This window comes from Protopterus annectens, chromosome 15.part0, assembly GCF_019279795.1.
Source record: "Protopterus annectens isolate FY-2018-M chromosome 15.part0, PAN1.0, whole genome shotgun sequence".
NCBI lineage: Eukaryota > Metazoa > Chordata > Ceratodontiformes > Protopteridae > Protopterus > Protopterus annectens.
In genome coordinates this window covers 23249754-23321842 of record NC_056749.1, presented here as the reverse complement: position 1 = coordinate 23321842, position 72089 = coordinate 23249754, and the positions used below count along the sequence as shown (strand labels likewise).

At 41.8% G+C, this 72089-nt stretch overlaps 1 protein-coding gene across 1 annotated transcript; it reads right to left on the bottom strand.

Moving 5' to 3' along the window:
- Positions 1-37036: 37036 nt before the first annotated feature.
- LOC122790152 (histone H3.v1-like) lies at positions 37037-68346 on the bottom strand. The gene is made up of 5 exons (XM_044057739.1): positions 68242-68346; positions 39216-39385; positions 38575-38654; positions 37837-37871; positions 37037-37156 (listed from the first exon to the last, which is right to left on the bottom strand). Exons 1-5 carry the CDS (start codon positions 68344-68346, stop codon positions 37037-37039), a joined length of 510 nt encoding a protein of 169 aa, XP_043913674.1.
- Between the last annotated feature and the right edge of the window lie 3743 nt (positions 68347-72089).

Here is a 72089-nt window from a genome sequence, read left to right as displayed (position 1 = left end):
TCACCTTTGTGGTGGCTTTAGCCTTAGAATTTTTCTAGATCTCCATTTTTGTGCTGGCACTGGATTTCATTGCGGGCTTGGCAGTACTTTTTTTCTTTTCAGGCTTCCCTTCCCAGCTTGTAAGTAAATAGCCCAGAAATCAGCGCACTCATGGGAGAACAACAGTCTGATCCTCCGCACATAGCCTTGCTTGCCTTCCCTACTGTGAGGGCCTACTCTATGTCTTTTCTTAAGAACTAGCCCTCTTGACACCTGTCCCTACCCTGCAGGCTGATATCCTCAGAAATGGACAACTGCATGAAGGACAACCCCCAGCCCTCCATTAAACAACGTATGGATTCAAATGCAAAACCCGAACAGCTGTACCCTGCAGAGAATAAGTACCTTGTCTTTAGCTATGCATGCTGCCGACTGCAGGACCCGATCCTGAGACCATGAACAACTGTGTGTAAGGAGGGTTATTTTCTTTCTTTGTTTGAAGGAAGGGCATATATTGAAACTGTTTTTCTTCAGCCTTAATATGTTGATAAAGGGCATTCAATGCTACTTGATTTCTTATATCCACCACTTGACGTAAGATCCTGTCCTTAAATGCCCTGTTTGTTTTACCTACGTAGTAGGAAGGCCATGCCTTGCAAATGGCTAGATATGTGATATTCTTGCTAGTATATGTAGCATAACCCTGAAAGGAATAACTCTTTTTAGTGACAGGATTTTCAAATACATTAAATGTCTGTATGAAGGGGCAAGCTTTACAAAAGTCATATCTCCAGGTACCTTTACGTTGACTCCATATGCTATGTCTGCTGTTGTTTAGAGCATCACGCTTACACAATAGGCGTTTCAAATTCTTCTTATTTCGAAATGTAAAACTAGGTTTGTCACCCACTATATTTCATAGCTTCTCATCCGAGGTAAGGACTGTGGCCAAAATTTCCTAATAGTATTACAAATAAAGCCATTATCTGTGTTGTAAGTCAGAATGCTCCTCATATTACTTAAAGACTTGTTATCTTGTGGCTGTCTGGTCTCTTCATGTCTTCTATTAGAGTGTAAGGGATACCCTTTCTGAGTTCTAATTTGCATGGCTTCATCTCTACTCAGTCGGTGTCTGTCTCCTTATATCCTCTTTTCTTGAGAGTGTTCACAAGGGTTTCTTTTTCATTTAGGAAAGTATCATTCCTAGAATATAATTTGGAGATATGTGTGACTAGATTCCTGAAAATATTGACCTGATTTCCTACTAGATTGCCTAAATGGAATGGTACCTCTAAAACCTATTCTGAAAGAACGGAGTATAAATATAAAAAATAAAAACAGAAAGAGGGAGTAAGCAGAATTTAGTTCTGCTACTTGTAATTTTGGAGGACTACCACTAGAGGCATCTGTTTCTACTAGTAATGGAAGAGGAGCCACCCCCTAACAGCATGATTGGTTGAACACTGTTTTTAAAGGCTTTGTTTTTGCGGGAGTGATAAAGGATCTGAAGAAGGTTTTACCGAAAGCGCTTATCCCACGTTCTTTTTCGTTTGTTTTGTCTGTCTTACTGAGTTTTATTAAACCTGAGAGTTTTATCGCGTCTGTGGTGGTATGTCTGCATCATTTTTCAGTTTGATTTTCATTTGGCAAGACTACGTTTAGCAGTGTGTTTTTATGTTTTGTTTCTGTTGTGCTGAGCTGATTTACACACTGCACATAGGACCGTCGTTGTTTATTTGCTGCTATAAGAACAGGTGAGTGTTCCACTTGAATTTAATGGCTTCTAAAACAGTAACAAACCTTGTAACAAGTTTGACAAATCCACTTTTGGCCATTGATCTAAATGTTGCAAGCAGTACTCAACCCCTGAATATGCCTACAAATGAAGACTTTGATTCTGTTTACCAGGAAGGTGAGAATGCAGCATATAGACATAAACGTCTTCAATGGCAACGCTTCCATATGGAAGCTTGCCAACACTCTCAAGTGATACTTGGGGTTTACACATTAGATGCATGCCGAGCTATGGCAATACTTTTCCTTCACTTTTGTCTAAGTGGCAGACAATAAACATAGAAATTATCTTCAAATATATGAAGCTTTTTCTAGAGTTCTTCAAACCACAGGAAGATGAAGTAGCAGAGCTAATTAAGCAGAAGCAGGAAGAACTTGAGCATATGACTCTATCTGAGTCCTGCTTTGCTAAACTAGGGAACTTGCAAAGCAGCTAGATGTGTACGATAGTAAGCTAAAACGCATTAAAAGCCATAAACTAAGTAGAGGCTTTAATGATTATAAAAATGGTAATCTCTTCAATTGGCCGAAAGAACAGAAAGCTAATGGAGTAGAGACTACATCAGATACTAATAATAAAAAAGTTAGTAAAGCCAAGGGGAACCGAATAGCTGAGAATACACAAGTAGTAGTGTCCGGAGCTGAGCATCTTGAAACGGCTAACTTAGAATTGGCTTTAAGAGAGAGTACTAGTGACATGGTTGCAGTTAAACCAGCCTAGGGGTACAGCTCATGATGTTAAATCCCTGGCTTTAAGTCAGGAAGAACAGGATTCCAGTAAAGAAAGGGGAACTGATTCATCTATACCTAAGGAGGATACTTCTATTATGGAAATTACTTCAGTAGCCACTAGACCTAAAGAAGGAGCTCAGCACTTATCTTACAAAATTTCCCTATTTTAATACAGAGCAGCAACTCACGAATGCCGTGATCGGGCAGTAGAGGAAAGGAAAAACTGCAAAGTGTTGTAATTAAAGAAAACGGAACTGACTCCGTGGTTTTTAACATCTCAAAGAGGGTCTTAACAGATATCTCAGTCTTAGAGAGGGGTCTTTCTTTTATCCCCTCCATTCGGTCACCATTAAATGAATTTGTGACAGATTTGAAATGCTTTGGGAGGAACATCATTCCAAAGACATGCATCTGAAAACAGGCTCTGTGGAACCTAGTCGGACTTTCCCGGTCAACAAATGATAAATAAAAATAAATAAATAAATCCTCAAACATATTTCTGGCAATGATTCAGCTACCTATAAGGAACACGCTAATCACTATGAAAAACCAAGCACCTTTGTGCCGCTCTATCATCCTATGATGGATATGTTCATTCACCTTTGTGCCGCTCTATCATCCTATGATGGATATGTTCATTCACCTTTGTGCCGCTCTATCATCCTATGATGGATATGTTCATTCACCTTTGTGCCGCTCTATCATCCTATGATGGATATGTTCATTCACCTTTGTGCCGCTCTATCATCCTATGATGGATATGTTCATTCACCTTTGTGCCGCTCTATCATCCTATGATGGATATGTTCATTCACCTTTGTGCCGCTCTATCATCCTATGATGGATATGTTCATTCACCTTTGTGCCGCTCTATCATCCTATGATGGATATGTTCATTCACCTTTGTGCCGCTCTATCATCCTATGATGGATATGTTCATTCACCTTTGTGCCACTCTATCATCCTATGATGGATATGTTCATTCACCTTTGTGAAGATGAGGTGGCCAGACATAGGTCACTATCTAAGAGTAACCATTTCCATAATTTAAATCAAAATGAATGCCAAGTATTTATTTATTTATTTATTTATTTATTTTTTCAGGCTAGTCCATTGGGCTACAAGGAGCTCATTTTCAATGGAGTCCTGGGGAGAAAAGCTCCAAAGAAATACAAATACATAGTACAGAAAGAGCACAAATCCATAATATACATTTCAATTAAATGTTAAATACATATTTTGTATAGTACAAGACCATATTGTACAATTCAAATAGATCTTACATAATACAGAAATAAAAGATTTTCCTTAGGAAAAGTACATCAGGTTAATTCAGTAAGTAGTAGTTTTTTTTGTTTGTTTGTTTTTTTAGTGAATTACAATGAGGTAAGGATGTAAAACTTGAGGTAGTGACAGGCAACAAAGTTTGGGAAGTTAGGAAGAAAGTGTGGTAGAATTAGGTTGGATGAGTGCAAGAGCATTTCCATTGTGAAGTAAGGTGCGAGTGCAGTGAGGTTTTAAACAAGGAGAGACTGCGGTACTAAAGGAACTGATGGGGAGAAAAGACAGTGTCATCAAATCAGCTGGCAAAGGAGGTGCGATAGTGGTTATGGATTCTGAGCTTTATAGCAGTAAGATGAGAGATTTGTTAAGTGACAGAGGGACTTACCAAAAACTAAACAAGACAGACCTGATGAAACTGATTAATGATGTGTGTGACACGCTATATGATCTCCTTATGACTAGGGGCATCACGAAGGAGCTTTATGATTATTTTGATATAGCCCACCCTGTAATCCTAGCCATCAGTGGACTGCCAAAAATACACAAGAACTTAGAGGATCCACATATGCACCCCATTTTTTCAGAAAGAGGCTGGCTGATGGAGCCATTACCAGTGTTTCTGTATGGAGAACTTAAGAAGGTCCTACCAAAGGCCACCATGGTTCTGAAGGATGCAGCACATTCAAAGGCCACCACTGTTCTGAAAGATGCAGCACATTCAAAGGCCAGCACTGTTCTGAAGGATGCAGCACATTCAAAGGCCACCACGGTTCTGAAGGATGCAGCACATTCAAAGGCCACCATGGTTCTGAAGGATGCAGCACATTCAAAGGCCACCACGGTTCTGAAGGATGCAGCACATTCAAAGGCCACCACTGTTCTGAAGGATGCAGCACATTCAAAGGCCACCATGGTTCTGAAGGATGCAGCACATTCAAAGGCCACCACGGTTCTAAGGATGCAGCACATTCAAAGGCCACCACTGTTCTGAAGGATGCAGCACATTCAAAGGCCACCACGGTTCTGAAGGATGCAGCACATTCAAAGGCCACCACGGTTCTGAAGGATGCAGCACATTCAAAGGCCACCACGGTTCTGAAGGATGCAGCACATTTTCTAGGTCTTTTGTTTGAGAAAATGGAAATGAGAATCGAATATGAAGGACTACTAGTTACACTGGATGTGCAAAGTTTGTTTATAGTCATCCCGAATAATTATGGAATTGAAGCCATCGGGAGTGGCAGTGAAGTTCTGGATGTAAATCTCCTTTGCAGTCTGTTAGAACTAGTATTGGAGAATAACATTTTCCTATATGGTGACACTTACTATTGGCAGAAATAGGGGGTTGCCATGGCCACCCCATGTGCCAATAGTTATTCTAACATAGTTCTAGCACAGTGGGAGGAAGAATGGGATCAAGACGCGTGCAAGTTGTGGAGGAAACAGATTGTTTTCTACATGAGGTTTGCGGACGGTGTCTTTCTCCTATAGGAAGGAGATGTAACTAGTCTACTGGAGTTCATCTCATTTCTATCTCACACAACTAGTTTTTTTAAATTTGAACTAAAATTCTCCCAAAGGGAGATAGAGTTCCTTGACGTGAGACTATGCTTGACTCCAGGCAAAGGGACTGAGACCATGATTTTTAGGAAACCTACATGGCGTAATCATTTGCTTTATCAGACCAGTATGCACCCAAGGCATATTTTCCGGAATCTTGTGGGAAATCAGGTCACACGTATCTCCAAATTATGTTCTAGGGATGATACTTTCCTAAATGAAAAAGAAACCCTTGTGAACACTCTCAAGAAAAGAGGATATAAGGAGATCCGAGAACTACCGCCCCATCAGTCTGATGAGCCTGATCTGCAAGGCCATGGAACGTATTATCATGGAACTTATAAACAAAGACAGTGGCAACTTTAAAACACTGGACCCCACCCAGTTTGGGTTCATGAAGGGCCGATCTTGTCTCCTGAACCTTATTGACTTCTTTGAATCAGTCTCCAGAGCTGTGGATGAGGGTAAGGCAGTCCACATAGCCTATCTGGACCTCGCCAAGGCCTTTGACACCACCCCCCACTCTGGAATCATAGATAAACTTACTAAGCTGGTCATTAATCCCTACGTCACTCGATGGGTTGCCAACTGGCTTACTGACAGAATGCACACTGTAAAGGTAGCTGACTCCAAATCCAGCTCCAGACAAGTGACAAGTGGAGTACCTCAGGGTTCAGTCCTGGGATCTCTCTTGCTTGGCATCTACTTCTCTGAAGTACAGGCCAACACTAAGGGACTCCGGCTAACAAAGTTCACAGATGACTGAAAACTGGGAGCCATTATCGAATCCCCAAATTATGTGGATACTCTACAAAAGGGCCTTACAGAAACAGATGCTTGGTGCCAGAGCCATGGGCTCAAGCTCAATGCCAAAAAAATGTATAGTTATCCCCTTTGGGAAAAAACATGTACCCGTGAATTATCACATAGGTGGCAGTACACTAAACACTGAAAGTGTGATAAGAGACTTAGGGACACAGGTGGACAGTGGTCTCACCTTCAATAACCACATCGCCACAACAGTCAGGAAATCCTTCTATGTGGCACACCTCATCACTAAGGACTTTTCATCCAGAAAAAAGGAGGTCTTTGTCCCACTGTACTCATCCCTCATTAGAACCATTATAGAATACAATGCCCCATTTGGTATGTACCCCTCAAGACATCTGCAACAACTGGAAAGGCCGCAGAAATACCTCACTAAAAGAATCAGAGGCCTAAAGCAGATGCCCTATGCTAACCACCTTAAAAAACTCCAGCTATACTCTGTTGCATATTGTCTACTCTGAGGTGATCTCTGCTTAACATACAAAGCCATGTCAAACCCAGAGCTGCTGGACATGCTACACTTAAAGAAATCCCAATCCCTCAGAGCCACATGCCCCCAGGATCTAAATCTTGTCATCACAATGAACAAAACATGCTGGAGGGATAGGTTCCTGACCCAGAGACTCCCCAGACTCTGGAATAGATTGCTCATACATGTCAAGCAGAGCGCCTCTTTGGCCCTCTTCAAAAGGAACCTTGACGACTGGATGGGAGATAGGAAATTCACCCTGGGGATCACGTCAGTCGCCCTGCTAGACAGGAGTCCAGGGAAGTAAATATTGTGGGAAGAAATAGTCAGGGAATTGTTATGGCTATGCTTGTATAGGCCCTAGGGACGATAGCCTAGTACCAACCTATGAACCTATGAGACAGACACTGGCCGAGTAGAGATGAAGCCATGCAAATTAGAACTCAGAAAGGGTATCCCTTATACTCTAATAGAAGACATGAAGAGACCAGACAGCCACAAGATAACAGGTCTTTAAGTAATGTGAGGTGCATACTGACTTACAGTACAGATAATGGCTTTATTTGTAATACTATTAGAAAATTTTTGTCAGTCCTTACCTCGGATGAGAAGCTTTGAAATATAGTGGGTGCCAAACCTAGTTTTATATTTCAAAATAAGAAGAATTTGAAATGCCTATTGTGTAAGTGTGATGGCCTAAACAACAGCAGACATAGCATATGGAGTCAATGTAAAGGTACCTGGATATGTGACTTTTGTAAAGCTTGCCCCTTCATACGGACACTTAATGTATTTGAAAATTCTGTCACTAAAAATAGTTATTCCTTTCAGGGTTCTGTTACATGTACTAGCAAGAATATCATGTATCTAGCCATTTGTGAGGCATGGCCTTCTTACTATGTAGGTAAAACAAACAAGGCAATTAAGGAATGGATCTTACATCACTGTTGGATATAAGAAAACAAGTAGCTATGAATGCCCTTTATCAACATATTAGGGCTGAAGAAAATCATAGTTTTAAGTTTATGGCATTAATGAAGTTGGACAAGAGCCCAAGTGGTGGTGACCTGAGAAATAGAACAGAGGTGGAAGAGACCAAATGGATTATGGAATTGAGAGCAGATAAACCACTGGGCCTAAATGGAATGGTACCTCTAAAACCTATTCTGAAAGAATGGAGTATAAATATAAAAAATAAAAACAGAAAGAGGGAGTAAGCAGAATTTAGTTCTGCTACTTGTAATTTTGGAGGACTATCACTAGAGGCATCTGTTTCTACTAGTAATGGAAGAGGAGCTACCCCCTAACAGCATGATTGGTTGAACACTGTTTTTAAAGACTTTGTTTTGGTGGGAATGAATAAAGGATCTGAAGAAGGTTTTACCGAAAGCGCTTATCCCACGTTCTTTTTCATTTGTTTTGTCTGTCTTACTGATTATTATTTGTCCTGAGAGTTTTGTTGTGTCTATGATGGTATGTCTGCATCATTTTTCACTTTTATTAAGGTTCACTGCTTGCCAGTATTGCACTGCCAGCTTTCCTTCCCAAACTATAAGGGTCTTTTTCTTTCAGAGTATAGCAATCAGCTGGTAATTTAACAAACAGTTTGCTGCAGTTAAACAATTAATGTAGTCTCAGCCTTCATTCATGAATGCTTGCACTGGACTCCCACCTCCTTCACAAAGAAAAGTTTTCCCAAGTTGAAGACCAAAAAAAAAAAAAGTCTTCCACTGTGTAACTGTGGCAAGATGCTTGCTACTAATGCAACAAGTAGCTTGCTAAAGTTAAATCACAACACACTGCTTCAGGAATTTATGCAAACACAGTACTAGCTTACCTCCTTTGCCCTATCCTAGTTACTGCTTTGTGTGTTGCTATGCTTAGCATGTAAGGGCAAATCTGTTAAACACATGAAGCTATTCTTCCAACATGTTTTATGTATATGTCGTGAGAGGTTTGCATGTTTGGTTCAGGCATTTGTGTAGCTGTCCATCCTGTGGAGGTCTGTGAGATGCGTTAGGGTAGGAGTCTTTGACGGCACAGAACTCCAGGTACAGAGATCCATGCAGGAATCTTTAACAGAGTGTAGGGATAGGGTTTCTAGTCTGTCTTTGTAGTTAAACATTATTAAGCTAATAATCGCTTTCATCAGGAAGCACTGGGGCCTTTCTAGCTACATCATATATCTGGCAGGGTACATGCTGAAGGGGGCATTGTACTTGATACTTAGTTTAATCAGGGAGAGTACAAGGCGATGATAATAGCCATTTAAGCTGGATGAGGAACTTTTGCAAATTAGTTGTACTGGACAGAATGAGACTGACATAGGTCCACTAGAATCAATGCTCAACCCTGCTTAACAAATTCAAAATAAAAAGTAAACTAAACTAAAATAAAATAAATGATTTCCTAACTTTTGTTATAACATGGTGGTGAAAGGTGAGGGAACTGTGAGCCCAAATGATGAGATCTCTGCCTACCATGTTTATGTGAAGCTGGGTACTGGCTGTGCTGTAAGTTGTAGATGAAGGGTGTCTCCCAAAGATGAGAATGATGCACTGTGTACATTTCGTCTGAGCCCTTTTTCTGCACACTATTGGCTTGTATGGACTAGTTCTTGCTGAAGTAGTTCAGTATTAGTAAGAGAACAGATGATGACACCCAGCTTCCAGTTACTGGCAAATTCAGTTTAGCCATAGATCAGGATTTGTGGCATGAAGATTGGAATGGTATATACCACAAAGGAGGGTGTCCAGTACTCTCCTGCAAGGTCTGCATCATCATCATCATCATCATCATCATCATCATCATCATCATCATCATCTTCATCCTGGCTAGCACCCTTGTTAAGCATGCTGGAAGCAGAGGTTAGAACAGTGGGGAGTTCTTTGTACCAAATGTGGTGATAAAATACAGTTTACCAAAGGAGCTTCCCATGCAGACCCAAGACTCCGATATGCCAAAAGCAATTTCTCATCCCCAGTCGTGCCACCCAGGCACCCTGCAGCTGCTGGAGAATAACCTGCTACATAATCAACACCTGAAACCTGAGATACTGTGGTCACTGAATCTGCTGGGAACTCGGGTGAGACACAAACCATGTAGAAATTAAATGAGGCAGGAGGAACACCCCTCCCCCCCGGCCTTATTCTGAAAGGAGGGCGCAGCCCATTTGAAAAATAGACTCTTTACCTATCCAGAAATCTCTGTAGAAATAGCTTGCTCCTCAGCTGGAATTCTAACTGGGAGTGGGCCTAAGATTTAGAAGACTCAAAATCTATGTATCTTTAGTGATGTTACTCCAAATTAGAGCAATTTCAGAGAACTGCCTCCCATGAATAGTCCTGGGCAGTGGCTAAGATCATGACAGCTGAGCCAGTAGGATCACCTTCCTGTAGATTTTGGCTGGGAAAAGCAGGGAAGGTAGGAGGGTCTGCTACATGGGGGTCCTTCTTATTCTGTGAGGGTGGTTCCTCTTCTTGGAAAGTTGGGCAGAGGTGTCCCAAGTGACATTTTAAGGACATTCAGCCATGGTCAACACTTGCTTCAGCTTTTGGTGGTCCTTGGCTTGGTCAAAGGAGGCCATCCCTAGGGTATTTCTCCCTACCTGAGCTCATCCATAAGACAGAAGAATCTCGGCTATGGTATCCTTTGCAGGCACTTGCCAATATCTGTTGCCTTGGCCATAGCAAAAGCACTGTGAAAGTTGCATTAGGCTATGTGTAAGCCAATTGTAGAACCTAAGGTAACAGACTTAACCAGCTTTTCCTTGACAGCAGAATCAAGGGAATTGCCAGCTTCTTTAATGTCTGGGTCTAATACAGAAGACTGGAACATGTGAGAGCCAGACAGATAGTAGAATGACCAGAACTCCATTATGACGGAGGTGAATTCCCTCTTTTCTACCATGTTCAGAGTCTCAGACTCTGTATCAGTTAAAAATGCAGAAAGCTTTTGTGAGTTTTGTCATTTCTGTAGATCTGGAAATGGCACAAATCAGTTTGTTTCACCATATTCCATTAAAAAAACAGATAAAAACACATAGAGATTAAATATAATTAAAGTATGTGCTACACACAATTATGATTGTGCATAGAAATATGTAGGCTTTTATAACTGTGTATAAGTAACAATGACAAACTAGAACAGATTCAACAGATCAAAGTCATCTTTAATGGTTGAGTTACTTTTCTCTACACAGAAAACATCTATTTCCTGAAATCAACCATAAACTAATATTTACCACCTCTTTGTAATTAAACAATACTTGAGTTTGGGTTCAGGCTCCTAGGCAGTGAGACAGTTCCATGTGGTACATTTGGTTGGGGACACATGGCTGAAGTATCATTCACCTGCAGAGACATATGGCTTTTGCAAATTCCCTGTGGGGAAAGAGAAGCCTGCAGCACCATGCCCACAGCTTCAGTAAATGAGTGCACAAGGAGAAATAATGTCCATGGCCCCCAAGACACCAAGAGACAGCAGACACTATGGCAGGCATCAGCAGCAGGATGCCAAATAGCCATGACAGTGGCAGTGAAAATGTGGTGCACAATAGGCAATGTGTTTATTAATGGTGTGTTTAGTCACACTGTTTAGGCAACATTACCTAAAACACATACTGGAGCATGGGTCTACTTTACTTACCTGAACAGCCACATCACCGACTTTCACTTTGCTGAGATGACAGGAAAGAAAAACTAGAAGACCGACATCCAGAACACCGACTTTTCACTCAAGGTAAGTAACTGCTTGGCCATCCTGTTGAACTTTGCCCCTTACCCCCACTGTAATGCGATCTCAGAGTTGATATATTTAGTTAGGGGGGGTCACCCCCCACATGGGTGGGTTTAATTTTGTTTTTTTGGGGGTGTGGCCAAGCAATTACTTACCTCGAGTGGAAAGTCAGTGTTCCAGATGTCGGTCTTCTGGGTTTTCATTCCTGTCATCTCGGTGAAGTGAAAGTCAGTGATGTGGCTGTTTGGGTAAGTGAAGTAGACCCTGAAGCATACATGTGAGTGCAGTAGTATACAGGATTTCCTCCATGGTGTAGCACACTTCTGTATGTGGTAGTTGCGTAGATATTTACTGTACACCAAACACAACACACATTACTTCCCCCTGCCCACATGCACTTGTTTACTGAAGGTACTGGGTGATGCAGCAGAGCTTCTTGATGGTCACTTGGACGTGAGTTTAGTGATAACCTATGAACCTATGAACATCAAGAAGGAAAAGTGAGGATATAGTGGAAGCATTTGTGTTGATACAGAGGTGATTATTTTGAGATAAGCTGACAGTTTTCAGTCAGCTGTGGTGGCACAGTCATTATGTATTGCTAGAACTCCACTGGACATTTATTTTTTGTCGCAGATGACATTCCTGAAGACAAGTATGTGATGACATTACTTATCCGGATGGGTGCTTCCACTCATGCAGTACTTTGAAACTTGGTTCAGCCACAGAAACCAAATGATGCAAGCAAATCAGTGAAAAGTTAAAGGGACATTGTGTACCAAAACTGTTTATAACAGCAGCAAGATTTAATTTTAATGATTGCATCCAGAAGGTCAGCATGATGTGGCATTGAGCAGAGTTAAAGCAGTGTGCAGTGAACTGTGAATTTCCATTCTTGCTTGGATGACACACTGCAAAATAAGATTTTTAGAGGCAGTCAGATTTGAATATTTCTATGAGCAATTGAAATATCACTGAGTATGAAAACAGCCGCGTAACAATGAAGTATAGCATACCTTTTGTAACAGTATATAAATCCGACATTCAGATGAATAATCAGAAAGGTGAACTTTTTTTTTCATAAAATAAATGGCTCATAAGACTAATTTTAAAGAAGCAAAATGCTATAGCTAGAGAAGTTGGGTCAGGTAAAGTGAGCATTATGTAGCAAAAGGCGGTCCCAAATAAATAATACAATTAAATATTTTGATAAAAGGAAAATAAATTATGTTTCTAAAGAGGAAACAGAATTGCCAATATTTTCAGTGTTAAAACAATAAATGAATCATATATAAATAGTTTGCTTGCTAATGACAAAGTCACATGAAGAATGATGAGACAGTGTAGCAATTGTCTCGTACACTGACCACCTTAATCCTTAAAAAAACTAACACAGTATGTGAAAGTGATACAATGTAGCAATTTCTCATGTACTCTGACAATCTTTAAATCCTTACAAAACTAACACAGTACGTGAAAGTGATACAATGTAGCAATTGTCTCATGTACTCTGACAACCTTTAAAGCCTTAAAAAACTAACACAGTGTGTGAAAGATGTACATGCATACATAACTTCCTTGGAAGTTAAATTCTTCCTTAGTAACTAGGTTGTCAAGAAGACACACATACACACATACTGCTCACCACACACACAGACCCTCATATGCTGAGGCACTTTAAAAAACTCCCAAACCTCAAAGACCTGCTGAGCCATCTAATGTCAGCATTTACCCTCAGCAGTCACTAAAGCACATAGGAAAAACACCACTTAACAACACGCATAAGCCTGCACTCAATGGCCATAAGCAAACTTGTCATAAAGGGATCCTATTGTACGACACACAGGTGCCCCTCCCACCAGGCTGGACAAGGAGAATGCAAAGGTTAGTTGTCTGTCTGGCGCTATGATCTATAATATCATGTACATACGTAAGTCGCTGCACGACATGCACCAGTATGATTCTGTCATAGTCCATGTGGGTGTAAGTGAGGTGAGCCATAACTTTTTGTACTATATGAAAAAAAACAGTATGGTTCTGTCCTGGAATATGTATCACAGACAGGTACATACCTTGCATGGAGCAGCATTCTACCTTCTTCTAGGATGATGCCACAGTTGTTGTTGTTGTTGTTGTTGTGTCTTTCAGCTTTTCCCGGTTAGGGGTCGCCACAGCGGACCTCCGGTCCGCTAATGATTGGCAGTAGAGTTTTACGTGCCGAGGTGCCAGGCCTGATGCACAACCTTCAACGAAGGTACGCCCATTCATGAATGTCTCCACACAGAAGACGCTATAGCTGAGAATCGAATGATGCCACAGTATGAACAGAAAATGACTGATTTTTAACAATTGGCTTAGTTTCTGGTGTCACTCCAGAGGGATCCAAAACCTACCAGCATGGAAGGACATGGTTAACAGACAACATGCTTTGCCAAGGATGGTCTGCACCTGTCCCTCCTGTGCTTTTGGATACTGGCTAAAACTTTTATCCACCCTTTGTTAGGCAAGGTCAAAATGACAAAACTACCAACATTGCAAAAAAATAAATAAAATAAAAAAAATCAAAGCACCCTTAAGGTGCTGTTTCTGAATGCTAAGAGCATAAACAAGAGACTATGCACCCTTCAAGCTCTTCTCACTCTAATATAGAATATAGACATCTGTGCTGTTACTGATACTTGGTTTAAAGTCACAGAAAGTAGTCCAGCAGTGCAAAGTTATGGTGCCTTCCACACATTTAGATCAGCAACACCACAGACAAGGGCTAAAGGTGGAGGTGTCTCAATTTACATTAGCAACAAATACAGTTCCATGTTCATTAAACAAGATGATGCCCTGGAGTTCATCCATGTCTAGGTCTCCATAGACAAGGTTCCATACCATATCCTGGCCACCTACAGGTCTTCTATGTCCAACAAAGCTCACAACTTGTACCTGGACCTATTGGATGTGCTCAAAATCCAACAAAATACACATTTCATTGGAGATTTTAACTACTCCTCTAGAGACTGGGAAACACATTGCCTGTAACTCACAGCAACACTGTTTCCTGAACTTTGTCAACACAAATACCCTGGACCAGATAATGCACACTCCAACCACATACTAGACCTGGTACTCCCCAACATGGGAGAGCATTGCACCCTCAAATGTCATGTCCTAATTCATGAGATCAGATTGCAAAGCTGTTTTCCTTGAAATAAAAATAATCCTGGAAATCCAACAGTTAGGAACTATTCTAAAGCAAACATCCTGTTAATAAATAGTTTATTTACTTATTTATTTATTTATTTATTTGACATTTGTTTACTGGGGTGGTCTGACTGGATCTACAGAACCCATTTTCAGCAGAGGCCCGGGAGAAAAGCTCCATATACAGTACAGTACAAATACAGTATAATCCAATCCAATACAAATCACATTAGAAATACTATACAAAGTAAGTTGAAAGAACAAACTATGTTACAATATGTTACAATATAATCTACACATCTAAATGACTGTAGAGTTAAAAACATTATAGACAATAATAGTCACTCTCACTATACATGATGTAGTGTCCAAAAAATAGTACGTAGGTAGAGCAATGTGTGACACTGACTGCTATAGTACATAAATAAATAAATAGAATGTTAGTTTCTGTTAGGAAAATAATAGCCAGAAAGTTAGTGATACAGAAAGATAGTGAGAGACTTAAGAAGAGAGATATTACAGCTTAAGGAGTAACTTAAAGACATGGTATAGAAATAGAGGAGGAGTTAGGAGAGCTTTAGGCCCTTGCAGACTGTGAGGTAGTGAAATGTGACAGAAGATGAGGATGAGGCTAGTGTGGAAGAAGACAAAGAGCTGAGCATTAGGCAGGCTTTATGCAGGAGCAGAGCCATGTCTTTTTGAGATGATTTTTTTAAAGAGGCTTTGAAATGGGTTAGGCCAGGTATAGACCTGGTAGCTAGAGGCAGTGAATTCCAATGTATAGAGACAGAGAATGAATGCAGAGAGTGACCAGGTTTTCTTGTGGGTTTTGAGATAGCTAAGAGATTTTTGTCTTCTGATTGTAGGGATCGATTTGGTGTGTAAGGTGTGACTAGATTGGCTAGTGCTGGGCAGGCAGAAGGCTTGAAAATAAGGTTGTGTAAGGTGGACAGCTGAATAAAGGCAAGTTGGTTGGGGAGTTCAAGCCAGTTTAATTCTAGGAGTGGTTTACAGTGGTGTATGTGATATCTAGAGTTTGTGGCAAACTTTGCAACTTTGTTGTAGCACTCTTCCATCTATCTTAGGGTAGAAGTTTGTAAGTTAGTTAAGATAGTGGCACCATAAAGAAGGGAGGAAAGTAAAAATGTTTTCGCCAGGGTAGTATTGGTTGCTGCAGTAAAGAAATGTTTGTTTCTATATGAGTCCCAGTTTTTGATGAGTTTTCTTTATATTTGGCTGTACATGGGGGTCGAATGACAGTTTATTGTCAATGATAACTCCTAGAAGTTTGGTTTCCTGCACTATTTCTATGGCAGTGTTGTCAGGTGAAAGGATGTTGAAATGATCAGTGACAGGGGAGGTGTTTTTGGGATGAAAGAGCACTAGTTTTGTCTTCTTTGGATTAAGGAAGAGTCAGGCATTTCTTAGCCAGGATTCAGCTGCTGTAAAGGACTGTTGAGTTTTTGAAAGTAGTTCTGGTAGTGATTGAGCACTGCAGATTATGGTGGAATCATCAGCGTATTGAATGAGGGTCCCAGGGTGAGATGCAATATGAAGGTTGTTTGTGAAAGTGTTGAAGAGTAGGGGTCCTAGGATGGAGCCTTGGGGGACTCCAGTAGGGCTGTGGAGAAAGGGTGAGAGTTCATTGGACCATTTCACTGCTTGTTTATGATCCTTGAGGTAGCTCTGAAACCAATTTACTGTGTTATGTGAGAAGCCTAAGCTAGACAATGTATTTAATAGTAAGGGGTGAGACACTGTGTCAAAGGCCTTGGAGAGATCAAGGAATACTGAGGCTGTATAGCATCCTGCATCTCTGGCCTTGTTCACTGTGTCTGTAAAAGATAATAGGGTTGTAGCTGTGCTGTGGCTAGGTCAGAAGCCATGTTGGGTTTTGGATAAAAGATTGTTTTGCAATAGATATTGCATTACCTGCTGATGGATACCCCTCTCGAGAATCTTGGATATGGGTGACAAGATAGATATAGACATATATATATATATATATATATATATATATATATATATATATATATATACACACACACACACATATATATATATATATATATATATATATATACACACGTATATATATATATATATATATATATATATATATATATATATATATACAAAGACATGTGTTTGGAGTGTTTCTCCCCGGGCCTCCCTTGAAAATTGGTTTCGTTCCAAGTCGGACTTTCCCAGTTAACAAATATTAAATAAATAAATAAATAAATAAAAATAAATAGGACAGAAATTGGATAGATCAAAAGAGTCGCCTCCTTTGTGGATGAGGTAATGTGAGATTGTTTCCATATGGTAGGTACTTCTGATTCAGATAAAGACCTATTTATAAGGATACTGATTGGGTAGGCAACTGAGTTTGCAGCCAGGTTGAGGTGGTACGGGGGGAGATTGTCAGCCGAGGTGGGGCAGGGTTTTAGTTTTTGTAGTAGTTTCATAATGGTGTCAGTGGGTATGGGCTGAAATGAAAATGGGGTCTGTATGAGATTTTGTTGAGTAGGGGGTTATTAATTACAGGGTTAGTAGTAGCTGATGGTCTGAGGTTGGTGTCTGAATAGGTTGAAAGGTGGGGGTGTCAAGCATTAGGGGTGTTAGTAGGTCTGATACTGATTTTATGAAGTGCTTGTTAAAGTTTTTGGCTATTTATAATGGAGGGGTATCAGGTGATAGGTTGTGGTCTCTATTTGTTCCAGGGTTAAGTACAGAAGATATGGAATGCCAAAATTTACTGGGGTTGATTTTATGTTGGAGTTGAAGCTGGGAATAATATGACTTCTTATTTCTGTTGATTAGTTTTGTCACAGTGTGTACTCCTAGTTGTTGGGAGTTTGTTCTAAGGGAATATGCTGGCAGATGATCGCTGAGGGAGCTAGATAGTGTACCAGAAGAGGGGTAATTGGCGGGGTGGGATACTAGGATCCAGTCTAGGGTGGATTGGCAGGTAAGATGTTTGCTGTATCTTGTTGGAGTATTGATAATCTGAGAAAAAACATACAGATTTATACTATTTGAAGGGGGAGTTGGAAGCTATGTTTTGGCAATCTATAATTACGTCTCCTAAGATTATTGTTTTGAGGTTTATTGTTTGGGATATCCAGGATAACTTTTTTTTCAACATCGCTATATTGTTACCTGGTGGGATATATATTACCATTATACAAATCCTTTTTGATATGTTGAGGTTCAAAAAAGAGATTAATACCTTAGCATTGGAAAAGGTGGGTATATTACTGGTGTAGGATGTGATGTTGAGCGTAGAGGGATATAGAAGTTTATTTAGTTTATACTTTGTCAAAATTCAAGGCTCCAGCAAATCTTGAGAACATCTGGCTATGCAGAATTCTTCACATAAACTCTGTGCAAATATGTAAATGGCTGCATTGAGACTGCCTTACCTATCAGAAGAAAAGCCAGACCTTATAGCAAAAACAAACCCCACTAGTGGAATTCACACCTTAACAGGGCAAATAAAAAATGTAAGGCCAAAATCAGAAAGAGCAGCTGTCAGAGAGACAAGAGCCCTCAAACTAAGAAGTCTAATAATATCCAACAAAGCCAGTTATGAAGTCAGGACAGCCTTTTAGGCCAAGGACAATCACAAAGCCTTCTTCCGCTATGTCAGGAACCTTAAAGATAGACCACAGCAGTGTGCAGAAGTGGTGCTACATTGTACAACCTTCACTGACCAGGGTGACATAGTAAATCTTCTAGATGAAAAATTCAACTCTAACTTTACTCACACTACCCCCTGTAAAATCCCTACTAGCATACCCTCCAACTATTAACAGGAAGCAAGTTCAAGCAGCACTCACTAAGACCAAAAACACTGCTTCAGTGGCCATGACAGTATCTCTGGATAGTGGGTCATGACAGTATCTCTGGTTAGTGGGCCATGACAGTATCTCTGGTTAGTGGGCCCTGACAGTATCGCTGGTTAGTGGTCCTGACAGTATCTTTGGTTAGTGGGCCATGACAGCATCTCTGCTTCAGTGGGCCATGACAGTATCTCTGGTTAGTGGGCCCTGACAGTATCTCTGGTTAGTGGGCCATGACAGTATCCCTGGTTAGTGGATCCTGACAGTATCTCTGGTTAGTGAGCCCTGACAGTATCTCTGGTTAGTGGGTCATGACAGTATCTCTGGTTAGTGGGCCATGACAGTATCTCTGCTTCAGTGGGCCCTGACAGTATCTCTGGTTAGTGGGCCCTGACAGTATCTCTGGTTAGTGGGCCCTGACAGTATCTCTGGTTAGTGAGCCATGACAGTATCTATGGTTAGTGGGTCATGACAGTATCTCTGGTTAGTGGGCCATGACAGTATCTCTGCTTCAGTGGGCCATGACAGTATCTCTGGTTAGTTGGCCATGACAGTATCTCTAGTTAGTAGGCCATGACAGTATCTCTGGTTAGTGGGCCCTGACAGTTTCTCTGGTTAGTGGGTCCTGACAGTATCTCTGGTTAGTGGGCCGTGACAGTATCTCTGGTTAGTGGGTCATGACAGTATCTCTGGTTAGTGGGCCCTGACAGTATCTCTGGTTAGTGGGCCATGACAGTATCTCTGGTTAGTGGGTCATGACAGTATCTCTGGTTAGTGGGCCATGACAGTATCTCTGATTGCCTCCTAAATAACCTCAAGCATGACCTTGCAGGACCACTAGCGGCACTGTTCAGCTGCATTGTCAAAACTGGTTTCATACTGAGTGAATGAAGGGCCACAACAGTCATCCCTCTCCACAGGGGTGGACTGTTACCCGACCCTGACAACTACAGACGCATCATTCTAACAAGTCTAATATGGCGACGATTGGATGGGAGAAAGGAAATTCATCCCGGGGATCATGACAGTCGCCCTGCTAGATAGGAGTCCAGGGAAGTAAATAGTGTGGGAAGAAATAGCCAGGGAATTGTTATGGCTAGGCTTGTATAGGCCCGAGGGCCGATAGCGTAGTACCAACCTACGAACATGTGCAAAGCCATGACACAAATTATCATGGAAATAATCAACAAGGACATTAGAACCTACAGACACTGGACCCATCCTAGTTTATATAGTAAACCTACAGACACTGGACCCATCCTAGTTTATATAGTAAACCTACAGACACTGGGCCCATCCTAGTTTATATAGTAAACCTACAGATACTGGACCCATCCTAGTTTATATAGTAAACCTACAGACACTGGACCCATCCTAGTTTATATAGTAAACCTACAGACACTGGACCCATCCTAGTTGGGCTTTGTCAAGTGAAGGTCCTGCCTACTTATCCTGGTAAACTTCTTTGAGAGGATCACCAAGGCAATGGATTAGGGAAACATGGTGCATACCACTTACCTCAAACTGGCCAAGGCATTCAGTACAATACCCCACTCAGATATTACTGACAATCTCTCAGAAATAGGCATAAATCCTTACATATTTATATAGCCGGATCACTAGCTGGCTCACAGATAGGACCTCAGAAGTCAGGACTGGTGAAACCACTTCCACCAGGAGACCGGTCACCAGTAGAGTATCCCAGGGCTGTGTGCTTGGCCTGCTCATGTTTGTCATCTATTTCTTAGAGGTCAAAGTTAATGTCGTAGGTGTCTGGCTTACCAAGTTCTCAGAGGACAGTAAATTGGAAGCTATCATATATTCCCCACATGACACAGACATCCTACAAGAGGGCCTGACACAAACAAATGATTGGTGCCAGAACAACAATTAAAACTTAACATGAAGAAGTGCATTATAGTGCCCTTTGGAAAGTTGTGCGCCCAGGCTAATTACGCCAGTGATAAAACACCCCTAAAGTTGACTTGATAGGGATTTGGGAACATATGTTAATAGTTGGAAAACCCTCAAAGGTTTCTCTCCAGGAGGATCCTGGGTATGAATACCCTGTTATACACAACCATGTCTCTTTACTCAGTCTCCTACAGGTTACTGAAAGGTTATCTTTGCCTGGCATATAAGGCATCCTCAGACCCAGCTCTGATGGACCTCTTGCACATCTGAAAAACAAACAACATTGGGAACATTAGATCCAAGGACCTGAACTTTGGCTGTGACCTAAATAAAACATGCTGGAGAGACCAGTATGTGTCTCAGAGGATCCCCACACTATGGAACAGGCTCCCTATCCATGTGAAGCGAAGTTCATTTCTGAGCCTTTTAGAATGAAACCTTGATCATTGGATGGGAAATCATAAGTTCACCCCAGGTCTGACCCCCGTGTCTGAAATGGACAGTGGCTGACAGTGCATTACCTAATCCCCTAATTAACATACCCCTCCAACACACACACAGCCCTTAGCTACTGTATTACTAACATGCCCTCACCATATAAGTGTCCAATGTACTTGAGGACAAAACTGGGTTAGGTTGCATGGCTAGGCTTATAAAGAGCCTGGTGACTGATAGACTTATATGAACCTATGATACAAGGGCAACAGTTTTGGAAAAAGTTTTGGTTAGTGTTTTCAAAAAAGCATTTTACTAGATACAACAGTTGTATACTATAGGGATGTTATTAATAAGCCAAATTATAGCTACAGTGTGCTGTGAAAGGTAAATCTTTCAGCTGCCTTTAGTTGTGGTAAAAAGGGATGGTCCTGCTTTATGCTGGAGGAGATGGCTACAGAAACTTGTAGTAAGCTGGAAACAGATAACATCTGTGATGTATGTGTTGAATGAGTCTACAGAGGAAGTGTTGGAAATACATGCTGAAGTGTTCTGACAGGAGCAAATCACAATGCATGGCAGGAAAGCTGCAATTTTTTAGAATTCTAAATGCTTCCCCAAAGTTCTGAAAGAGTCAGCCCCTACCATTTGCAATGCAAAAGGGACTTGATAAAGAGTTAAAAAGGCTAGAAACAGAAAGTATTTGTGCAGTGAAGTATAGCAAATAGGCTTCATCTATTATTTCATTGTATTACAGTTTGTGAATCACACTGCCAGCATGCAAGCAGAGCCATTGTTGAGTGATAAAGTTAATAGCTATGTTGAGTGATGAAAATGTGTTTTGAAAATTGATTTAGAATCTGCTTTTTAATAAGTATTACCTAATGATGATTCCAAGAAACACAACAATAAAAGTGAACAATGTTTTTTTAATGTTTAATAGATTAGCATCTAAGGTGAGCTTTGTATCTTCTGTGTTTCAAATACAGAAAGCTTGCTGAAAGGTTTGAATGTGGTCGTGTACATAAATTTATTGGTCACTGCAAAGAGAGAGTCAGCTTATCAATAAGGTAGAGAGACACCTTTGCAGTAACTGTAAGAGTGTGATTTAAAATTGAAAAAAAGCATGAGTGAAAGTTTGGTGGAGGGGTGTATAAAAAAAGAATCTAAGAATCTGTCCTTTAGCTGAGAGGGAAAAGCCAATTTGTGATGTGTCTCTCCCCACTGTGCACACTTGAGTGAAACACTTACAAGCATTGTTTGGCTTAGTAACCTGCTTTGATGTGCCTCCCCCACTGTGCACACTTGTGTGAAACACAAGCATTGCTTGGCCTAATAAGCTGCTGTGATGTGCTTCCCCCACTGTGCACACTTGTGTGAAACACTTACAAGCATTGTTTGGCTTAGTAACGTGCTGTGATGTGCCTCCCCTCCCGTGTGCACACTTGTGTGAAACACTTACAAGCATTGTTTGGCTTAGTAACATGCTGTGATGTACCTTCCCCACTGTGCACACTTGTGTGAAACATGTACAAGCATTGCTTGGCTTAATAACCTGCTGTGATGTGCCTCCCATGACTGTGCACACTTATGAGAAACATGTACAAGCATTGCTTGGCTTAGTAACCTGCTGTGATGTGCCTCCCCCTACTGTGCACACTTGTGTGAAACATGTACAAGCATTGCTTGGCATAGTAATCTTCTGTGATGTGCCTCCCCATACTGAGCACACTTATGTGAAACGTGTACAAGCATTGCTTGTCTTTGTAACCTGCTGTGATGTGCCTCTCCCCACTGTGCACAGTTGTGTGAAACACTTACAAGCATTGCTTGTCTTAGTAACCTGCTGTGATGTGCCTCCCCCACTGTGCACACTTGTGTGAAACACAAGCATTACTTGTCTTAGTAACCTCCTGTGATGTGCCTCCCCTCCAGTGTGCACACTTGTGTGAAACACTTACAAGCATTGCTTGTCTAAGTAACTTGCTGTGATGTGCCTCCCCCACTGTGCACGTGTGAAACACTTATAAGCATTGCTTGTCTTAGTAACCTGCTGCAGTGGGGGAGGCACATCACAGCAGGTTACTAAGACAAGCATTGCTTGTCTTAGTAACCTGCTGTGATGTGCCTCCCCCACTGTGCACACTCATGTGAAACACTTACAAGCATTGTTTGGCTTAGTAACTTGCTGTGATGTGCCTCCCCCACTGTGCACACTTATGTGAAACACTTATAAGCATTGCTTGTCTTAGTAACCTGCTGTGATGTGCCACCCCCACTGTGCACACTTGTGTGAAACACTTACAAGCATTACTTGTCTTAGTAACCTGCTGTGATGTGCCTCCCCCACTGTGCACACTTGTGTGTAACACTTACAAGCATTGCTTGGCTTAGTAACCTGCTGCGTTAAGTTTGTGCATAACCAGACTAGAGTGGTGGTACCCTTGTTCATCTTGTTGAAGGAAGGAGGTTTCTCAGTGGCCATGAACATGCAAGGAACAAAATGTATTTAAAAGTGTGACGTGTTACTAATTTTGGGCAAGTATGGGTACATTATAACTGAGATGTACCACACACACACACACACACACACACACACACACACACACACACACACACACACACAAAACTAGCTTGTGCTACCTCTGCACATATTATTGGATTTATAATTCAACATATGCCCCCAAATGAGGAAAGACAAATTGCTTATGTCTCCAGAGCTCTTTCCTTCCAGAGAAAAATATGCATAAACTGAAAAAAAAAGCTCTCGCTTCCATGTTTGGAGCAAAGAAATTCCATTGGCCCTAGCTCCATGTCACAGACAAACAGACAGACAGCCAAAGTACTGACTGTGACTGGATGGGTGGCCACAAGTTTTCACCAGTGATATGTGGAAAAAGGTTGCTCAATGGGGGGCATTGTTAGTTGCCAACCATAAGTGAAACTGCAGTCCATGTGTTGGGGTAGTCAGGTTGGGGTGGATAGGAATAAGCAGCCAATGCCAGGTTGCTCATCACTGACGCAGGGACTGGTGGTCCAAATAGCTGGAAGTCACCAGCAAAGGGATATTTGAAGGTAGTATGGATTCAGAGAGCAACTGGGAGACATGGGCAGGGTAGTCCCAAGCCAGTGATGGTAGCTGTGGCTGCATTTGTGGGAACATTCATGTGCAGGGAGAGTTTAGGAGGCCTTCCCTGTGCTACATGTGTGTGGGAACACTCATGTGCAAGGAAAGTGTAGGAGGGCCTCAATGTGCTGAATGTGTGTAGGAACAAGTGCAGGGAGAGTATAGGAGGCCCTCACTGTGATACATGTGTGTTGGAAAAAGTGCAGGGAGAGTATAGGAGGCCCTGACTGTGCTGCATGTGTGTGTGTGGGAACAAGTGCAGGGAGAGTATAGGAGGCCCTCACTGTGGTACATGTGTGTGTGTGGGAACAAGTGCAGGGAGAGTATAGGAGGCCCTCACTGTGATACATGTGTGTTGGAAAAAGTGCAGGGAGAGTATAGGAGGCCCTGACTGTGCTGCATGTGTGTGTGTGGGAACAAGTGCAGGGAGAGTATAGGAGGCCCTCACTGTGGTACATGTGTGTGTGAACAAGTGCAGGGAGAGTATAGGAGGCCCTAACTGTGCTGCATGTGTGTGTGTGGGAACAAATGCAGGGAGAGTATAGGAGGCCCTCACTGTGGTACATGTGTGTGGGAACAAGTGCAGGGAGAGTATAGGAGGCCCTCACTGTGCTGAATGTATGTAGGATCAAGTGCAGGGAGAGTGTAGAAGGCCTCAACTGTGCTGAATGTGTGTGGGAACAAGAGGTCTATATTATTAGTTCAAATTCAGAATTGTCCGAATGCCGAAACTTTGAACTGGGGAGTTCAAAATTTAAAAATAGCGAAGCCGCAGAATACCAAATTTTTTTCCTAGGGAAAAAATTCAGTGGGCTGTTTCCATGGCTTTGCTATATCCACCTCTGTGGTGCGATCTCGGAGTTTGTATATTTAAGTGGGGGTGTGTGGGAGGCACAGCCCCCTACGTTGGGGCCAGGGGTGTGGGGGGCGAAGCCCTCCATATTATGAAGAGTTTGAAGTGTTCATTTTTTTTTTCGTTTTGTACCGGAACAGCGATTTTTTTCCCTGGGAAAAAAATCACTGTTCTGAGTGTTTGAAGTTCTTGCATTTCGAACTTCCGGGTTCGATATTTACATAGTCAAACTTATGACAGTTCGACTATGTGATATAGACCCTGAACAAGTGCAGGGAGAGTATAGGAGGCCCTCACTGTGCTGAATGTGTATGGGAACAAGTGCAGGGGGAGTATAGAAGGCCCTCGCTGTGTTGAAAGTGTATAGGAACAAGTGCAGGGAGAGTATAGGAGGCCCTCACTGTGGTACATGTGTGTGTGGAAACAAGTGCAGGGAGAGTATAGGAGGCCCTCACTGATACATGTGTGTGGGAACAAGTGCAGAGGGAGTATAGGAGGCTCTCACTGTGATACATGTGTGTGGAAACAAGTGCAGGGGGAGTATAGGAGGCCCTTACTGTGATACATGTGTGTGGGAACAAGTGCAGGGAGTGTATAGGAGGCCCTCACTGATACATGTGTGTGGGAACAAGTGCAGGGGGAGTATAGAAGGCTCTCACTGTGATACATGTGTGTGGAAACAAGTGCAGGGGGAGTATAGGAGGCCCTCACTATGATACATATGTGTGGGAACAAGTGCAGGGAGAGTATAGGAGGCCCTCACTGTGGTACATGTGTGCGTGGAAACAAGTGCAGGGAGAGTATAGGAGGCCCTCACTGATACATGTGTGTGGGAACAAGTGCAGAGGGAGTATAGGAGGCTCTCACTGTGATACATGTGTGTGGAAACAAGTGCAGGGGGAGTATAGAAGGCTCTCACTGTGATACATGTGTGTGGAAACAAGTGCAGGGGGAGTATAGGAGGCCCTCACTATGATACATATGTGTGGGAACAAGTGCAGGGAGAGTATAGGAGGCCCTCACTGTGCTGCACGTGTGTAGAAACAAGTGCAGGGAGAGTATAGGAGGCCCTCACTGTGGTACATGTGTGTGTGGGAACAAGTGCAGGGCGAGTATTGGAGACTCTCACTGTGATACATGTGTGTGGGAACAAGTGCAGGGGGAGTATTGGAGACCCTCACTGTGATACATGTGTGTGGGAACAAGTGCAGGGGGAGTATAGGAGACCCTCACTGTGGTACATGTGTGTGGGAACAAGTGCAGGGAGAGTATAGGAGGCCCTCACTGTGGTACATGTGTGTGTGGGAACAAGTGCAGGGAGAGTATAGGAGGCCCTCACTGATACATGTGTGTGTGGGAACAAGTGCAGGGGCAGTATAGGAGGCCCTCACTGTGAAACATGTGTGTGGGAACAAGTGCAGGGGGAGTATAGGAAGCCCTCACTGCGGTACGTATGTGGGAACAAGTGCAGGGAAAGTATAGGAGACCCTCACTGTGAAACATGTGTGTGGGAACAAGTGCAAGGGGAGTATAGGAGGCCCTCACTGCGGTACGTATGTGGGAACAAGCGCAGGGAAAGTATAGGAGGCCCTCACCATGATACATGTGTGTGGAAACAAGTGCAGGGAGAGTATAGGAGGCCCTCACTGTGGTACATGCGTGTGGGAGCAAGTGCAGGGAGGGTATTAGGAGGCCCTCACTGTGGTATATGTGTGTGTGGGAACAAGTGCAGGGGGAGTATAGGAGGTCCTCATTGATACATGTGTGTGCGAACAAGTGCAGGGAGGGTATAGGAGGCCCTCACTGTGCTGAATGTGTGTTGGAAAAAGTGCAGGGAGAGTATAAGACACCCTCACTGTGGTACACATGTGAGAACACACATATGCAGGGAAATTATTGGAGACCCTCATTGTGTTGTATGTGAGAAGGACCACGCAAGTGCGGTGAGAGTTTGTGGACCTCGATATGCTCCATGTGTTTGTGTGTATGTGAGAACGCATGTGCAGGTGACCCTTGCTGTGATGCATGTGTATGTGTGGGAACACAAATGTACAGGGAAAGTGTAGGAGGCCATCATTGTTCTGCATGTGTGCTTGGCACCATGAACCTGTGAAATGAATACAGGACATCCTGACTATGCTACATGTGTATGGGAACACGCAAGTGCAGGAAAAGTATTGAAGACACTTATTGTGCTGCATTTGTGTAGGACCATGCATGTGCAGGGAGAGAATAGGATGCCCTTGCTGTACTGCTTGTGTGTGTGTGTGTGTGTGTGTGTGTGTGTGTGTGTGTGTGTGTGTGTGTGTGTGTGTGTGTGTGTGTGTGTGTGTGTGTGTGAGTGTTTGGGAACATGAATGTGTAGGGAGAGCATGGGAGGCCTTTGCTGTGTTGCCTGTGTGTGTGAACATGCATGTGTGGGGAGAGTATAGGAAGCCCTTGCTGTACTGCATGTGCACACGCTTGTGTGTGTGTGTGTGTGTGTGTGTGTGTGTGTGTGTGTGTGTGTGTGTGTGTGTGTGTGTGTGTGTGTGTGTGATGTGTGTTTGGGAACATGAATGTGCAGGGAGAGTATCGAAGGCCTTTGCTGTGGTGCCTGTGTGTGTGAACATGCAGGTGTGGAGAGAGTATAGGAGGCCATCATAATGTTGCATCTGTGCGGGGACATGCATGTTCTGTGCAAAGAGAGTATAGGTGGCCCTTGATGTGCTGCATGTTTGTGAAAACACTCACTTGTGAGGAGAATATAGGGAACCCTCACTTTGATGCATGTGCTCACATCAACCACCAGGGTGTAGGACTAGGGAGTGAGGCTAGGGACAAAAATTGTAAAATGCCACCACAGCCTGCAATCTGCATGTTGTAGGCTGCTTAAAAGTGGAGGAGAGACATGCAGTACCCTAGCCTGAGGACAGTCAGGATTTGTTCTGAAACATACTGGCCCTAGTCTGTAGGGGGTAAAGCCATGCCTCAGGCCATTTGGACAAAGACACCCTCCCCTGGCAGCATGCAGGAGACGGGGGCACAGGCAGGGACAAAAGCTCTTCTATGGCTGCTGCACTCTGATAGGTAGGGTCCCCTGTGTCAAGATTAAATGGGTTTAAGACCCCTTTGAGGGGGTACTGATGGCTGAAGGTCATGGAAGAAAAATGATATGGAAAACAAAATTAATTTGGTATCTTTAGATAGAGTAGATTAAAGTTTGTTACAAGCCACATACTATTGTTAACATCATTTGGAAACAGTGTTATATGCATGAAAACCGCACATATCTGGAGATGAGCTATAATCTTATGATCTTACATTTCCCAGACTGAACACAGAATGTCTTAACAGACATGGAACTACAGAAGGTGTCCGAAGAATTTCATTACCAGAGCTTACTGATAAGGTAACAGAAGTAATAACAGTGTGTGTGTGTGTGTGTGTGTGTGTGTGTGTGTGTGTGTGTGTGTGTGTGTGTGTGTGTGTGTGTGTGTGTGTCTGTGTGTGCGCACGTGTGTGTGCGTGTGTGTGCGTGTGTGCGTGTGTGCGTGTGTGTGTGTGTATCTATTTATCTACTTGAGTGTGTCCCTCACTCAGAAAGAACCTCTAATTACACTTCCATCCACTCTACAACTCTTATAACCTCCTCCTCCCTTACCTATATCCCCTTGTCTTCCTCACTCAGATCTAACCTCTAACTACACTTCTAACCACCCCATAACCCCTGTAACCTCCTCCTCCATTACCTATATCCCCTTGTCTTCCTCACTCAGACATAACCTCTTAACTACACTTCTATCCACTCTATAACTCCTGTAACCTCCTCCTCCCTTACCTATATACCCCTGTCTTCCTCACTCAGATATAACCTCTAACTGCACTTCTATCCACTCCATAACTCCTGTAACCTCCTCCTCCCTTACCTATATTCCCTTGTCTTCCTCACTCAGATATAACCACTAACTACACTTCTACCCACTCTATGACTCCTGTAACCTCGCCTCCTTTACATATATCCCCTTGTCTGCCTTACTCGAATATAACCTCTAACTACACTTCAATCCACTCCATAACTCCCATAACCTCCTCCTCCTCCATTCCCTATAGCCCCTTGTTTTCCGCACTCAGATATAACCTCTAACTGCACTTCTATCCACTCTATAATACCTGTAGCCTCCTCCTCCTTTACCTATATCCCCTTGTCTTCCTCACTGAGCTATAACCTCTAACTACACTTCTACCCACCTTATAACACCTGCAACCTCCTCCTCCCTTATCTATATCCCCTTGACTTCCTCACTCAGATATAAACTATAACTACACTTCTGCCCTCTCTATATCACCTGTAACCTCCTCCTCCCTTACCTATAGCCCCTTGTCTTCCTCACTCAGATATAACCTCTAACTACACTTCTATCCACTCTATAACTCCTGTAACCTCCTCCTCCCTTACCTATATCCCCTTGTCTTCCTCACTCAGATATAACATCTAACTACACTTCTACCCACTGTATAACTCCTGTACCCTCCCCCCTTACCTATATCCCCTTGTCTTCCTCACGCAGATATAACCTCTAACTACACTTCTATCCACTCTATAACTCCTGTAACCTCCTCCTCCCTTACCTATAGCCCCTTCTCTTCCTCACTCAGGTATAACCTCTAACTTCACTTCTATCCACTCTAGAACTCCTGTAACCACCACCACCCTTACCTATATCACCTTGTCTTCCTCACTCAGATATAACCTCTAACTACACTGCTAGTAACTCTATAACTCCTGTAACCTCCTCCTCCCTTACCTATATCACCTTTTCTTCCCCACTGAGATATAACCCCTAACTACACTTCCATCCACTCTATAACTCCTGTAACCTCCTCCTCCCTTACCTACATCCCCTTGTCTTCCTCACTCAGATATAACCTCTAACTAGACTTATATCCACTCTATAACTTCTGTAACATCCTCCTCCTCCCTTACCTATAGCCCCTTGTCTTCCACACTGAGATATAATATCTAACTACAATTGCATCCATTGTAAACTCCTGTAACCTGCTCCTCCCTTACCTATATCTCCTTGTCTCTCTCACTCAGATATAACCACTAACTGCACTTCTATCCGTTCTATAACTCCTGTAACCTCCTCCCTTACCTATATCCCCTTGTCTTCCTCACTCAGATATAACCTCTAACTACACTTCTATCCACTATATAACTACTGTACCTCCTCCTCCCTTACCTATATCCCCTTGTCTTCCTCACTCAGATATAACCTCTAACTACACTTCTATCCACTCTATAACTCCTGTAACCTACTCCTCACTTACCTATATCCCCTTGTCTTCCTCATGCAGATAGAACCTCTAAATACAGTTCTACCCACTCTATAACTTCAATAACCACCCCCTTACCTATATCCCCTTGTCTTCCTCACGCAGATATAACCTCTAACTACACTTCTAGTAACTCTATACCTCCTGTAACCTCCTTCTCCCTTACCTATATCCCCTTTTCTTCCACACTGAGATATAACCTCCAACTACACTTCAATCCACTCTATAACTCCTGTAACCTCCTCCTCCCTTACCTACATCCCCTTGTCTTCCTCACTCAGATATAACCTCAAACTAGACGTCTATCCACTCTATAACTTCTGTAACCTCCTCCTCCCTTACCTATAGCCCCTTGTCTTCCACACTGAGATATAATATCTAACTACAGTTGTATCCATTGTAAATTCCTGTAACCTGCTCCTCCCTTACATATATCCCCTTGTCTCTCTCACTAAGATATAACCTCTAACTGCACTTCTATCCACTCTATAACTCCTGTAACCTCCTCCTCCCTTACCTATATCCCCTTGTCTTCTTCACACAGCTATAACCTCTAACTACACTTATATCCACTCTATAACTCCTGTAACCTCCTCCTCCCTTACCTACATCCCCTTGTCTTCCTCACTCAGATATAACCTCTAATTACACTTATATCCACTCTATAACTCCTGTAACCTCCTCCTCCCTTACCTATATCCCCTTGTCCTCCTCACTCAGATATAACCTCTAACTAAACTTCTATCCACTCTATAACTCCTGTAACCTCCTCCTCCCTTACCTACATCCCCTTGTCTTCCTCACTCAGATATAACCTCTAATTACACTTATATCCACTCTATAACTCCTGTAACCTCCTCCTCCCTTACCTATATCCCCTTGTCTTCCTCACTCAGATATAACCTCTAACTACACTTCTATCCACTCTATATCCTCCTCCCTTACATATTTCACCTTGTCTTTCTCACTAAGATATAACCTCTAACTGCACTTCTATCCACTCTATAACTCCTGTAACCACCTCCTCCCTTACCTATATCCCCTTGTCTTCCTCACACAGCTATAACCTCTAACAACACTTATATCCACTCTATAACTCCTCTAACCTCCTCCTCCCTTACCTATATCCCCTTGTCTCCCTCACTCAGATATAACCTTTAACTAAACTTATATCCATCGTATAACTCCTGTAACCTGCTCCTCCGTTACCTATATCCCCTTGTCTTCCTCACTCAGATATAACCTCTAACTACATTTCTATGCACTCTATAACATCTCTAAACTCCTCCTCCCTTACATATATCCCCTTGTCTTCCTCACTTGGATATAACCTCTAATTGAACTTCTATCCACTCTATAACTCCTGTACCCTCCTCCTCCCTTACCTATATCCCCTTGTCTTCCTCGCTGATATATAACCTCTAACTCCACTTCTATCAACTCTATAACTCCTGTAACCTCCTCCTCCCTTACCTATATCCCCTTGTCTTCCTCACTCAGATATAACCTCTAACTAAACTTCTATCCACTCTATAACTCCTGTAACCTCATCCTCCCTTACCTATATCCCCTTGTCTTCCTCACTCAGATATAACCTCTAACTACACTTCTACCCACTCTATGACTCCTGTAACCTCCTCCTCCCTTACCTATATCCCCTTGTCTTCCTCACTCAGATATAACCTCTAACTACACTTCTATCCACTCTATAACTCCTGTAACCTTCTCCCTTACCTATACCTCTTGTCTTCATCACTCAGATATAGCCTCTAGCTACACTTCTATCCACTCTATAACTCCTGTAACCTCCTCCTCCCTTACCTATATCCCCTTGTCTTCCTCACACAGCTATAACCTCTAGCAACACTTATATCCACTCTATAACTCCTGTAACCTACTCCTCCCTTACCTATATCCCCTTGTCTCCCTCACTCAGATATAACCTTTAACTAAACTTATATCCATCGTATAACTCCTGTAACCTGCTCCTCCGTTACCTATATCCCCTTGTCTTCCTCACTCAGATATAACCTTTAACTACATTTCTATCCACTCTATAACATCTCTAACCTCCTCCTCCCTTACATATATCCCCTTGTCTTCCTCACTTGGATATAACCTCTAATTGAACTTCTATCCACTCTACAACTCCTGTACCCTCCTCCTCCCTTACCTATATCCCCTTGTCTTCCTCGCTGATATATAACCTCTAACTCCACTTCTATCAACTCTATAACTCCTGTAACCTCCTCCTCCCTTACCTATATCCCCTTGTCTTCCTCACTCAGATATAACCTCTAAATACACTTCTACCCACTCTATGACTCCTGTAACCTCCTCCTTCCTTACCTATATCCCCTTGTCTTCCTCACTCAGATATAACCTCTAACTACACTTCTATCCACTCTATAACTCCTGTAACCTTCTCCCTTACCTATACCTCTTGTCTTCATCACTCATATATAGCCTCTAGCTACACTTCTATCCACTCTATAACTCCTGTAACCTCCTCCTCCCATACCTATAGCCCCTTGTCTTCCTCACTCAGATATAACCTCTAATTGAACTTCTATCAACTCTATAACTCCTGTAACCTCCTCCTCCCTTACCTATATCCCCTTGTCTTCCTCACTCAGATATAACCTCTAACTAAACTTCTATCCACTCTATAACTCCTGTAACCTCCTCCTCCCATACCTATATCCCCTTGTCTTCCTCAATCAGATATTAACTCTAGCTACACTTCTGCCCACCCTATAACACCTGTAACCTCCTCATCCCTTACCTATAGCCCCTTGTCTTTCTCACTCAGATATACGCTCTAACTAAACTTCTATCCACTCTATAACTCCTGTAGCCTCCTCCCTTACCTATATCTCCTTCCTCACTCAGATATAACCTCTAACTATACATTTATCCACCCTATAACACCTGTAACCTCCTCCTTTACCTACATCCCCTTGTCTTCCTCACTCAGATATAACCTTTTTCTAGCCTTCTATCCACTCTATAACTCCTGTAACCTCCTCCTCCATTACCTATATCCCCTTGTCTTCATCACTTTAGATGTAACATCTAACTACAATTCTACCCACTCTATAACTCATGTACCCCCTTACATATATCGACTTGTCTTCCTCACGCAGATATAACCCCTAACTACACTTCTATCCACTCTGTAACCCCTGTAACCTCCTCCTCCCTTACCTATAGCCCCTTCTCTTCCTCACGCAGATATAACCTCTAACTACACTTCTATCCACTCCAGAACTCCTGTAATCACCCCCTCCCTTACCTATATCCCCTTGTCTTCCGCACTCAGATATAACCTCTAGCTAGACTTCTATCCACTCTATAACTCCTGTAACCTCCTCCTTCTTTATCGACCTCCCTTTGTCTTCCTCAATCAGATATAACCTCTAACTACACTTCTATCCACTCTATAACTCCTGTAACCTCCTCCTCCCTTACCTATATTCCCTTGTCTTCCTCACACAGCTATAACCTCTAACTACACTTCTATCCACTCTATATCCTCCTCCCTTACATATTTCACCTTGTCTTCCTCACTCAGATATAACCTCTAACTGCACTTCTATCCACTCTATAACTCCTGTAACCTCCTCCTCCCTTACCTATATCCCCTTGTCTTCCTCACACAGCTATAACCTCTAACTACACTTCTATCCACTCTATAACTCCTGTAACCTCCTCCTCCCTTACCTACATCCCCTTGTCTTCCTCACTCAGATATAACCTCTAACTACACTTCAATCCACTCTATAACTCCTGTAACCTCCTCCTCCTCCATTACCTATATCCTCTTGTCTTCCTCACTCAGATATAACCTCTAACTGCACTTCTATCCACTCTATACCTGTAGCCTCCTCCTCCCTTACCTATAGCCCCTTGTCTTCCTTACTGAGATATAACCTCTAACTGCACTTCTATCCACTCTATAACTCCTGTAACCTCCTCCTCCCTTACCTATATACCCTTGTCTTCCTCACTCAGATATAACCTCAATCTACACTTCTACCCACGCTATAACTCCTGTAACCTCCTCCTCCCTTACTTATAGTTCCTTGTCTTTCTCACTGAGATATAACCTCTAACTACACTTCTATCCACTCTATAACTCCTGTAACCTCCTCCCTTACCTATATCCCCTTGTCTTCCTCACTCAGATATAACCTCTAACTACACTTCTATCCACTCTATAACTCCTGTAACCTCCTCCTCCCTTACCTATATCCCCTTGTCTTCCTCACTCAGATATAACCTCTAACTACACTTATATCCACTCTATAACTCCTGTAACCTGCTCCTCCCTTACCTATATCCCCTTGTCTTCCTCACTCAGATATAACCTCTAACTACACTTCTATCCACTCTATAACTCCTGTAACCTCCTCCCTTACCTATATCCCCTTGTCTTCCTCACTCAGATATAACCTCTAACTACACTTCTATCCACTCTATAACTCCTGTAACCTCCTCCTTCCTTACCTATATCCCTTTGTCTTCCTCACTGAGATATAACCTCTAACTACACTTCTATCCACTCTATAACTCCTGTAACCTCCTCCCTTACCTATATCCCTTGTCTTCCCTCACTCAGATATAACCTCTAACTACATTTCTATCCACTCTATAACCCCATTAACCTCCTACTCCCTTACCTGTATCTCCTTCCTCACTGAGATATAACCTCTAACTACACTGCTATCCACTCTATAACTCCTGTAACCTCCTCCCTTACCTATATGCCCTTTTCTTCCTTACTCAGATATAACCTCTAACTACACTTCTATCCACTCTATAACTCCTGTAACCTCCTCCTCCCTTACCTATATCCCTTTTCTTCCTCACTCAGATATACCCTCTAACTACACTTCTATGACTCTATAACTCCTGTAACCTCCTCCTCCCTTACATATATCCCCTTGTCTTCCTCCCCCAGATATAACCTCTAACTACACTTCTATCCATTCTATAACTCCTGTAACCTCCTTTTCCTTTACTTATACCCCTTGTCTTCCTCACTCAGATATAACCTTAAACTACACACCTATGACTGTATGACTTCTGGAACCTCCTCCTCCCTTACCTATATCCCCTTGTCTTCTCCTTGTGAGTGTTTGGGAACATGAATGTGTAGGAGAGCATGGGAGGCCTTTGCTGTGTTGCCTGTGTGTGTGAACATGCATGTGTGGGAGAGTATAGGAAGCCCTTGCTGTACTGCATGTGCACACGCTTGTGTGTGTGTGTGTGTGTGTGTGTGTGTGTGTGTGTGTGTGTGTGTGTGTGTGTGTGTGTGTGTGTGTGTGATGTGTGTTTGGGAACATGAATGTGGGAGAGTATCGAAGGCCTTTGCTGTGGTGCCTGTGTGTGTGAACATGCAGGTGTGGAGAGAGTATAGGAGGCCATCATAATGTTGCATCTGTGCGGGGACATGCATGTTCTGTGCAAAGAGAGTATAGGTGGCCCTTGATGTGCTGCATGTTTGTGAAAACACTCACTTGTGAGGAGAATATAGGGAACCCTCACTTTGATGCATGTGCTCACATCAACCACCAGGGTGTAGGACTAGGGAGTGAGGCTAGGGACAAAAATTGTAAAATGCCACCACAGCCTGCAATCTGCATGTTGTAGGCTGCTTAAAAGTGGAGGAGAGACATGCAGTACCCTAGCCTGAGGACAGTCAGGATTTGTTCTGAAACATACTGGCCCTAGTCTGTAGGGGGTAAAGCCATGCCTCAGGCCATTTGGACAAAGACACCCTCCCCTGGCAGCATGCAGGCAGGGGGCACAGGCAGGGACAAAAGCTCTTCTATGGCTGCTGCACTCTGATAGGTAGGGTCCCCTGTGTCAAGATTAAATGGGTTTAAGACCCCTTTGAGGGGGTACTGATGGCTGAAGGTCATGGAAGAAAAATGATATGGAAAACAAAATTAATTTGGTATCTTTAGATAGAGTAGATTAAAGTTTGTTACAAGCCACATACTATTGTTAACATCATTTGGAAACAGTGTTATATGCATGAAAACCGCACATATCTGGAGATGAGCTATAATCTTATGATCTTACATTTCCCAGACTGAACACAGAATGTCTTAACAGACATGGAACTACAGAAGGTGTCCGAAGAATTTCATTACCAGAGCTTACTGATAAGGTAACAGAAGTAATAACAGTGTGTGTGTGTGTGTGTGTGTGTGTGTGTGTGTGTGTGTGTGTGTGTGTGTGTGTGTGTGTGTGTGTGTGTGTGTGTGTCTGTGTGTGTGTGTGTGTGTGTGTGTGTGTGTGTGTGTGTGTGTGTGTGTGTGTATCTATTTATCTACTTGAGTGTGTCCCTCACTCAGAAAGAACCTCTAATTACACTTCCATCCACTCTACAACTCTTATAACCTCCTCCTCCCTTACCTATATCCCTTGTCTTCCTCCTCAGATATAACCTCTAACTACACTTCTATCCACTCTATAACCTGCTCCTCCTCCTACCTATATCCCTTGTCTTCCTCACTCAGATCTCATAACCTCTAACTACACTTCTATCCACTCTATAACTCCTGTAACCTCCTCCCTTACCTATCCCTTGTCTGTCTTCCTCCACTCTATCTTCTCCACTCCTATAACTCCTGTAACCTCCTCCTCCCTTACCTATGTCCTTTCCTCACTCCCTCCTCTTTCCCTTCTTCTATCCACCTCCTTCTGTCCCTCCTCCTCCTTCCATATCCACCTTCCTCACTCTTCCTCCTCCTTACATATCCTCTGCCTTTTCCTCCTATCCTTTCCCTACTCCCTTTCTTCCTCCACTCCTCTCACCTCTCCCTCCTCCCTCCTCTTCCCTATACCTCCTATATCCCTTGTCTTCCTCCTCCTCCTCTACTGCCACTGTCTTCCTTACTTCCTTCCTTCTATCACTCCTCTCCTGTAACCTCCTCCTCCACTTCTCTTCCTCACTCCTATAACCTCTTCTTCTCCTGTATACCACCTTGTCTCCTCACTCTCTCCTCTTCCTTGTGTTTTCCTCCACCTCTAACTATTTCTATCCTCCTTGTCTTCCTCCTCCTCCTTGTCCTCCACTGTTTCCTCCTCCTGTATTGTCTTCCTCACTTCTGTCCACTCCTTCTCCTCTCTCTTCCTGTCTTCCTCCTTGTCTTCCTTGTGTCTCCACTGGCTCTTCCTTTCTCCTCCTGTCTTCCTTTCTATCCTGTGTGTCCTTGTCTATCCTCCTTGTGTCTATCTCCTTGTCTTCCTCCTTCCACTCCTTGTGTTCCTCACTCTTCTCTATCCACTGTGTTCCTCCTCTTTTATCCTTTTCTTTGTCACTGTGTCTCTTCCTTTGTCCTCTTCTTCCTGTCTTCCTCCTTGTCCTCCTTCCTTGTCCTCCTGTCTTCCTCTCCCCTTCCTTGTCACTTCCTCTCCTCCTCCTTCCTATATCCTTGTCTTCCTCCTCCATATTTCCTTGTCTCCTCCACTTTTCCTTTCTCCTCTTCCTCCTGTCCTTGTGTCTCCTCCTCCTTCCTCCTTGTCTTCCTCACTTCCTCTCCATATCCTTGTGTTCCTCCTCCTCCTCCTCCTCCTCCTTCCTCCTCCTTGTCTTCCTTGTCTTCCTCTCCTGTCCTTGTCTTCCTCTCCTGTGTCCACTTCCTCTACCTTGTCTTCCTCACTCCTTGTTCTCTGTCCTATCTTCCTTGTCTTCCTCTTCCTATATCTCTTGTCTTCCTTCCTCCAGATGTGTCTTCCTCCTCTCTGTCTCTACCTCCTCCTTGTCTTCCTCCTCTTTCTCTTCCTCATCTCTCCTTGTCTTCTCCCTTCCTTCCTCCTTTGTCCTGTCTTCCTCCTGTCCATGTCTTCTCTTGTCTTCCTCCATTCCTTGTTTTCCTCCCCTTCCTTGTTTCCTCTGTGTCCTTGTCTTCCTTGTCTGTCATGTCCTCACTCCTCTGTTCCTTGTCTTCCTCCTCCTTCTCCTCCTCCTCTATCCTTGTCTTCCTCACTGGATATAACCTGTCCTCTACACTCTTATCCTATCTCCTTGTGTTTCCCTCCTCCTATACTCCTATCCACTCTGTCTGTAACCTCCTCACCACCTATATCCTCTTGTCTCCTCACTCTTTCTATCCTGTCTCCTCTTCCTGTCCTGTCCACTTGTCTTTCCTCCTTCACCTCTTTCTTATATCCACTCTCCTGTCTCCTTGTCTTTATGTCTTCCTCCTCCTCCTATCTCCTGTCCTCCTCCTCCATGTCTTGTCTCCCTCCTCCTTCTTCTTCCTGTCCTTTCTCACTCTGTATCCTCCTCCTTCTGTCCTTGTCTTCCACTGTCTCTCTTCCTATCCACTCACTCCTTGTCTTCCTTCCTCCCTCCTCCCTGTGCCTCCACTTGTCTTCCTCCGTCCTTTCCTTCTATCCTGTCCTGTGTGTCCTCCTCCTCCTTTCTGTCCTCCTTGTGTTCCTCTCTCCTTGTCTTCCTCTTCCTCCTCTCCTCCTTCCTTGTCTCCACTCCTTGTCTCCTTGTCTTCCTCCTCCTTCCTGTCTTCCTCCTCTTCCTCTTCCTTGTCCTTCTCCTCCTTGTCTTCCTCCACTCTCTTGTCTTCTCTCCTCCTCCATGTTCCCTCTTTGTTCCTTGTCTTCCTCACTGTCTTGTGTTTCTTCCTCATCTCACCTCCTCTCCTTCTGTCCTTGTCTTCCTCCTATAACCTTCCTCCTTCTATCCTCTTGTCTTTCCTCCTCCTCTGTGTGTCCTCCTTGTGTCTCTGTTCCTGTGTCCTCTTCCTCCACCTGTGTCTTTGTCTTGTTCCTCCACTCTGTCCTCTCTCTGTTCTTCCTTCCTATCCCTTGTCTTCCTCACTCTCCTCCTTCCTTACCTCCATGTCCTTGTCTTCCTCCTCCTCTGTCCTTCTATCCTTGTCTTCCTCCTCCTCTCCTCCTCTTGTCTTTCCCCACTCATGTCCTTGTCTTTCCTCCTTTTCCTATCTTCCTCCTCCTCTTTTCCTTGTCTTTCCTCACTCCTCCTCTCCTCCTTGTCTTCCTCCAGACTCTTCCTTCCTCTTTCCTCCTCTATCCACCTCCTTGTCTTCCTCTCAGATATATCCTCCTTGTCTTCCTCCTGTCTTGTCCTTGTCTTCCTTATCAGATGTTCCTTCCTCCTTCTCTTGTCCTTCCTCTTCCTCCTCCTCCTCTTCCTCCTCCTTGTCTTCCTCCAGATCTTCCTCCACTCCTCTTGTCCTCCTCTCTCCTCTGTCCTTGTGTCCTCCTATATGTTTCCTTGTCTTCCTCCTCCTCTGTCCTTCCTCCACCTTGTCCTTGTCTTCCTATGTGTCCTGTCCTTGTCTCTCACTCCTCTTCCTGTCTCCTTTCCTTGTCCTTGTGTCTGTCCTGTCCTGTCACTTGTCTTCCTCCTGTCCTCCTGTCCTCCTTGTCCTTTATGTCCTTGTCTTCCTCACTCTCTATCATCTTGTCTTCCACTCTCCTCCTTGTCTTCCTCCTTGTCTTCCTCCACTCAGATCTGTTCCTCTTCCTTGTCCTTGTCTTCTCCTTCCTCCTTCCTTCTATCCATGTTCCTGTGTCCTCCTGTGTATCCTCCTCTGTCTTCCTCACTCCTCCATCCTCTCCTGCTGTCCACCTTCCTTCTATCCACTCTTATCTCTTCCTTCCTCCCCTTCCTCCCTTCTATCCACTCTTTCCTCCTCCTCCATATATATCTCTCCTCCTTCCTATCCACTCTCCTCACCTCCACTTCCTCCTAACCTCTATCCACTCCTGTTCCTCCTCCTTTTCTATCCACTGTCTTAACCTCCTCCTTCTATCCCTCCTGTCCCTTGTCTTCCTCCTCCTCTTTAACCTCTATATCACTCTATTCCTGTCCTCCTCCTTGTCTTTCTTTCCACTCTCCACTCCACTCTTCTTCCTTCTGTATATCCTCCTCCTCCACCTCCTCCCTCTACTCTTCCTCTCCTTTTCCTTCACCACTGTCTTCCTCCTCTCCACTCTTTCCACTGTCTTCCTCCTCCTCCACCACTTTTCCTTGTCTCCTCCTGTCCTCCTCCTGTCTTTCTATCCTTACTCCTGTCTTCCTCCCTCTCTCCTCCTCCTTCTATCCACTATCTCCTTGTCCTCCTCCACTGTCCCTTGTCTTCCTCCACTCCTCCTTCTATTTCCTCCTCTGTCCTGTCCTTTCCTCCTTCTATCCACTCTGTAAAGGCTGCCCTCCTCCCTCCCTTACTCTATATCCCCTTTGTCCCGCACTCACTGTATAACCTGCCAACTACACTTCTACCCACTCCTCTTATAAGTCCTGTAACCTCCTCCTCCCCCTTTACTCTATGTCCCTCTTTGTCCACCTCACTCCAAGGTGTTAAACCTATAACCACACTTCTACCCACTCCTATAACTCCTGTAACCTCCTCCCTTACCGATATACCCTTGTGTTCCTCTCTCACTGATATATAACCTCTAAATACACTCTCTATCCCCTCTATAACTCTTATAACCCTCCTCCACTATCTACTATCCCTTGTCTCTGCTCTACCTGTGATTATAACCTCTAAGTACCACTTCCTACCTTAATTCTATAACCTCCTGTAACCTCTCAGCGCTACTCTACATCTCCCTGTCTTTCTCAATTAGATACCAACCTCCTAGTCCACACTTCTGCTCCACTCTCATACACTCCATGTGAACCTCCTCCCTTACTCTAAGCATCTCCCTGTCTTTCCTCAGCCTCAGATATAACTCAGCCTGACTACACTTCAGTCCACTCTATAACCTCGTGAACTCCTCCCTCCCTCTCACTTTCTATACCCCCTCTTCTTCCTCACTCAGATACAACCTCTAACTACACTTCTATCCACTCCATAACTTCTATAACCTCTTCCTCCCATACCTATTTTCCACTTCTTCACTCAGATATAACCTCTAACTACACTTCTATCCACTCGGTAACTCATGTAACTCCTCCTACCGCCAACTGTAGCCCCTTGTCTTCCCTCACTCAAATATAATTCTAACTGCACTTCCATCCACTCTATAACTGCTGTAACACTCTCCTCCCTCACCTATATCCCCTTGTCTTCCTTACTCAGATATACCTTTAACTACACTTCTATCCACTCTATAACTCCTGTAACCTCCTCCTCACTTACCTATATCCCCTTGTCCCCTTCACTCAGATATAACCTCTAACTACACTTCTACCCACTTTATAACTCCTGTAACCTCCTCATCCCTTACCTATATCCCATTGTCTCCCTCACCTGTGATGGCAACCTCTAACTACCACTTCTACCCAATTCTATAACTTCTTTACCGTAACTCCTCCTCTCCTCACCGAGTATCCCTTTATCGCCATCAATCTCGGGATACCGGCCTCTAACTATCCTTCTACCCACTTTAGAACTCCTGTAACCTCTTCCCTTACCTTTATCCCCTTGTCTTCCACACTCAGATATAACCTTTTAACTGCACTTCTATCCACTCTATAACTCCTGTAACCTCCTCCCTTACCTATATCCCCTTGTCTTCTTCACTCAGATATAACCTCTAACTACACTTCTACCCACTCTAAAACTCCTGTAACCTCCTCCGTTACCTATATCTCCTTGTTTTCCGCAATCACATATAACCTCTAACTGCACTTTTATCCACTCTATAACTCCTGTAACCTCCTCCTCCCTTACCTATATCCCCTTGTCTTCCTCGCTGAGATACAACCTCTAACTACACTTCTATGAACTCCATAATTCCTGTAACCTCCCTCACTTTCTCCCTTACCTATATCCCCTTTTTTAGATCTTCACTCTAACTCACTTTAGATATACCCACCATGCCACTGTAACCTCCTTCTCTCTTACCAATATCCATTGTGTCTTTCTCACAACCTCTAACTTTACACTTCTACCCACTCTAAAACTCCTGCTAACCTCCTTCTCTACCACATATCTTCCATTGTCTTTCCTCACCTCAGATACCAAGCCTCACTTCAACTCCACCCCCTATAACTCCTGTACACCTCCAAAACCTCCCTTGCTATATCCTCTTGTCCACACTACCTAGGGTATAACCTATATCTTCTTGTTCCTCCTCACTTTATCAGATCCTGTAACCTCCCTAACTATATATCCCTTGTCTATCCTCTACCTCAGCTATAACTCCTGCAACCTCCTCCTCCCTACCACTCCTGCTCTTGTCCTCCCTTTTGATCAAGCACTGTGTCTAACCTATAACTTACGGACTTCACCCACTCACTCTAAGTCCTGCTAACCTATCCCTCCCTCCCTTACCTATATCCCTTTGTCTTGGCTCCCCACACTCAGATATAACCTCTAACTACACTCCCTATCCACTCTACAACTCCTGTAACGGCCTCCTCCCTTATCTATATCCCTTGTCTTCCTCACTCCTGGATATAACCTCTAACTACACTTCTATCCACTCTATAACTCACCTGCAACCTCAACCCTTACCTATACTCACCTTGGCTCCCTCACCAGATATAACTCCTAACTATACTTATCAACCTATAACTCCTGCTACCTCCTCCTCCTCATTCATATCCCTTGTCTTGCTCTCACTCAGATATAACCCCAACTACACCCTACCCACTCTATAACTCCTGTAACCCCAACGCCTACCTATATTGCCTCAGTCTCTTCTCACCTCAGATATAACCTCTAACTTTACACTTCAATCCACTCTAATACTCCTGTAAACTCCTCCTCCCTTACCTATATCTCCTTGTCTCTCCTCACTCAGATCGAAAACCGCTGACTACACCTCCTGTCCACTCTATAACTCCACCTGTAACCTCCTCTCCCTCTTACCTATACCCCTCTTTCTTCCTACCTCAGATACAACCTCTAACTACATACCTCTATCCACTCCATAACTTCTATAACCTCTTCTCCCATACCTTATTTCCACTTCTTTCTTCACCTCAGATATAACCTCTAAACTACACTTCTCATCCACTCTGTAACTCCTCTGTAACCTCTCCTCACTCTTAACTGTACCCATCCCTTGTCTTCTCCTCACTCAGGATATAATCTCGAACTGCACTTCTATCCACTCTGCCAACTGCCCAACTGCTTGCAACCTCCTCCTCCCTTTACCCTATATCCCCTTGTCTTCCTACTCAGATATACCTTTAACTGCTACACTTCCCTATCCACTCTACTGCTCCCGCAACCCTTGTAAACTCCCTCCCTTGCTTACCTATATCCCCTTGTCTCCCTCAAGTCAGATATAACCTCCAACTACACCTCTATCCACTCTATAACTCCTGCAACCTCACTCCCTTTTACCTATATCCCTTCTCTTCCTCACTTTCAGGAATATAACCTCTACTCCACTTCTATGCACTCTATAACTCCTGTAACACTCCATCCCCTGCATATATACCTATATCTTCCTCTTTAGAGTCTCCCCACTTCATAACCTCTAACTACAATTCTCACCTTACTCCCCATAACTCCTGTAACCTCCTCTCCTCCCTTGCCCTATATCCCCTGTCTCTACCTGATATAAACAGATACTAAGCATATAACTACAGTTTTTATCCACTCTGCTCCTGTAGCGCAACGCCTTTCTCTGCACTTCATATCCCCTGCCCTCCCATATCTTCGCATATATACAAACTATAACCACACCCTTCTATCCCTCTATAACTCTTGTAACCTCCTCCCCATCTATATCACCTTGGCTCCCTCACTCCAGTATAACCCTCTAAACTTACACTTCTATCCACTCTATAACTCATGTTACCTCCCCTCCTCCCTTACATATATTCTTGTCTCTCCCTCAGCAGATATAACCTCTAACTACCACTTCTATCCACTCCCTATAACTGCCGCCAACTTAACCTCCTCCTCTTTACCTAAATCCTTCTTGCATCCCAAATTCTCACCTCCAGGTATAACCTCTAACGCTACACTTCCTACCCACTTTATAACTCACGGTAACCTCTACCTCACTCCCAGCACTGCCCTTCATCAACTTATTCCCTCACACTGGATATAACCTCCAACTCAGCCTCTATCCCTCTATAACCTTGTAACTCAGCTCCGGCTTAAGCAACGCGCCTCACTATATCACCTTGGCTCCATCACTCTGATATAACCTCTAACTACATTTCTATCTGTCTATAACCTTGCTGTTCCTCTCACTTCTCCCCTTTTACCTATATCCCCTTGATATTTCCTCACTCAGATATAACATCTAACTACACTTCTACCCACTCTATAACTCCTGTAACCTCCTCCCTTACCTATAGCTCCTTGTTTTCCACACTCACATGTAACCTCTAACTGCACTTCTATCCACGCTATAACTCCTGTAACCCTCCTCTTTGTCCCTACCTATATGTCCCCTTGTCTCATATAACCTCTAACTACACTTCTATTAACTCTATAACTCCTGTAAACTCCTCCTCCCTTACCTATACCCCCTTGTCTTCCTCACTCAGATATAACCTATAACTACACTTCTGTCCCATCTATAACTCTTGTAACCTCCTCCCTTACCTATATCACCTTGGCTCCCTCACTCAGATATAACCTCTAACTACACTTCTATCCACTCTATAACTCCTGTTACCTCCTCCTCCCTTACCTATATCCCCTTGACTTCCTCACTTAGATATAACCTCTGACAACACTTCTACCCACCATATAACACCTGTAAACTCCTCCTCCCTTACCTATACCCCTTGTCTTCCTCACTCAGATATAACCTATAACTCTTACTGCTTCTGTCCATCTATAACTCTTGTAACCTCCTCCCCTTACCTATCTATCACCTTATTCCACACTCAGATATAACCTCTAACTACACTTCTATCCACTCTATAACTCCTGTTACCTCCTCCTCCCTTACCTATATCCCCTTGTCTCCCTCACTGAGATATAACCTCTAACTACACTTCTACCCACTCTATAACTCCTGTAACCTCCTCCCTTACCTATATCCCCTTGTCTCCCTCACTGAGATATAACCTCTAACTACACTTCTACCCACTCTATAACTCCTGTAACCTCCTCCCTTACCAGTATACCCTTGTCTTCCTCACTCGGATATAACCTCTATCTAATCCTCTATCCCCTCTATAACTCTTGTAATCTCCTCCCTTACCTATATCACCTTGGCTCCGTCACTCAGATATAACCTCTAGCTACACTTCTATCAACTCTATAACTCCTGTTACCTCCTCCTCCCTTACTTATATCCCCTTGTCTTCCTCACTCAGATATAACCTCTAACTACACTTCTGTCCACTCTAATACTCCTGTAACCTCCTCCCTTACCTATATCTCCTTGTCTTCCTCACTCAGATATAACCTCTAACTACACTTCTATCCACTCCGTAACTCCTATAACCTCCTCCTCCCTTACCTATATCCACTTACTCACTCAGATATAACCTCTAACTACACTTCTATCCACTCTGTAACTCCTGTAACCTCCTCCGCCCTTAACTGTAGCCCCTTGTCTTCCTCACTCAGATATAATCTCTAACTGCACTTCTATCCACTCTATAACTGCTGTAACCTCCTCCTCCCTTACCTATATCCCCTTGTCTTCCTTACTCAGATATACCTTTAACTACACTTCTATCCACTCTATAACTCCTGTAACCTCCTCCTGCCTTACCTATATCCCCTTGTCTCCCTCAGTCAGATATAAACTCTAACTACACTTCTACCTACTCTATAACTCCTGTAACCTCCTCCTCCCTTACCTATATCCCCTTGTCTTCCTCACTTAGATATAACCTCTAATTACACTTCTACCCACCATATAACACATGTAAACTCCTCCTCCCTTACCTATATCCCCTTGTCTTCCTCACTCAGATATAAACTATAACTACACTTTTATCCACTCTATAACTCCTGTAACCTCCTTCTCTCTTACTGATATCCCCTCGTCTTCCTCACTCAGATATAACCTCTAACTACACTTCTATTCCCTCTATAACTCTTGTAACCTCCTCCCTTACCTATATCACCTTGGCTCCCTCACTCAGATATAACCTCTAACTACACTTCTATCCACTCTGTAACTCCTGTTACCTCCTCCTCCCTTACCTATATTTTCTTGTCTTCCTCACTCAGATATAACCTCTAACTACACTTCTATCCACTCTATAACTCCTGTAACCTCCTCCTCCCTTACCTATATCCCCTTGTCCCACTCACTCAGGTATAACCTCTAACTACACTTCTACCCACTTTATAACTCCTGTAACCTCCTCCTCCCTTACCTATATCAACTTGTCTCCCTCACTGAGATATAACCTCTTCCTACACTTCTACCCACTCTATAACTCCTGTAACCTCCTCCCTTACCGATATACCCTTGTCTTCCTCACTCGGATATAACCTCTAACTACACTTCTATCCCCTCTATAACTCTTGTAACCTCCTCCCTTACCTATATCACCTTGGCTCCCTCACTCAGATATAACCTCTAACTACATTTCTATCAAGTCTATAACTCCTGTTACCTCCGCCTCCCTTACCTATATCCCCTTGTCTTCCTCACTCAGATATAACCTCTAACTACACTTCTATCCACTCTGTAACTCCTGTAACCTCCTCCACCCTTAACTGTAGCCCCTTGTCTTCCTCACTTATCAACCTCTAAATCCACTCTAAATAACCTCCTTCTCCCTTACCTATATCCCATTGTCTTCCTTACTCAGATATACCTCTAACTACATTTCTATCCACTGTATAGCTCCTGTAACCTCCTCCTCCTCACTTATCTATATCCCCTTGTCTCCCTCAGTCAGATATAACCTCTAACTACACTTCTATCCACCCAATAACTCCTGTACCCTCCTCCCTTACCTATATTCCTTGTCATATAACCTCTAACCGCACTTCTATCCCACTCTATAACTCCTGTAACCTCCTCACTCCCCTTACCTATCCTCCTTGTCTTCCTCACTAGATATAACCTCTGACTGCACTTCTATCCACTCTAAAACGCCTTTAACCTCCTTCTCCCTTCCTATATCCCTTGTTCCCCTCACTCAGATATAACTCCTTAACCGCACTTCTATGCTTATCTCCACCAGATATAACCTCTAACTGCACTTCTATCCACTCTATAACTCCTGTATCACTCCTCCTTACCTATATCCCTTTGTTTCCTCGCTCAGATATAACCTCTAACTACACTTCCCACACCACTCTTGTAACCTCTCCTACCTATCCCTTTGTCTTCCCGCCGATATAACTTCAACCACACCCCCATCCACCCCCATAACCTGTAACCTCCTCCCCTAATATCGCCAGGTTCCCTCGCCGGATTGCTAACTACACTTCTATCCACTCTATAACTCCTGTTACCTCCTGATCCCTTACCTATATCTTCTTGTCTTCCTCACTCAGATATAACCTCTAACTACACTTCTATCCACTCTATAACTCATGTAATCTCCTCCTCCCTTACCTATATCCCCTTGTCCCCCTCATTCAGATATAACCTCTAACTACACTTCTATCCACTGTATACTCTCCTCTCTTACCAATATCCCCTTGTCTTCCTCACTAAGATATAACCTCTAACTGCATTTCTATTCACTCTATAACTCCTGCAACCTCCTCCTCCCTTACCTATATACCCTTGTCTTCCTTACTCAGATACATCCTCTATCTACCCTTCTTTCCACTCTATAGCTCCTGTAACTTCCTCCTTTGCATATATCCCCTTGTCTTCCTCACTCAGATATAACCTTTTAACTGCACTTCTATCCACTCTCTAACTCCTGTAACCTCCTCCCTTACCTTTATCCCCTTGTCTTCCTCACTCAGATATAACCTCTAACTACACTTCTATTCACTCTATAACTCTTGTAACCTCCTCCCTTACCTATACCTCCTTGTCTTCCTCACTCAGATATAGCCTCTAACTACACTTCTATCCACTCTTTAACTCCTGTAACCTCCTTCTCCCTTACCTATAACCCCTTGTCTTCCTCACTCAGTTATAACCTCAAAGTACATTTTTATCCACTCTATAACTCCTGTAACCTCCTCCTCCCTTATCTATATCCCCTTCCTCACTCAGATATAACCTCTAACTGCACTTCTATTCACTCTATAACTCCTGTAACCTCCTCCTCCCTTACCTATATCCCCTTGTCTTTCTTACTCACATATAACCTCTACCTACACTTCTATCCACTCTATAACTCCTCTAACCTCCTCCTCCCTTACCTATAGCCCCTTGTCTTCTTCACTCAGATATAACTTCTAACTACACTTCTATCCACTCTATAACTTCGGTAACCTCCTCCTCCCTTACCTATATCCCCTTGGCTCCCTCTCTCAGATATAACATCTAACTACACTTCTATCTACTCTATAACTCCTGTAATCTCCTCATCCCTTAACTATAACCCCTTGTCTTCCTCACTCAGATATAACCTATAACTGCACTTCTATCCACTCTTTAACCCCTGTAACCTCCTCCTTTACTTATATCCCCTTGTCATCCTCACTCAGATATAACCTTTTAACTGCACTTCTATCCACTCTTTAACTCCTGTAACCTCCTGCCTTACCTTTATCCCCTTGTCTTCCTCACTCAGATATAACCTCTAACTACACTTCTACCCACTCTATAACTCCTGTAACCTCCTCCTTTACCTATATCACCTTGTCTTCCTCACTGAGATATAACCTGTAACTACACTTCTATCCACGCCATAACTCCTATAACCTCCTCGTCTCTTACCTATATCCCCTTCTTCACTCAGATATAACCTCTGACTACACTTCTGTCCACTCTATAACTCCTGTAACCTCCTCATCCCTTACCTGTATTCCCTTGTCTTCCTCACTCAAACTAGGCTCCATAATCGACTCTCCAGCCGACACAAGCATCCTACAAAAGGGCCTCATAGAAACAGACAACTGGTGCCAGAACCATGGCCTCAAGCTAAATGCCAAAAAGTGTATAGTCATCCCCTTTGGCAAAAACAAAGTGCCCACAAATTACCACATAGGTGGTAATCCATTAAATCTGGAAGAAATTAGGGACCTGGGGTCCCAAGTTGATAGCAATCTCTCATTTGAAAACCACATGGCCAAAGTGGTTAGAAAAACATTTTATATAGCCCACCTAATTATGAAGGGATTCACATCTAGATCAGGAGTCATCATGCTTCTTTACACATCCCTCATCAGGCCCATAATTGAGTACAATGCCCCTTTTGGGATGTATCTTACCAGACACCTGCAGCAACTGGAAAGACCCCAAAAATACCTCACCAAGAGGATCAAGGGCTCAAACAGATGCCATATGCTGCCCTGTTAAAGAAACTCCAGCTCTACTCAGTGGCATACCGCCTGCTCAGGCGATCTGTGCCTGGCGTATAAAGCCATGTCCAACCCGAATTAATGGACATGCTGCACCTCAGAAAATCAAATCCCATCGAGCTCTGCCGCCTGAGACTTGAACCTCAGCACTGAAATAAATAGGACATGCTGGAGGGACAGATTCATAACCCAGAGGCTCCCTTCACTCTGGAATAAAATCCCAGTCCAGGTTAGGCAGAGTCCCTCATTGACTCTCTTCAAGAGGAATCTTGAGTGGATGGGAGATTGAAAGTTTACCCCGGGTATCACTTCTGTGTCACTGTTAGACAGAGGCACAGTATACTAACCTCAAAAAAGGGCATAGCAAAATTCATTTAAAATGGATGGCGAAAGCCAAACACACTCTGGCTAGACTTATAAATGCCTTAGGGCAGATAGCCTAGTATGAACCTATGAACCTATGAACCTGTAACCTCTAACTACATTTCTATCCACTCCATAACTCCTATAACCTCCTCCTCGCTTAGCTATATCCCCTTTCTAACTCAAATATAAACTCTAACTACACTTCTATCCACTCTGTAACTCCTGTAACCTCCTCGTCTATTAACTGTAGCCCCTTGTCTTCCTCACTCAGATATAACCTCTAACCACACTTCTATCCACTCTATAACTGCTGTAACCTCCTCCTCCTTTACCTATATACCCTTGTCTTCCAAACACAGATATACCTCTAACTACACTTATATCCACTCTATAACTCCTGTAACATCCTCTTCCCTTACCTATATCTCATTGTCTCCCTCAGTCAGATATAACCTATAACTACACTTCTATCCACCCTATAACTCCTGTAACCTCCTCCCTTACCTATATCCCCTTGCCTCCCTCACTCAGATATAACCTCTAACTACACTTCTACCCACTCTATAGCTCCTGTAACCTCCTCCTCCCTTACCTATATCCCCTTGTCTTCCTCACTCATATATAACCTCAGACTACACTTCTATCCACTCTATAACTCCTGTAACCTCCTCCCTTACCTATACGTCCTTGCCTTCCTCACTCAAACTACACTTCTATCCACTCTATAACTCCTGAAACCTCCTTCTCCCTTACCTATAGCCCCTCGTCTTCCTCACTCAAATATAACCTCTAACTACACTTCTGTCCACTCTATAACTCCTGTAACTTCCTCCTCCCTTACATATATCCCCTTGTTTTCCTCACTCGGATATAACCTCTTACTACACTGCAATCCACTCTACAACTCCCATAACTTCCTCCTCCCTTCCCTATATCCCCTTGTTTTCTGCACTCAGATATAACCTGTAACTGCACTTCTATCCACTCTATAACTCCTGTAACCTCCTCCTAACTTAACTATATCCCCTTGTCTCCCTCACTCAGATATAACCTCTAACTGCACTTCTATCCACTCTATAACTCCTGTAACCTCCTCCTCCCTTACTATATCCCCTTGTCTTCCTCGCTGAGATATAACCTCTAACTACACTTCTATCCACTTTATAACTCTTGTAACCTCCTCACTTACCTATATCCCCTGGGCTCTCTCACTCAGATATAACCTCTAACTACACTTCTATCCACTCTATCACTCCTGTTACCTCCTCCTCCCTTACCTATATCTTCTGGTGTTCCTCACTCAGATATAACCTCTAACTACATTTCTACCCACTTTATAACTCCTCTAACCTCTTCCTCCTTTAGCAATATCCCCTTGTCTCCCTCACTCAGTTATAACCTCTAACTACACTTCAATCCACTCTATAACTCCTGTAGCCTCCTCCCTTACCTATATCTCGTTCCTCACTCAGATATAACCTTTAACTATACTTTTATCTGCTCTATAACTCCTGTAACCTCCTCCTCCATTACCTATATCCCCTTGTCTTCCTCACTCAGATATAATCTCTAAATACACTTCTATCCACTCTATAACTCCTGTAACCTTCTCCTCCCTTACCTATAGCCGCTTGTCTTCCTCGCTCAGATATAACATCTAACTACACTTCTACCCACTCTATAACTCATGTATCCTCCCCCTTACATATATCCCCTTGTCTTCCTCACTCAGATATAACCTCTAACTACACTTATATCCACTCTATAACTCCTGTAACCTCCTCCTCCCTTACCTATATCCTCTTGTCTCCCTCACTCAGATATAACCTCTAACAACACTTCTATCCACTGTATAAATCCTGTAACCTCCTCCTCACCCTATGTCCTGCCCCTGTTCACTGAGATATAACATTTAACTACACTTATATCCATTGTATAACTCCTGTAATCTGCTCCTCCCTTACCTATATCCCCTTGTCTCCCTCACTCAGATATAACCTCTAACTGCACTTCTACCCACTCTATAACTCCTGTAACCTCCTCCTCGCTTACCTATATCCTCTTGTCTTCCTCACTCAGATATAACCTCTAACTACACTTCTATCCACTCTATAACTCATGTAACTTCCTCCTCCCTTACCTATATCCCCTTGTCTTTCTCATTCAGATATAACCTCTAACAACACTTCTATCCACTCTATAACTCCTGTAACCTCCTCCCTTACATATACCTCCTTGTCTTCCTCACTCAGGTATAGCCTGTAACTACACTTCTGTCCACTCTATAACTCCTGTAACCTCCTTCTCCCTTACCTATAGCCCCTTGTCTTCCTCACTCAGATATGACCTCTAACTACACTTCTATCCACTCTATAACTCCTGTAACCTCCTCCTCCCTTACATATATCCCCTTGTCTTCCTCACTCAGATATAACCTCTAACTACACTTCAATCCACTCAATAACTCCCGTAACTTCCTCCTCCCTTCCATATATCCCCTTGTTTTCCGCACTTAGATATAACCTCTAACTGCACTTCTATCCACTCTATAACACATGTACCCTCCTCCTCCCTTACCTATATCCCCTTGTCTTCCTCACACAGCTATAACCTCTAACTACACTTATATCCACTCTATAACTCCTGTAACCTCCTCCTCCCTTACCTATATCCCCTTGTCTTCCTCACTAAGATATAACCTCTAACTACACTTCTATCCACTCTATAACTCCTGTAACCTCCTTCCCCCTTACCTATATCCCCTTGTCTTCCTCACTAAGATATAACCTCTAACTACACTTATATCCACTCTATAACTCCTGTAACCTCCTCCTCCCTTACCTATATCCCATTGTCCCCATCACTCAGGTATAACCTCAAACAACACTTCTACCGACTTTATAACTCCTGTAACCTCCTCTTCCCTTTCCTATATCCCCCTGTCTTCCTCACAGAGATATAACCTCTATCTACACTTATATCCATTCTATAACTCCTGTAACCTCCTCCTCACTTACCTATATCCCCTTGTCTCCCTCACTCAGATAGAACCTCTAACTACACTTCTCTCCACTCTATAACTCCTGTAACCACCTCCTCCTTTACCCATATCCCCTTGTCTCCCTCACTCAGATATAACCTCTAACTATACTTCTATCTACTCTATAACTCCTGTAACCTCCTTCCTTACCTATATCCCCTTGTCTTCCTCACTCAGACATAACCTCTAACTGCACTTCTATCCACTCTATAACTCCGGTAACCTCCTCCCTTACCTATACCTCCTTGTCTTCCTCACTCAGATATAGCCTCTAACTACACTTCTATCCACTCTGTCTCCTGTAACCTCCTCCTCCCTTACCTATAGCCCATTGTCTTCCTCACTCAGATATAACCTCTAAATGCACTTCTATCCACTCTATAACTCCTGTAACCTCCTCCCTTACCTATACCTCCTTGTCTTCCTCACTCAGATATAGCCTCTAACTACACTTCTATCCACTTTATAACTCCTGTAACCTCCTCCTCCCTTATCTATAGCCCCTTCCTTACTCAGATATAACCTCTAACTACACTTCTATTCACTCTATAATTCCAGTAACCTACTCCTCCCTTACCTATATCCCCTTGTCTTCCTTACTCGGATATAACCTCTAACTACACTTCTATTCACTCTATAATTCCTGTAACCTACTCCTCCCTTACCTATATCCCCTTGTCTTCCTCACTCTAACTACACTTCTATCCATGTAATAACTATTGTAACCTACTACCTTACCTATATCCCCTTGGCTCCCTCACTCAGATATAACCTCTAACTACACTTCTATCCAATCTATAACTCCTGTAACCTCCTCCTCCCTTACCTATATCCCCTTGTCTTCCTCACTCGGATATAACCTCTAACTACACTTCTATACAGTCTTTAACTCCTGTAACCACCTCCCTTACCTATATCCACTTGTCTTCCTCATGCAGATATAACCTCTAACTACACTTCTATCCACTCTATAACTCCTGTAACCTCCTCCTCCCTTACCTATATCCCCTTGTCTTCCTCACTCAGATATAACCTCTAACTACACTTCTATCCACTCTATAACTCCTGTAACCTCCTCCTCCCTTACCTATATCCTTTGTCTTCCTCACTCAGATATAACCTCTAACTACACTTCTATCCACTCTATAACTCCTGTAACCTCCTCCTCCTCCCTTACCTATATCCCCTTGTCTTCCTCACTCAGATATAACCTCTAACTACACTTCTATCCACTCTATAACTCTGTAACCTCCTCCACTCTTACCTATATCCCCTTGTCTCGCTCACTCAGATATAAACTCTAACTAGACTTCTATCCACTCTATAACTCCTGTAACCTCCTCCTCACTTACCTATATCCCCTTGTCTTCCTCACTCAGATATAACCTCTAACTACACTTCTATCCACTCTATAACTCCTGTAACCTCCTCCTGCCATACATATATCACTTGTCTTCCTCACTCAGATATAACCTCTAACTACACTTCTATCCACTCTATAACTCCTGTAACCTCCTCCTCCCTTACCTATATCCCCTTGTCTTCCTCACTCAGATATAACCTCTGACTGCACTTATATCCACTATATAACTGCTGAAACCTCCTCCTCCCCTACCTATATCCCTTTGTCTTCCTCACTCAGATATACCTCTACACTTCTATCCACTCTATAACTCCTGTAACCTCCTCCTCCCTTACCTATATCCCCTTGCCTTCCTCATTCAGATATAACCTATAACTACACTTCTAACAGCACTATAACTCTTGTAACCTCCTACCTTACCTATATCCCCTTGTCTTCCTCACTCAGATGTAACCTTTAACTACACTTCTATTGACTCTATAACTCCTGTAACCTCCTCCTCCCTTACCTAGAGCCCCTTGTCTTCCTCACTCAGATATAACCTCTAACTACATGCCTATCCACTCTATAACCCCTGTAGCCTCCTCCCTTACCTATATCTCCTTCCTCACTCAGATATAACCTCTAATTATACTTCAATCCACTCTAGAACTCTTGTAACCTCCTCCCTTACCTATCTCTTTTTGTCTTCTTCACTCAGATATAACCTCTAACTACACTTCTACCTCTCTATAACTCCTGTAATCTCCTCCTCCTCCCTTACCTATATCCGCTTGTCTTCCTCATGCAGATATAACCTCCAACTACACTTCTATCCACTCTATAACTCTTGTAACCTCCTCCTCCCTTACCTATAGCCCCTTCTCTTCCTCACTCAGATATAACCTCTAACTACACTTCTATCCTCTCTAGAACTCCTGTAACCACCTCCTCCCTTACCTATATCCCGTTGTCTTCCTCACTCAGATATAACCTCTAACTACACTTCTATTCACTCTATAACTTCTGTAACCTCCTCCTCCCTTACCTATATCCCCCTTGTCTTCCTCACTCAGATATAACCTCTAACTAGACTTCTATCCACTCTATAACTCCTGTAACCTACTCCGCCCTTAACTATATCCTCTTGTCTTCCTCACTCAGATATAACCTTTTAATTGCACTTCTACCCACTCTATAACTCCTGTAACCTCCTCCCTGACCTATATCTCCTTGTCTTCCTCACTCAGATATAACCTCTAACTACACTTCTATCCACTCCATAACTCCTATAACCTCCTCCTCCCGTACCTATATCCCCTTCCTCACTCAGATATAACCTCTAACTACACTTCTATCCACTCTGTAACTCCTGTAACCTCCTCCTCACTTAACTGTAGCCTCTTGTCTTCCTCACTCAGATATAACCTATAAGTGCACTTATATCCACTCTATAACTGCTGTAACCTCCTCCTCCTTTACCTATATCCCCTGGTCTTCCTCACTCAGATATACCTCTAACTACACTTCTATCTACTCTATAACTCCTGTAACCTCCTCCTCCCTTACCGATATCCTTTTGTCTCCCTCAGTCAGATATAACCTCTAACTACACTTCTATCCACTCTATAACTCCTGTAACCTCCTCCCTTACCTATATCCTCTTATCTTCCTCACTCACGTATAACCTCTAACTACACTTCTATCCACCCTATAACTCCTGTAACCTCCTCCCTTACTTATATCCCCTTGTCTTCCTCACTCAGATATAACCTCTAACTACACTTCTATCCACTCTATAACTCCTGTAACCTCCTCCTCCCTTAATATACCCCCTTGTCTTCCTCATTCAGATATAACCTTTAACTGCACTTCTATCCACTCTATATCTCCTGTAACCTCCTCCTCCCTTAATATACCCCCTTGTCTTCCTCATTCAGATATAACCTATAACTGCACTTCTATCCACTCTATAACTGCTTTAACCTCCTCCTCCCTTACCTATATCCCCTTCTCTTCCACACTCAGATATAACTCCTAACTACACTTTTATCCACTCTATGACTCCTGTAATCTCCTTCTCCCTTACCTATATTGCCTTGTCTTCTTTACTCAGATATATCCTCTAACTACCCTTCTATCCACTCTGTAACTTCTATAACCTCCTCCTCCGCTACATATATCCCCTTGTCACCCTCACTCAGATATAACTCCTAACTACACTTTTATCCACTCTATGACTCCTGTAATCTCCTTCTCCCTTACCTATATTGCCTTGTCTTCTTTACTCAGATATAACCTCTAACTACCCTTCTATCCACTCTATAACTTCTGTAACCTCCTCCTCCTTTACCTGTATCGCCTTGTCTTCCTCACTCAGATATAACCTCTAACTACACTTCACTCCACTCTATAACTCCTGTAACCTCATCCTCCCTTACCCATATCCCCTTGTCTCCCTCACTCAGATATAACCTCTAACTACACTTCTACCCACTCTATAACTCCTGTAACCTCCTCCTTCATTACCTATATCCCCTAGTCTCCCTCACTCAGATATAACTTCTAACTACACTTCTATCCACTCTATAACTCCTGTAACCTCCTTCCCCCTTATCTATATCCTCTTTCTTCCTCACTCATATATAACCTCTAATTACACTTCTATCCACTCTATAACTCCTGTAACCTCCTCCTCCCTTACCTATATCCCCTTGTCTTCCTCACTCAGATATAACCTCTAACTACCCTTCTATCCACTCTATAACTCCTGTAACCTCCTTCCCCCTTATCTATATCCTCTTTCTTCCTCACTCATATATAACCTCTAATTACACTTCTATCCACTCTATAACTCCTGTAACCTCCTTCTCCCTTACCTATAGTCCCTTGTCTTCCTCACTCAGATATAATCTCTAACTACATGTATATCCACTCTATAACTCCTGTAGCCTCCTCCCTTACCTATATCTCCTTCCTCAGTCAGATATAACCTCTAACTACACTTCTACCCACTCTATAACTCCTGTAACCTCTTCCTCCCTTACCTATATCCTCTTGTCATCTTCACTCAGATATAACCTCTAACTACATGTCTATCCACTCTATAACCTCTGTAGCCTCCTCCCTTACATATATCTACTTCCTCACTCAGATATAACCTCTAATTATACTTCAATCCACTCTATAACTCTTGTAACCTCCTCCCTTACCTATCTCCTCTTGTCTCCCTCACTCAGATACAACCTCTAACTACACTTCTACCCACTCTATAACTCCTGTAACCTCCTCCCTTACCTATATCTCCTTGTTTTCCTCACTCGCATATAATCTTTAACTACACTTCAATCCACTCTATAACTCCCGTAACCTCCTCCTCCCTTCCCTATATTCCCTTGTTTTCTGCACTGAGATATAACCTCTAACTGCACGTCTATCCTCTCTATAACTCCTGTAACCTCCTCCTCCCTGAACTATATCCCCTTGTCTCCCTCACTCAGATATAACCTCTAACTACACTTCTATCCACTCTATAACTCCTGTAACCTCCTCCTCCCTTACCTATATCCCCTTGTCTTCCTCACTCAGATGTAACCTTTAACTACACTTCTATTGACTCTATAACTCCTGTAACCTCCTCCTCCCTTACCTAGAGCCCCTTGTCTTCCTCACTCAGATATAACCTCTAACTACACTTGTACCCACTCTATAACTCCTGTAACCTCCTCCCTTACCTATACCTCCTTGTCTTCCTCACTCAGATATACCCTCTAACTACACTTCTACCCACTCTATAACTCCTGTAACCTCCTCCTTCATTACCTATATCCCCTAGTCTCCCTCACTCAGATATAACTTCTAACTACACTTCTAGCCCCTCTATAACTCCTGTAACCTCCTCCTCCTCCCTTACCTATATCCCTTTTTCTTCCTCACACAGATATAACCTCTAGCTACACTTCTATCCACTCTATAACTCATGTAACCTCCTCCTCCCTTACCTATATCCCCTTGTCTTCCTTACTCAGATATAACCTCTAACTACCCTTCTATCCACTCTATAACTCCTGTAACCTCCTCCTCCCTTACGTATATCCCCTTGTCCCCTCAGTCAGATATAACATCTAACTACACTTCTACCCACTTTATACCTCCTGTAACCTCCTCCTCCCTTACCTATATCCCCTTGTCTTCCTCACTCAGATATAAGCCTTTAGCTGCACTTCTATCCACTCTATAACTCCTGTATCCTCCTCCCTTACCTATATCCCCTTCTCTTCCTCACTCTGATATAACCTCTATCTACACTTCTATCCACTCTCTAACTCTTGTAACCTCCTCCTCCCTTATCTATATCCTCTTGTCTTCCTCGCGCAGATATAACCTCTAACTACACTTCTATCCACTCTATAACTCCTGTAACATCCTTCTTCCTTTCCTATAACCCTTTGTCTTCCGCACTCAGATATAACCTCTAACTACACTTCTATCCACTCTATAACTGCTGTAACCTTCTCCTCCCTTACCTATATCCCCTTGTCTTCCTCACTCAGATATACCTCTAACTATACTTCTATCCACTCTATAACTCCTGTAACCTCCTCCTCCCTTACCTATTTCCCTTTGTCACCCTCAGTCAGATATAATCTCTAACTACACTTCTATCCACCCTATAACTTTTGTGACATCTTCCCTTACCTATATCCCCTTGTCTTCCTCCCTCAGATATAACATCTAACTACACTTCTATGCACTCTTTAACTCCTGTAACCTCCTCCCTTACCTATATCCCCTTGTCTTCCTCACTCAGATATAACCTCTAACTACACTTCTACCCACTCTATAACTCCTGTAACCTCATCCTCCCTTACCTATATCCTCTTGTCTTCCTCACTCAGATATAACCTCTAACTACACTTCTATCCACTGTATAGCTCCTGTAACCTCCTCCTCCCTTACCTATATACCCTTGTCTTCCTCATTCAGATATAACCTTAATTACACTTCTATCCACTGTATAACTCCTGTAACCTCCTCCTCCCTTACCTATATCCATTTGTCTTCCTCACTCAGATATAACGTCTAACTGCACTTCTATCCACTCTGTAACTCCTGTAACCTCCTCCTCCCTTACCTATATTCCTTTTTCTTTCTCACGGTTGTAAAATATATTCTGTTAGATAACATACTAAATGTACTGAAGAGGGTTAAGAAAATCTACTACAAGTTGTACTGTATTTGTACTTTACTTATTTGTTAATCACATCTTTCATGTATATGTTTCTGTTGATTAGTCTCCTATGTATATAAATAGCTTTACTGGTGTCTACTAGACTGTAAGTAGATATATGTTGTTGTTGTTGTATTTGTACTTGACATGTATTAGGAAAAATGTACTTTGCTGGAGGTTTTCTCCTCAGGCCTCCGCTAAAAATAGTTACTGTTCTCCACTCGGACCATCCTGGTAAACAAATGTTAAATATATATATATATATATATATATATATATATATATATATATATATATATAGACTTGCAGCTGCAGATGGTGCGATGAGAATTCTGTTATTATTACCCAATGGTAGTGTAACAGTAAGAATGACAGTTTATAAATATGTTGTTATAAAAGATCATTAAAATATTCTAAACTTGAAATTAAAGCTCACCTTACAAGAACTGACCACTGTCATGGGTGCTAAACTTGTGACAAAGGCTAGCCTTACATAGGAGATAACAGCTAAAGAATGTATCACTGGAGAAGATTCAAACATTTCTTAGGAAAATGTTGTGACTTGCGCTGTAAGGGGAACCAAAGTTATTAGTCTGTTGAAATTAAGAAAAGAAGTGCTTAACTAGTTATATCTCACCATCTTAATGCTCTAAAAATAAATAAAAACAAGCAAATTGGTAAAATTGGCAACAAAAATGATTATTAATTATTATTAACCTAGGTACTTTATATCCTAGAGGGCTGAAGTTGGAAGTAAACTGGGTCTTATAAGATGTATGTATAGATGAATAGGTAAGGAAAAATTGAAAATGTCACATTAATAAATCCTAAGAAATTAGTAGGAAAAGTATAGTGACACATTTAGTTAGTGTTAGTGAGATGTAATTCAAACATTGGTAGGCATAGGACATTCGATGGAAAATTGTGAAATGGAAAAAGTAATTAGTTATTTACATTTATTATATAAAGAAATGTTATAATGGAGATGTGTAACATGTGTAGCAACTTTAAAAAAATGTGTAACAACTTTGTAAAAGTGATGGATAGCTTTTATATATGTGTGAGGCACCTTTAACATTTGGGAAATTAAAGTCATTATTAAAAGGAAGTGAATGTATTTAACTAATTAGCACTGTAATTAGGGGGGTATAAAATGGCTACTGAATGTAATGTGGTTATTCCTTTGAAGGCTAATGGACCCGAGGTACCAGAATGTGGTTTGGAGTAAAGAATTGTAGCCATAGCTGTGCTCTCGTTCGCTTTATTTTACTTCATTGAGGAGAATTCCTGTGTTGCGCTTCCTGGTTTCGGCTGGGGACTGCGGTTGCTTGTTTCTAAAAATAAATACCCAGGTGTGAAAGTTTGCTTGATGGTCTAAGTCTGGAGATGAAACACGGGTATACATGTAGGGAATGTGTGCCATGCCAGATGGAACACAAATAATTAAGGTCAGATGCTTTGCATTTGTGAGAATTCTGAAGAGGATGTTGGGAAAGGCTACATGTTGTTTTTGCTAGGTTATACATGGATAGTACATTCATCATAGTGGCTTATGAATATTTCATACATCTGACATGATGTTACAGTCAGCAGATTGAAAAGACTGCTGCTTATAGTTTACCAGAATATATTGCTGTGGATAATGACAGACAAATCCATGTCAGAAGAGTTCTGTCAAATGGAATTATCCATTTCACAAGAGTGCAAGATCATGATACAAATGACTTGGGAGAAAGCTGTGTTCAGATAATTAAAGCTGAAATGACAAAATTATTAAATTTAGTGCTGGGTATGGAACATAAAGTATGATGTACTGTATTTATATAACTTGATGTTGGAGCTTTTCTCCCCGGGCCTCCGCTGAAAATGGACCTGGTCCAGTCGGAATTTCCCGGTTAACAAATGTAAAATAAATAAATAATAAATTTCAGCTAAAGCACAGAACTACAACTGACTGTAGTACAGGTCAGTTAGCTGAAAAAGTGCTCCTGAGCAGAATGTTCAAACATGAACTTAGTTAATTAAACCAAAGTCGGCAGCTGTGGTTAAGAACAAAACATTACTTAGAGAAATTTCAGGACATTAAGCATGCAGAGGACAGATGCTTTATTATACTAAGTTTAATTTTGAGATGTGACAGGGTGAGATCCCAAATGGAGCTGAGTATAACTGAATGGACTGGTGGTGTTTCGTCTCATGTTGTAGGAACACACACCTGTATCATAGACATAGAAGATATAGTAACCAGATGGAGGTGAGAGTGACTGTTGACACTCATAGCACTGAAAACATGAATGCAAACACAGAAAGGATGGACAGTAAATAGAGAAAGTTCACAATGTTATGGAGCTTAACCAGACACTTTATTTAAGATTGTTATGTCAACCCCTATACCAGATCTGAGACATTTTTTCTAGTCTTGGCGTCACCTTAGTACATTATTTTCTGCTGATGGAGTTTGTATTGTATTAATTTTTATATAAAAGGGCAGTAGCGTATCTCAGTTATTGACTTTGAAATGCTGTTGTACTTATATAAAAGTGTAACTGTTTCTGAAACTGAAAGAGGAGCAGTGAGGCACAGCAAGCTTTGCTATTCAGCATTGTAAAAATAAGCTAGGTTGTAGTATAAAATGTGACTACACATGAGCATAGTATCTAGATAATAAAGTGTGCCTTAAGAGCATACATAGCCTCCTCACTTGTTCTTTGTCAATGCAGTACACATTGTAAGAGTGGTTATTTAACTCCTGTGATGGGCAGAGGCTATGGATTCTAAATCTTGCACTACTGTCTTAATATTGGAATCTGCAAAAAAACTAGCAGTATGCAGTTTTAACTCCCACCACTGGTCCCTGTTAAAATACAAAGGGCAGTTGGCTGACAGGTATAAAGAAAAATGTGCATTACTACCTTGAGTAATAGCCCATCACTGCTGCACCTTGATAAGCTTTACACTGTCCAGCTACAGGACAAGCATTATATTCACACACACACACACACACACACACACACACACACACACACACACACACACACACACTCACTTCTGAATGGGGGGATAAATGGTGACTGCCAAACAACAACTTCCTCCTTCTCAAACTATAAGCTGTTCTGCTACCAGTTAGTCAATACTAGGAAGACGAAAATGCACATTCTGTTTACCCTTAAAATAATCTAGTCTTTAAATATTTAAAGTGTAGCAAATAGCTCGAAGTAATCATCAGTCTGATTAGTGCATAGGTAACATTTATAATCCTGTAGTATTTACCCAGATTTGTGTTAATTTGATGCACCTCCAATGCAGCAAGCTTATCTTTTATTTTACAAAACCTGAAAGGAAATCTACCAGAAAAGGTGAAGAGAAAGCACTGGCTGGGAAGAATCCTGCAGCAGTTCAGAAAAAGCAGTTCAAACTACAGTTTGGTACAAGAGATGGCTTCAATTAATTTAGATGAAAAAGTAAATCAAATATACTCAGAGATGATTAAAATAAATGAAATACTGAAGGAATACATCAACTCAAATAATAAAAGGCTGGAAAAATACAATAAACTTTAACAAGCAATTCAGATGAACTAATAAAACTGTGAAAATTAGAGGTGAAAATAAAGACATCACAAGAAGAACTGTTTAAAAAAAATAGTAGCTTTAGAAGACAGAATACACAGAGAAAACCTGAGACTTTCTGCTGTACCAGAGAAACTGGAAGGAACAGACTGTATTAATTTTATGAAAGCACAGATAAGCAACTGCACTGGTATTCCAGAGCAAGATTTGTTAATTGAAGGGGCATATTGACTGTATGCTCCAAACTTGGCCATGAGGAAGCAGCCACGACCTGTATTAGTAAAGATGCAATCCTACCAGCAAAAAGAGTTAATTCTGACAAATCTGTGGCAGAAGGGAAAGTTGTTAAAAATTAAAGACAGCAGAGTATTTGTGAAAAATAAGCAAAATGAACCAAGTCCAATGAATTTAAATAAATAGTACTCTTTAATAACACTCTAGTGCCTCAGCTGTAATAGCCTTCAAGGAGTAAAATCATTAAAACACACTTAAAATATATAACCCAAGTACACTCAAAATGAATCAATTATGCAATTATACAATCAATTAAAAAAATCAATCAAATTAAAACCTTCAATTACATTCTACATTCAGGCCTATGGGGGATAAAGTATTAAATTTTAAAATAAATAAAAAATCCTTATAAAGCAACTTCTTTTAAAAAATGAATCTGTTATATACTTAGAATATACTTTTTCTAACAGTGGCTTCCAAACTAGAAGAATTATGACACCTACTTAAATGTTGTGCAATAGAGCTATCCAATTCATTATGTTTAATATACTTAACATGTTCTTGCAGTCTTAATTTAAGCTTTCTGTAGTTTTTTGCCAATGTAGAAAAGATCTCAAGGATGTGTGTGGTGTTTTAAGCTTATGTAAAATGTTTATCCACTGCACACCAGGAGAAGAGAAAATAAATTTAGCCCAGTAATCAGAGAATGTTGAGAGGCAGGTGTAAGATTCAAGCTGCTGTTATTCAGCTGTTTTCAGAATATTTCTCCTGGAGGATCAGAAATAACTTTGGATGCAGAACAGACTAATGAGGGAATAAACAAATATTCAACAAAAAGTGAGCTAGCAAACAGAAGAGGACACTGGTTTTCATTCTTCTGACTGTAAAGTGCATAGTGAGATTTTGTTAGTGAAATCTTTTAATTGTTCCAAAGGAAAATGCTTGAAAGATAGAAAAAGCACAGGAGTTGATTAGAAAAATTGAGAGTACATTGGGCTTTAACCAGAGTGTGTTGCTAGGAGATGGAGATGAACAGCAAGAAGACCAGCAACATTGTAATTAATGAATAAAGGGGAGACTATAAAGCATCAAGAAAAAGTATCTAAGCGACTCGACTTGACTGTGTTAAACTTGTGGGTGGACTGTAAAGCACATACCTCACATTATGTCATTAATATTTACAAAGACACCAAAAGGGAAACTGGAAGTACAACAATTTTTGTTCTTATTAGCATTATTATAAAACATTTCATGATATTAACTGCATGTTATATATAGTGAATCAGTTTCATGCTATGTGTAGTCAGGGATATTTTAAATGTGAGGGAATCTTTTCAGTGACTGTTGTAGGTGTTAAAGATATTAAATTAAACAAATAATTTTTAGCTGTAAGAAATATAGGCTATACAGTATAACAAGAAAAGTATGGCTTAAAAGCAAGTATAATGTTAATATGCTGTGCACTTGGGCTGGGGTCTAGGTGTAAAAGTGCACTGATTATAGTATATGTAGAATTAAGATACATTCTCTAATTTTTACAAGTGTGAATGTTTACATTACTGCTATTTGCTTAAGCTATAAGCAAGTGCTTTTTGTAAGCAGGTAGGCTTGAAAAATAAGACAAAATGATGAAATCCATGAAAATGCTAAGTTTCTTACAACTGTGAATATATTAGCCTGTTTTATTAGCAAGTGTTCAGTGGGAATCAAGAAGTCTACAGCTGAAGGTAGTTGCACATTTCATGTGAAATTTATAAAGATTCGTTGTGGACTACTTTTACGTGGAAACAAGCTTTCTCTGTGTGGAAACAGTTAATCTTGAGTGTTCTGATCATTCTTTGCTGAGAGAAATGCAAAATTTAAAGGTATAATGGAATGGCAAGCAGTTCAGGGAAAATAAAGTCTAAAATTATAGCAAGTGAATAAGAGATAGCAACCTCCCTAGCAACCTTAATAATTTAATGCATTTAATAGAACAATGTCCAGTTTAGTTTTACTTAAAGCTAGCTAGTGCATTTTGTCTTGGGGTTGAAAGTTAATGTTTTCTGAAAGCAGACAACCTGTTTTTTTTTACATTTGGGAGTGGAATAAAGATAAAAAAAAGACAGCGGCCGGTGTAAGTGAGACCATAGGCTGTAGCATGCACCATAACATGGATAAGCTTAATTTTAGTTTAGGTAATGCCTGTCTGTTTGGGTTAATTGTTCTTGTCTAGTGGGTTACATTTCATTTTTTGAAGATGCACATAGTTTTGTGTGTTTATTCTCAGTTAATAAGGGATGGGAGTGTTTTGAAAATGTATTTAGTTTTTGTTTCAGGGTTTTCATTAAAAAGTCTTGGAAAATGTCACATAGGTTCAAATGGAGATGAGAAGAAACAGCTGTATAAAAGATCAGCTTGCCAAACATTAGTGTGTGCATGTAAGACAAAAGATGGAAATGCACATTCAAAAAAAGTCATATACAATAAGTGGGAACAACAGCTTTTTATCATAATAGCTATCCCATCCATATTATCCTGGAATGTAAAGAACCTTACAGGTGCAGACAAAATGAAATGATTAGCAAGCTATATTAAGACCTGCAGAGTGCAAATAGCAATGCTGCATGTGACACATATGGAAAGAAATGAAGATGTGAATTTGACAAAGAAAGGATTTCATGATATATTTTCAGCAGAGAGGAAAAGAGGGTACTTATACTAATTGCTAGTGGAGCTCTAATAGTCATAGAGGAGGAAAAAAGATAATAATGGGACATTTGTGATAGTAAGGAGCTACTGGCAAGGGAGGAAGATTATACTGGCATGCATTTAGATTTTTCCAAAAACTGATATTATGAAGCTTAAGACAATGTTGGCAGAAATAATTAGCTTTCAGCTGGGAATATTACTTATAGCTGGGGAATGGAACTTGATTTGCAATAGTGAGGATATGTCAGTGGGACCTAAAAAGGAAAATATAACAAAACAGGGTAGATTTCTGAAGAAATCTGTTCATTATTTGGTATGGAAGATGTGAATTCAATAGCAGGAACTCAGACAGAATTTGCAGATTATTCCCCAAGGTGCAGTAACTGGGCTAGACTGGATCAAAATTATATTTCACAAGAATGTGTGCACTTAATTGAAAGCTTCAACACACATAGGTTCATAGGTTCATAGGTTCATAGATTAGTACTAGGCTAACTGCCCTTGTGAGCCATTTTAAGCCTAGCCAATTATTCCCTGTAAGATTCAAACCCTGTACCTTGTGTTTGTAAGGCAAACACCTTAACCATTAGGCCACCCTCCCAACCCCAAATAGGTTCGTATGTTCATAGATTAGTACTAGACTAACTGCCCTTGTGAGGCATTTTAAGCCTAGCCAATTATCCCCTGTGAGATTCAAACCCTGTACCTTTCAGATCATGCACCAATAAAACCTAAGATAGAAATGCAGGGTGATGAAGTCAAATGAGACACTGGTGCTTTTCCACCTACCTGTTAAAAAGACAGAAATTTAAGGTATGAATAGTGGAATTGTTTGACAGTTATTAGGGAAGATAAAAATATCATCAGATGTTATACCTAGTAAGTGGGATAAAATGAATATGGAGTTTAAAAATAGGGTTGAAATAAAAGAGAACGAGATATGGTTAAGAAGTGATATGAACTACTTAGAGGGGCTGACAAAGGTTATGGTATTGCAGAATAAGAGGAATCTCACAGAACAAGATGGACAAATACAGAATGCTAAAGAGAAAATAAGGGAGACTCTAGGTAACATGCATGAGTTTAGAAAGATTGCTGTTAAACACCTGTTTTTTGATAATAGCTGCAGAACACAAAATCTTTTTATAGGAGATGAGATCAAAATGTTGACGTATAATCAATCTTCAGGAAAGTTTCTCGGAACAGATGGTATTCCTGTGGAAGTTTGGAAGTTAAGAGGGAAGAAAGGGGTAAAGATCTAAAAGATTTTGTGTAACAGTAGGCGAAGCACCAACATTGTGAAAGAAAGCTGTGGTGGCTGTCTTACCTAAAGATGGCAAAGACCCTCCAGACCCAACTTCATATAGACCCATTTCAATTTTAAATGATAACATTTGAATATATACTAAGACTGGCAAAAGAGTTGCCAGAGTTAATATATATGGATCATTGTGGTTTTGTGGAGGGAAGGCAAACATCTGACAATATCAGTATAACAATGATTATCCAGAGGGAAGCAGAATGTTTGAAAATACCACTGCTGTTGGTGGGTCTTAATGCAGAGGAAGCATTCGACAGAGTAAGCTCAGATTCTCTGAGTAGGGCAATGGAAACATTTGCATTTCTTTATGCAGTACTATGGTTAATTAGGAGCGTGAATGAAGGATCGAAGGATATTTACTTGGAAGTGTTTGCATATGTATTTTCATACTCCAAGCAAACTTTAAAGAATTTTTCCTCAGGTAGAGAGCAAATATTGGAGGTGTGGTGGGAAGAAGTGGGTAACTGGGAACATATGTTGAGAATGTAGAGAGTTGCCAGATTATGAAGATTCCCTACAGAGTACTCTGCCAGAAATATTGGGAGAGCAAGTGGCTGTAACTAAGGAAATTATTTTTTTGAGCTGGGATACAGGATCTGAATTGCCTAGGTGAAGTAAGGCCTTAGTAAGTTTAATTCTGTTGGCTGCCAAAAAGAAATTACTAGAAAATGGAAATCAAAGTCTAAACCAACTGTATTTGAAGTACTGGATATTATAAGAGAGATCTTTAGAAAAGGGAAGGAGCAAGTTATATAGAAATAAATGGAAATTGTGGGAACAATACATGCAAAATAATGTTCAGGAGAAGGAGTGAGGTTTAAGGGATGGCAGGAATTCAGCAATTTATTTATCGTTGGACTTATTTCGTTTATTGAAAGAAAATATGTGATGTATAATGTATGGAAAAATGTTAATATGGTTTGTTTTCTGTTAATGTATGTATGCCTCTATCTTAAGTAATAATTTAATGAAGATGTTTAAATAAAAAAAGAAGATATGAGAGAGGATATACTCTCTATGAGAATAACTGATGTGATGTTGTCTTATCTCACCTTCATTCTTAGCAGGTTGGGTTCAGATCTGATCCTGGGATCCAACTCGGCCTTATACACAAGCTCTAGGTCTTCCACAAGCTTGTGGCTAAAACCATATCCCATCATGCACTAGGAGAGCTCCCCATATTTTGTTTGCCGCTTAACAAGATCAGGTGCTTCCTACTGGCTCTGGCTAAGTAGACTTTTTCTTCATATATTTGGAAAAATTGTTTAGTTATTTCTGTGTTTTGTCTGCTTAATAATTACTAAAATGAATTATATGTTTCCATTTTTCTTCTTGAAATTCATGCCTTTTTTCCCCTATCCTGGCTTTAAACTTAATTTTTAAAGCCCAGTTTAGTTAGAGGGTGTTCCTTTTTCTATCCTGTTCCCTTCTATTGATTCACAAGGTTGGTTCATTTAAATAAGAGAGCAGCCTTAGCCTGTTTAAGTTAGAGGGCTTTCCCTTTCTATTGGACCTCATTTAAGTTAGGTTCTTGGTATTGCTATTGTTGTTATTGTTATTGATGTTGTTATTGTTATTGTTATTGCTATTCTTGTTATTGTTATTGCTATTGTTATTGTTATTGCTATTCGTGTTATTGCTATTGCTGTTGTTATTGTTATTGCTGTTATTGTTATTGCTATTCTTGTTATTGTTATTGCTATTGCTATTGTTATTGTTATTGCTATTCTTGTTATTGTTATTGCTATTGTTATTGTTATTGCTGTTCATGTTATTGCTATTGCTGTTGCTATTGTTATTGCTGTTGTTATTGTTATTGCTATTCTTGTTATTTTTATTGTTATTGTTATTGTTATTGTTATTGCTATTCTTGTTATTGTTATTGCTATTGTTATTGTTATTGCTATTCGTGTTATTGCTATTGCTGTTGTTATTGTTATTGCTGTTGTTATTGTTATTGCTATTCTTGTTATTGTTATTGCTATTGTTATTGTTATTGTTATTGCTATTCTTGTTATTGTTATTGCTATTTTTATTGTTATTGCTATTCGTGTTATTGCTATTGCTGTTGTTATTGTTATTGCTGTTGTTATTGTTATTGCTATTCTTGTTATTGTTCTTGCTATTGTTGTTATTGTTATTGCTATTGTTGTTATTGTTATTGCTATTGCTGTTATTGTTATTGCTGTTATTGCTATTGCTATTCTTGTTATTGTTATTGCTATTGTTATTGTTATTGCTATTGTTGTTATTCATACTGCTATTCTTGTTATTGTTATTGCTATTGCTGTTATTGTTATTGCTATTGTTGTTATTCATATTGCTATTCTTGTTTCAAGAATATCAGTAAAAAAACATAGTATATATGCATGTATAGTCTAGTTGTTAGTTGTTTTTCCTTATTGTTGCTGATTGGTACAATGTCTTCTAAGGATTATAAGGATGCTAAACCCTCTGGGTTTAAAAAATACGTCAAATGTGAACAAAAAATGTCTATTACTGATAGATATACCATCTGAAACAACTCAGTAAAAGTTGCCAACTTCAAGTCCGACTTCAGACCAGTGACGAGTGGAGTACCACAGGGTTTGGTCCTGGGTCCTCTCCTTTTCAGCATCTACTTCTCTGAAGTGCAGGCCAACACAGAAGGTCTTTGGCTAACAAAGTTCACTGATGACTACAAACTGGGAGCCATAATAGAATCACCTAATGATGTAGACATTCTACAAAAGGGCCTCACAGAGACAGATGCTTGGTGTCAAAGTCATGGCCTCAAGCTCAATACCAAGAAGTGCACTGCCATCCCCTTTGGGAAAAACTCGTTACACATAAACTACCACAAAGGCGGTAGCTCACTAAACACCAAAAGAATGATAATAGACCTCAGGATACAGGTGGACAGTAGTCTCTCCTTTGATAACCACATGGCCACAATAGTCAGGAAATCCTTCTACGTGGCACACCTCATCACAAAAGGGTTATCCTCTAAAAAAGGAGGTCATTGTTCCTCTCTACTCATCCCTCATCAGACCCATTATAGAGTACAATGCCCCATTTGGCATGTATCTCACAAAACACCTACAACAATTGGAAAGGCCACAGAAATACCTCACTAAGAGGATTACTGGCCTCAAACAAATGCATATGCAGACCGTCTCAAAAAACTCCAGCTCTACTCCGTTGCATATTGCCTACTCAGAGGCGATCTCTGCCTAACATACAAAGCTATGTCAAACCCAGAGCTGTTGGACATGCTATACTTAAAGAAATCCCAATCTCTCCATACTACACACTCCAGGGACCTAAACCTTGTCACCACGATAAACCAAATATACTGGAGGGATAGATTCCTGTCCCAGAGACTTCCCATACTCTGGAACAAACTACCCATTCATGTCAAGCAAAGCTCCTCATTGTCCCTCTTTAAGAAAAATCTTGATGACTGGATGGAAATAGAAAATTCACCCCAGGGATCACTTCTGCAGCACTTCTCGACAGGGCATGGTGGCGAAAGCCATGGAACCTTTTTCGCTAGGCTTATATAGGCCCAAGGGCTAATAGTCAAGTACTTACCTATGAACCTATGATACTCATCGGCCCATACTGGCATCATAAAATCTGGTTCCCGTTCTTGTGGCCTCATCTCCAGGAGGAGCCTTGGATTGTGGACCCAGTTCCAGACCTCCTGACTCATGCATCAGGGACACTTCACCCCTCCCTTCAAACGTTCAAATTGACAGCTTGACTGTTCCGATTCCAACCATAGCCAGGCTCCCTAACCTTCTCCTTCTGTAAAACATACCCTGATTTCATCTCATAAGGCTTCAACGAGAAAGATATATAGAAGCAAATGGAAAATATTTTCTTTATGGCTTTAAATAATCACATTGACCCTTTTTCTACCTCAGTAGCTTCTATTCTACAATTCTTAGCAAAACTATTCAGTGAATAGCAACTGCAGCTACTATTCGAGTTCAATTAGCAATGATATCTAATGTCCATTTAGATGAATCAGGCCTCAATGTGATGTCCCACAGAATATGCAGAGTCTTTCCTAAAGGTACTTTTTTTTATTAAAACCTCCTATTAGATACCCTCCAGCACCACAGGACTTGAATTTTGTCTTATCCCATTTGATTTTTCCCCGTTTGGTATGTACCTCTCAAGACATCTGCAACAACTGGAAAGACCACAGAAATACATCACTAAAAGAATCACAGGCCTAAAGCAGATGCCCTATGCTGACCTTCTAAAAAAACTCCAGCTATACTCTGTCACATATTGTCTACTCAAAGGCAATCTCTGCTTAACATACAAGGCCATGTCAAACCCAGAGCTGTTAGACATGGTACACTTAAAGAAATCCCAATCCCTCAGAGCCACATGCTCCAGGGATCTAAACCTTGTCATCACAATAAACAAAACATGCTGGAGGGATAGGTTCCTGACCCAGAGACTCCCCATACTCTGGAATAGACTGCCCATACATGTCAGGCAGAGCACCTCCTTGGCCCTCTTCAAAAGGAACCTTGACAATTGGTTGGGAGATTAGGAGATTCACCCCAGGGATCATGTCAGTCACCTGCTAGACAGGGGTCCAGGGAAGTAAATATTGTGGGAAGAAATAGCCAGGGAATTGTTATGGCTAGGCTTGTATAGTCCCTAGGGCTGATAGCCTAGTCCCAACCTATGAACCTATTTGAGCCTGTATCATCCTGCGATCTCAAATATCTAACTTGGAAAATGATTTGTTTGATAGCTATTATTTCTGCAAGAAGAGTGTCAGAGCTGCAAACGTTGTCAGTAAAGCCCCCCTTCATGCTTTTCCACAGAGACAGAGTATCCTTATGAACAAACCCTTTCTATCTACCCAAAGTATGTTCAGAATCTAACTTGAACA

Excerpts from the sequence above, each read along its gene's own strand:
- LOC122790152 (XM_044057739.1), bottom strand. The coding sequence starts at position 68,346 with ATGGGATATGGTTTTAGCCACAAGCTTGTGGAAGACCTAGAGCTTGTG. Across the intron at positions 38,655-39,215 it reads GAAGGACAAGAGAAGGAGGA|GGAGGAAGACAAGGAGGAGA; the intron begins AGGAACATCTGA and ends AGACAAGAGAGT. Across the intron at positions 37,872-38,574 it reads GGAAGACAAGGAGACAAGGA|ATGAGGAAGAGAAAGAGGAG; the intron begins GTGGAGACAAGG and ends AGACAAGGAGAG.